The sequence below is a fragment of the Microcebus murinus genome, chromosome 17 (assembly GCF_040939455.1).
Source record: "Microcebus murinus isolate Inina chromosome 17, M.murinus_Inina_mat1.0, whole genome shotgun sequence".
Lineage (NCBI taxonomy): Eukaryota > Metazoa > Chordata > Mammalia > Primates > Cheirogaleidae > Microcebus > Microcebus murinus.
In genome coordinates, this window is record NC_134120.1 from 37418580 (window position 1) to 37490668 (window position 72089).

Here is a 72089-nt window from a genome sequence, read left to right on the forward strand (position 1 = left end):
CTATAATATATAACATGCAGTTGTCCTTCTGAATTAGCACCATAACTCTCATATTGCTGAATGAACACAAAATTGCTTCCCCTGTCAGAGTTATATCACTGAGTTGTCTAGTAGTCTGGCTCACTTGACAGGTATATCTCTAAAGAAAAGAGATACACCTGGCTTGAAGACATTATTCATTAAGAATATTTTGTTTAGCCAGGCGTGGTGGCTCACGCCTGTAATCCTAGCACTTTGGGAGGCTGAGGTGGGCGGATTGCTCAAGGTCAGGAGTTCGAAACCAGCCTGAGCGAGACCCCGTCTCTACCAAAAATAGAAATAAATTGGTTGACCAACTAAAAATATATATACAAAAAATTAGCCGGGCATGGTGGCGCATGCCTGTAGTCCCAGCTACTCGGGAGGCTGAGGCAGTAGGATCACTGAGCCCTAGAGATTGAGGTTGCTGTGAGCCAGGCTAATGCCACGGCACTCACTCTAGCCTGGGCAACAAAGTGAGACTCTGTCTCAAAAAAAAAAAAAAAAAAAAAAGAATATTTTGTTTAGGTGTATCAAACCACAATTTATTCACTAACGTATTCATCAGATATTTATCGAGTGCCTGTAGAGATGCCTGGCATTGTGCTAAGTTCTGGAAACGATAATGAATAAATTTAGACACAGGGCTGCTCTCTTTATTATAATTTTGCTCCATATGTTGAGTTTTCCCTACTGAGAAAAGAGTATGCTGAGAAGCTAACATGAGTATGCTGATCCATTTGTTAACCATTTATTCATCCATTCAACCTATTTTTATGGACTGAATGTTTGTGGCTCCCAGAACTGATATGTTGAGGCCCTACCCCACAATGTGATGGTACTTGGAGTTGTAGCCTGGAGTGGGACTTAGGGCTACATGAGGCTATGAGAGTGGGAATCTCATGATGAGATTAGTAGACTTATAGGAAGAGACATGACAGATCTTCTCTCTCACTCTCTCTACCTTCCTCCCCACCATGTAAGGACACAGCAAGAAGTTGGCTATCGAAAATTCGTTGTTTAAGTCATCCATTCTACGGTATTTTGTTATTGTAGATGCACAGACTAGTAAGGCCCTGTCATTGCAAAGATAAATCCCAACCTTTGCCCTGAAGTAACTCCCAGTCACAAGGATATTAGACATATAAACAAAGAAATATAATTTGATAGCTATAGCAATAGATGTATGGTCTAAGAATATAGGTGATATAAAGGATAGTGTGATTGGCTCTACTTGGATGGGTAAAGGAAGTCTTTTCAGACAAATAATGAAATGTATTTTAAGCTGAGGAAAATGTGTGCAAAGTCACAGAGGCAGAACATAACATGATGTATTGGGAGTGAGAGGACTAGGGCAACAATTGAATGTTTCCTAAGAACTTGGAAATAGTGAACAAGATTGCTCTCTGAGAGTTAGATTAAAACTAACCATGGATACCAGAGTTTATTTTGCTTACTTATTTATTAATCGAGAAAAAATCTCACAGCAACTTCAAACTCCTGGGCTGAAGGGATCCTACTGCCTCAGCCTCCCAAGTAGCTAGGACTTACAGATGTGTGCCACCAAGCCCGGGTAATTTTCAATTTTTCTATCTTTAGTAAAGACGGGGTCTTACTCTTGCTTCAGCTTGCCTGAACTCCTGACCTCAAGCCATCCTCCTGCCTTGGCCTCCCAGAGTGCTAGGATTACAGGTGTGAGCCACCACCCCACCTGGATGCCAGAGTTTAAATATGGTCATTTAAAGGTATAAAACTCTTCCCATGCTGAGTTGACAGTAAACTGAATGATGTATTAGAATATTTAATGGCAGTAGCAATCAAAAAGGGCCACTATTTAACCGCTTTTGGACTCTAGTTTATTTCTCTCCTCCCTTTTTCAAGAATGTATGAATGGCCTTCTCCTCTCCCCACCATGGCTTGTGCTCGTCCACTGATACCGGTGTACTCCGAAAAGGGGGAGTCATCTGGCAAAAATGTCACTTTGCCTGCAGTCTTCAAGCCTCCCATTCGACCAGATATTGTGAACTTCGTTCACACCAACTTGCGCAAAACCAACAGGCAGCCCTATGCTCTCAGTGAATTAGCAGGTCATCAGACCAGTGCTGAGTCTTGGGGTACTGGCAGGGATGTGGCTAGAATTCCCAGAGTTTGAGGTGGTGGGACTCACCGTTCTGGCCAGGGTGCTTTTGGAAATATGTGTCGTGGGACCGCATGTTTGCACCAACCAAGACTTGGCGTCGCTAGCACCGTAGACTGAACACAACCCAAAAGCGGTGTGCCACCTGTTCTGCCCTGGCTGCTTCGGCCTTACCAGCACTGGTCATGTCAAAAGGTCATCTTTTTGAGGAAGTTCCTGAACTTCCTTTGGTGGTCAAAGATAAAGTTGAAGGCTACAAGAAGACCAAAGAGGCTGTTTAACTTCTTTTTTTTGAAACAGAGTCTTGCTTTGTTGCTCAGGCCAGAGTGAGTGCCGTGGCATCAGCCTAGCTCACAGCAACCTCAAACTCCTGGGCTCAAACAATCCTTCTGCCTCAGCCTCCTGAGTAGCTGGGACTACAGGCATGTGCCACCATGCCCAGCTAATTTTTTTCTACATATATTAGGTGGCCAATTAATTTCTTTGTATTTATAGTAGAGATGGGGTCTCTCTCTTGCTCAGGCTGGTTTTGAACTCCTGACCTTGAGCCATCTGCCTGCCTCGGCCTCCCAGAGTGCTAGAATTACAGGCGTGAGCCACCGTGCCCAGCCTTGTTTTACTTCTTAAGAAACTTAAAGCCTGGAATGATATCAAAAAGGTCTATGCCTCTTTGCAAATGAGGGCTGGCAAGGGCAAGATGAGAAACTGTCGTTGTATCCAGCGCAGGGGACCCTGCATCATTTACAATGAAGACAATGGTATCATCAAGGCTTTCAGGAATATCCCTGGAATTACTCTGCTTAACGTAAGCAAGCTGAACATTTTGAAACTTGCTCCTGGTGGACATGTGGGACGTTTCTGCATTTGGACTGGAAGTGCCTTCCAGAAGTTAGATGAATTATATGGCACCTGGCGTAAAGCTGCTTCCCTCAAGAGCAACTACAACCTTCCCATGCACAAGATGATCAACACAGACCTTAGCAGAATCTTGAAAAGCCCAGAGATCCAAAGAGCTCTACGAGTACCACGCAAGAAGATTCACTGTAGGGTCCTGAAGAAGAATCCACTGAAAAACCTGAGAATCATGTTGAAGCTAAACCCATATGCAAAGACCATGCGCCGGAATACCATTGTTCGCCAGGCCAGGAATCACAAACTTTGGGTGGATAAGGCACCTGCAGCAGTACGGGCCAAATCAGATGAGAAGGGGGTTGCAGGCAAAAAGCCTGTAGTAGTGAAGAAAGGAAAAAAGCTTGTTGGTGTTAAGAAGCAGAAGAAGCCTTTGGTGGGAAAAAAGGCTGCCTCCACCAAGAAACCTGCACCCGAAAAGAAGCCAACAGCTGAAAAGAAACCAGCAGAAAAGAAACCTACCACAGAAGAAAAGAAGCCTACTGCATAAACTCTTAAATTTGTTTATTCCGTAAAGGTCAAATCATTTTGGACAGCTTATTTTGAGTAAGGACCTGATCAAAGAAGCAGTGAAAAAAAAAAAATAAGAATGTATGAATGGTGTTGCAATAAATATCATCCCACATATAGATTTTATTTTGGATTAGAGTGCCAGGAAATACTTCCGTAAGTAGAATTACTGAGCCAAAAGGTAAGATATCATTACCCAAATTCTTTGAAATGTGTAAATTATACCACTATCACCAGCATAATGTGCGAGTTTTATGACATCTTCTTTTCATGGGGCATTATCAATTGAGAAATTCTGTTAATAGGTTGATTAAAAAATATTATACTTGAGAGTTTACACCATGCCAGACATTATGCTAAGAAAGATAAATGGTACATCATTATGGTGTTCAAATTAATATTTTTGATTCCTTGTAATATTTGGACTTTTTAGGTTTTTTTAAAGAGACAAGTTCTCACTATATTGCCCAGGCTGGAGAAGAGTAGTTATTCAGAGGCTCAATCATCACACACTACAGCCTGCAACTCCTGGGCTAAAGCTATCCTCCTGTCTCAGCCTCCTGAATTTTGGATGTTTTGTATGCGTGTGTCTAGCTAGCTATGTTTCTCCACTGTCTTTGTTTATTGTTTATTTGTCTATTGAAGTATTCTTACTAATTAACATCTGCTTTGTTTCATAAAGAATTTCAGTTAGATTACTAGGGTCTTAACATTTTAAATCACTTTTATGACCTTTATGTAATAAAAGCATTATGTTTGTGCATGTTTTTATATCATCAGTAACTCTTATGATAGATTAGACAAGTTATTTACTAAGTACCTACCGCGTGCCACAGTTTTTGATGTCGGGAAACTTAGTGATGAATACCTGCAATCAAAGAATTTATATTCTAGGGAGGGGAGACACTCAATAAAAATGAAAACAAGCACATAGATAACTTTAAATTTTAACAATGGTTATGAAGAAATTACGATAGAACAATAGACAAAATGAGGGAGTGACTTTGGCTAGAATTAAGAGGGAAATCCTTTATAAGATGAGAGATGAATGATTAGAAGGCAGCCATGTTTAACACTGGGGAAAGAGCTTTTCAAACAGGAGGAATAGAAAGTGCCAAGATACAGGAACCACTATACGCTTGGTGTTTTTTTTTTTTTTTTTTTTTTTTTTTGAGACAGAGTCTCACTTTGTTGCCCAGGCTAGAGTGAGTGCCGTGGCATCAGCCTAGCTCACAGCAACCTCAAACTCCTGGGCTCAAGCGATCCTCCTGCCTCAGCCTCCCGAGTAGCTGGGACTACAGGCATGCGCCGCCATGCCCGGCTAATTTTTTTCTATATATATTAGTTGGCCAATTAATTTCTTTCTATGTATAGTAGAGACGGGGTCTCACTCTTGATCAGGCTGGTTTCGAACTCCTGACCTCGAGTAATCCGCCCGCCTCGGCCTCGTGAGCCACCACGCCCGGCCAGCTTGGTGTGTTTAATGAACCCCAAAACCAATGTGGCTGAAGTGTAGAGTGGAGTGAGGAGAAGCTGAAGAGGTAGGCAGGGGCCAGATTGTGAAGGGTTTTGAAGGGCATGGAAAGGCTTTTGGATTTTATTCTAGTAATAATAGGAAGCCCTTAGAGCTGAGGTCCCCGACCTTTTGGGCACCAGGGACCTGCTTCATGGAAGACAATTTTTCCACAGATGAATTGGGGTAGGGGGGAGTGGTCCCTAACTGGGGGTTGAGGACCACAGCCTTAGAGCATTTTAAGCAGTGAGGAGGGAGCGTGGCACAATCAGATTCATGCTGTTTGAAGATCTCTCTGACTGCTATATGAAGAAGAGACCATACATCGTAAGTAGGGGCAGGGAGGTCAATTATATGGCTGTAGGGAAACCAGGCAAGAGACCATGATGGATGGAGCAGAATTGAAGAAATGGAGATGGTGAGAAATGGACAGATTTGAATACATTTTGATGCCTTGCTGATGAATCCATTGTAATTTCAGAGATTCTAATTCTGTACATCTGGGGAGGTTATAAAGATGCAATTATATAGGCTGGGCGCGGTGGCTCACGCCTGTAATCCTAGCACTCTGGGAGGCTGAGGCGGGCGGATTGCTTGAGGTCAGGAGTTCGAAACCAGCCTGAGCAAGAGTGAGACCCCGTCTCTACTATACATAGAAAGAAATTAATTGGCCAACTAATATATATAGAAACAATTAGCCGGGCATGGTGGCACATGCCTGTAGTCCCAGCTACTCGGGAGGCTGAGGCAGGAGGATTGCTTGAGCCCAGGAGTTTGAGGTTGCTGTGAGCTAGACTGACGCCACGGCACACACTCTAGCCTGGGCAACAGAGTGAGACTCTGTCTCAAAAAAAAAAAAAAAAGATCTCAGGCATAGATGTCCCTTTGTAACATTTTGTCTTACTTATTTCAATAATCTATGTGATAAAGGTAAATCTTCTCAACCTTTTTGTCAATACCTGTACCTCTTATCATGAAAAACCCAAGAATTCATATGTTCATGACTCATTAGTACACATGACGGCTACAGCCACTCAAACTTAGTATGGATTTAGCAGGGAGTAAGATATACAGAATCCATCTACACCTTACCTTTTAAGTTTTAGTGAAGCCTCTTGGTAGCAGAATAAGAATTCCATGGTGCTCAGTATTACTTTGGCCAAATCAGGGTTTCTAAACCTTTGCACTACTGACATTTTGGGCAGGATAGTTGTTTATCGTGAGGGTCTGTTTTGTAAACTGTGAAATGTTGAGCAGTATCCCTGGACTCTATCCAGACCCCAGGCCAACAGCACACCACACCCATTTATGACAACAAAGAATGTCTCTAGACATTGCCAATGTCCACGGAGAGGCAAAATTACCCCTGGTTGAGAAATAATGGCCTAAATGAATATATAATTTTTGTTACAGATGTTGCTCAATGATAACAATTTAAAAATTGTGTTAGCTTTGTGTAAAACAATTTATCAAGATCAATATTTAAGAATATGGGACTGCAAACTATCTCTGTGGAGAGCAATATGGAGATACCTTAAAGCGATACAAGTAGATCTACCATTTGATCCAACAATCCCATTATTGGGCATCTACCCAAAAGAACAAAAGACACTCTATAAAAAAGACATTTGCACTCTAATGTTTATAGCAGCACAATTCACAATTGCAAAGATGTGGAAGCAACCCAAGTGCCCATCAATACATGAGTGGATTAATAAAATGTGGTATATATATATATATATACCATGGAGTTTTATTCAGCCATAAAAAACAGTGGAGATATAGCACTTCTCGTATTTTCCTAGATAGAGTTGAAACCCATTCTACTAAGTGAAGTATCCCAAGAATGGAAATACAAGCACCACATAAATTCACCAGCAAATTGGCATTAACTGATCAACACCTAAGTAGACATAAATGAATAACATTTATCTGGCATCGAGCAGATGGGAGGGGGGAGGAGGGGATGGGTATATATATACATAATGAGTGCAATGTGCACCATCTGGAGGATGGACATACTTGAAGGTCTGACTCCAGCGGGGGTGGGGGGCGTGGGGAAGCAACACACGGAACCTAAACATTTGTACCCTCATAATATGCTGAAATTTAAAAAAATGTAAAAAAAAATATTTAAGAATAAACACAGTAGATATTTTAATGAAAGCAATGGTCCTGCCATTCTTTATTTCTCACAATCACACATATTTACAGAAAAAAAGAATCATACATTTTAAATTCTGATCATTATACAGATTTTTTTTGTGGTTGAATAATAAAAGAATGAATCTTTTAGTGACTTTTTAAAATACCTTCAATGTTCGAAGATACCAATTCTCTGATAAACAATCAATAACTGGGGCAAATTCACTTCCAAATGAAAGACAATTAGCACCCATTAAAGGTAAAGAAATGCAACCTCACTGGGGACAGGATCTCTTAGGAGATCTGACCCCAAACCGTATTTTTACCATAGATTCACAATCAATCCAATTTTTCAACCTACATTTTAGAAACTTGGGTGCAAAATTATATGAAAGGGAAATCTCCATAGGTTTTTGTAGGGTTAGAAGAATTTAGCTTTAGAATAACAACATGTGAATCAGTTTTTCCCTCATAAGGCCTTGAAAAAGTTGTATCCTAAGGTGCTATAGAGTGAAACTTTTTTGATAGTCAGTAGTTTCAAACAGATTTTCATTTTTAAAACAATGAATTATAAATTCCTCTTTATAAAAGGCGAAAGGCACAGTAAAACAATGGATATTTGTACTTCACCATTTTATAACTCAAAATAATTCAGAACACAAAATAATTCAGGTGGCCAGCACCTAATCTGTCCTGTAGGTGGCAAAATTATCCTAAGAGGAATCCAAGGACAAGCTTCAGAAATGCTATACTGAGGTTAATAGTGGCAGATGACTTAAAGCTTCATTTGAAAGTTTTAAAATGTTTTCAAGTTTTACAGATGTAAAGATGCCTTTTCTTTTGCTCTGCATTAACATGGATTTGTTTGGATAGTCAGTACAAATGCTCAGAAATAATGTTCTTTTATTTTTCAGGGGCTAGATTTTCAGTCTGATGATTGTTTCTGAAAAATTCTTTTCCCTTTGCTTTTTTGTCCAACAGGTTTTGTTTTATGGTGTGATACGTCTAACTTGAAGGTAGAGAGGCTGGGAAACTAAAAATCAGTTGTTACTGGTCAGTAGCTGTGAAAAGCAAGCCTGAAACCAGTATCTAAAAGGGAGAATATGAAGCTCCCTAGATTTCAGCCAGCTTTACATTTTCTCAATTATCTTGTACTGGATGGAAGAAGAGTAGTAGCAAGACTTTTAAGAAATTATGGATAATTTTTTACAGAATAATTGGGGCACCATGATGATGACTATACTTACGTGTAAGGAACAAAAAAAGTTTGTAAATGATTATAATTAAAGAGTTAACTCTAGTCAAATAACGTTTTATCCTCAAGAGTTGGTATCAATTGTCTTCATAGCTCCTTTGCTTCCTTTCAAGATGAAGATACTAATCTATGGCCTGGATTCGTCATTAAAGAGCCAAACATGAAAAACAGCCAGGGCCACCAAATAAAGACTTGTAGCAAGCATTAAATACATAGTTACTTGAAGAGCTGAGACTAAGTGGAGGATAAAAATGAGAAGTTATAGGCCAGGCACGTGGCTCACACCTGTAATCCTAGCACTCTGGGAGGCTGAGGCAGGAGGATTGCTTGAGGTCAGGAGTTCAAGACCAGCCTGAGCAAGAGTGACACCCTATCTCTACTAAAAACAGAAAAAATTAGCTGGGCATGGTGGCGCATGCCTGTACTCCTAGCTCTTGGGGAACCTGAAGCGGCATGAGAGCCCAGGAGTTTGTGGTCACTATGAGCTAGGCTGATGCCACTGTAGTCTAGCCCAGGCAACAGAGCAAGACTGTCTCAAAACAAACAAACAAACAAATAAACAAAAAAACCCAAAGAAATGATAGAATTAGAATATTCCCCAACCTATAAGGAATGAGCAGATCTAAGCTTTGACTATCAATTTCAGCTAATGTTGCAAAAAGAGAAAAGACATTATGTGCCCTCTGATGAAAGAACAGACCATGACCTATTACAGTCTTGCCAAAAAGATTGAACCTGAGTCTGTTCAAACCTTTGAATCCATGTGCCAATATCCAGAGGACAGAGAAACATGTTAAATTGCATCATGAGTGCACAATTAGCAAAATACAGATTGCAGGAAACCTATAGGTCCTAAGACCAGGTTCTTCAATAGGTAAATTTTAAGCAAAAGGACGGAAGGAGGAACTTGCAGATTAAAAAGAAATATAAAATATAAATCTAATAAAGTGTTTCCTTATAATAATGCATTAGGCTATAATTTTGTGTTTAGCTTTCAGCATTTGTGTTTTATTTTGTAATTTCTAAAGGGTTAAACTTTAAAAAGAAATCAAAGCCCTTAGGGTTTTCCACTAAAAATTATGGATGTGAATACTTCCACTATAAATATCAGATAATGGTTCTTAAGAAATTGCCTATATTACAGAAATGTTTCTAAATAATAAGCTATAAAACTTTGAAAAATATAGTATTAAATTCTCCTATGTGTGTATAGTTATAAAAAGTCAAAGAATTAAGTATACTTTTCTAACACAACATTTATTTTGTTACAGTATTATGTAATACAGTTTGGTTAAATGAACTTTGTGGATTTCCAAAATTTTCCTTTCCTACTCCCATACAAAATTATTCGTGTTATTATATTAGAGATTAAAACAAGAGCATTGGAACAGATTTCATATTTCCTTGAATGTCTGTACTTTGCTTCACTCTCCATCTTTTCACATAGAACAAAGATTAGTATTCATGCCTAACCATGATGATCGTTATTAATATGTAGTATTACACTCAGTATCATCAAATTTGCAAATAGAGACCCTCCACCTACATACATAGCCTGTGTCTCTTGCATATATTGACTGACGTAGCTTAAATTTTTGTTGTTAAATGTCTTAGAAACTCAAGAATGTAAGACAGATTTAAACCATCAAAATGAAAGCAGTTTTTAAATACACTCTACCAATAAACATAGGCAAACATATAACTCTGTTGTACATTTTCGTCCATCAAACATTGACAATCCCTCTACAACTGTTTGAGCAGCATCTTATGGTGCAGTCGAATGGTCCCCTTCCTCTTCCTTTTAATAAAATTATGTTGTGCTCGAGCGATTCATATATTCAAGAAGTGACCGGTCTAAGACTCTTTGGATAAGAGCTTCCTCGATTATATTAAAATCCTACAATAAAGAAAAATGATTAGAAACATCCAGAGTCAAAAGTATTTCAGAAAGTGAGTGGATGATGGTCAACGCCATGACCTCATTTTGCAGGAAACTAAAGCCCTAAGTTACGTCCAAGGTTACACAAAGCCTGTCACAGAACCCAGGACTTTTGCCTTGGGGCTAATACATTTTCCATTTCACTTAACTGTCTATATCAATTAACTAGTTACTGTTTTTGTTTTTTTTTTGAGACAGAGTCTCACTTTGTTGCCCAGGCTAGAGTGAGTGCCGTGGTGTCAGCCTAGCTCACAGCAACCTCAAACTCCTGGGCTCAAGCAATCCTGCTGCCTCAGCCTCCCGAGTAGCTGGGACTACAGGCATACGCCACCATGCCTGGCTAATTTTTTCTATATATATTAGTTGTCCAATTAATTTCTTTCTATTTATAGTAGAGACAGGGTCTCGCTCGTGCTCAGGCTGGTTTCGAACTCCTGACCTGGAGCAATCTGCCCGCCTCAGCATCCCAGAGTGCTAGGATTACAGGCGTGAGCCACCGGCGCCTAGCCAACTAGTTACTGTTATTTGAAGTTTTTATCTGATATAATTAGTAGTTTTTAGTCAACATTACAAATGCTGGTCAGAGAGCTATGTTCCACACACACATGTCCCATGGAGGTAAGGTGTTCCCACAGGATTCCTCAATGCCAGCAATACTATTGTGAATGAATATCTATTTCTGAAAGAAAAAAAAAATTGTTGAAAACAAAACTCTCTTTCTCCTCATTTCCCTATGTATCAAAATGGAATTCAAAGTCAGCACATTCTATAAATAAAACAAAAACCGTTAAGAACCCTACCCTCTGCAATCCCTCTTCTCTTCCATAATTAACAAACAACAAAACTGAAATCTCCATTCAAAGTCCATTCCAAAACATAAAAACAAATAAACAAAATCCAAAGGAAAGCCATAAAGGACAGTGGAGCACAAGGTTTGGACATGATACCGGCTTGTTCTTAGGCAATTTAGTTAATCTTTGAGCTTCAGATATTTCACAGTTAAATGAGGATAAAAATATTCACCTCACAGAAGTTGCTGCAAGGAATAAAATGAGATAATAATATGCATAAAGTGTCTAGCTTAGTCCAGGGTAGCTCAGGAAACAAAAAATCAAAACAAAGAACACTACTTCAGGCTCACTTTCCAAACCCAAGAATATGGTTTTGAGTGGCTGAAAATATTCTTATCAAAGTAGCTTCATCCTGACTAGCTCTGGGGTCATCCTTCGTCTGAAAGATCTTGAGCATAGATGGAACATGAGTAACTAGACAGGCATGGAATCGACCTGCTTTTCGAACATCTTATAGAGTTGAGATAAAGGGGAACCCTTTATGTTAGCAATGAGAACCCATGGACCCAAACCAGGTTCTAGAACCTGTGTGCCTTACGAGAGAAGAGATGGAGTGGAGAATACGAAGCCTCTGTCATGTAGCTTGTTCAATTCTTCACGTGGTCCTAATAATCCTACTTATTCCCACCCCATCTCCAAATTGCCTAACATCTGTGGCTGAACTGTGCCAACCACTTTATATGCATTACCTAATCCTAAACAAGAGCTTTTGGGAGTAGGTGCTTTTGCTTTATGCACCTAACAAATAAACAAACTGAGCTTCAGAGGTTAAATATCTTCCCCAAGGTCACATACAGCTGTGACAGAGCTATTACTTAAATCTAGGTTAGAACTCAAGCTTCTTGTGTCCGATCTAGATAGCTCTTTCCAATGGGCATATCAGAAAGCATAGAGAAAAGTTTCAAATGACAATCTTCGACAATTATTAAATTTTATCTTGAGATTGCATAAAAAGAAAACAGTCGAAATCATGGAACAATTATATCCAAATTTAAATTTAACCCTTTACATTTTATGTATTTAGATAAAAGTAACAAATAAAATATATTATTTCAGAACATGACTGTGAGTGATTTTCTTCCTTACAATAGGCAATACTTCTTTGCTGAGAGGGACTTGGGGACAATGCCTTATCCCCACCTGGCAACATATGGACCAAAGTAGAGCAAAGGCTACGTTAACTTTTCTTTTCCCCCAGTAGAGATCGTTCCATTGCATATGTTAAGTTTTTGTTTGCTATTTATTCTAATTTCTGACAATGAGAAATATATTGATGAGCATTAAGACTATTCATACTATATGTCACTTTTCTTCTACTTTAAAAACTCTTAATATAATGAGATTGATCATGAGTTGGTTACTGAGGCCAGGTCATGGGTAAACAGGGGTTCATTATGTTATTCTGTATACTTTTGTGTACATTTAAATTGTTTTCATAATAGATTTTTATTGTTTAAAATTTTCAATCGGCCAGGCGTGGTGGCTCAGGCCTGTAACCCTAGCACTCTGGGAGGCCGAGGCAGGAGGACTGTTTGAGCTCAAGAGTTTGAGACCAGCCTGAGCAAGAGCGAGACCCTGTCTCTACTATAAATAGAAAGAAATTAATTGGCCAACTAATGTATATAGAAAATATTAGCCAGGCATGGTGGAGCATGCTTGTAGTCCCAGCTACTTGGGAGGCTGAGGCAGGAGGATTGCTTGAGCCCAGGAGTTTGAGGTTGCTGTGAGCTAGGCTGACGCCACCGCACTTACTCTAGCCTGGGCAACAAAGCAAAACTCTGTCTCAAAAAACAAAAAAAAAGAAAAAGAAAAAATTAGCAGGGCATGGTGGCACATGCCTGTAGTCCCAGCTACTTGGGAGGCTAAGGAAGGAGGATTGCTTGAGCCCAGGTGTTTGAGGTTGCTGTGATCTAGGCTGACACCATGCCCACTCTAGCCTGGGCAACAGAGTGAAACTCTGTCTCAAAAAAAAAATTTTTTTTTCAATAAACACACGTTATGTGTTTCATGGAATTTAAAATAAAAAATGAGAAGGCCCATATGTCTTACTATATTCATAATGTCATGTCTAATCTATTATTAGCCATGCAACATACTATAAAAGCAACTGGATGTAGGACAAACTCTGAGCCATTCCATTATATATATATATATAGAGAGAGAGAGAGAGAGAGACAGGTCTTGCTCTGTTGCCCAGGCTAGAGTGCAGTGGCGTCATGGAAGCTCACTGCAGCTTCCAGCTCTGGGCTCAAGGGATCCTCCTGCTTCTCAGCCTTCCGAATAACTCATACTATAGCTCAGAGAACAAGCCCACACCACCACACCTGGCTAATTTTCCTGCTTTTTGTAGAGATGGGGTCTCGCTATTGCCACGTTGGTGTTGAACTCCTGGGTTCAAGCAATTCTCTCACCTTGGCCTCCCAAAGTGCTAGGATTACAGGTGTGGGCCACCAAGCCTTGCCCATTTCATTATTCATGGGATTTCTTCTCAGCTATGTAAGTTCTCAACTCAACAATTATCGTAAATATATACAGGGAGAGACTAGAGACTAGAGTAAAAGTTAAAATAATTTAAAAGTTAAATCTGGTTCTTTATAAATGGCTATCTAGATCACAAAGAGAATAATTTTGTCCAAAGCAGATAACCACTTCAATATTAACATTCAAATTTATAAAACACTTTATTTTCATGATTTCCGACTTAATGCTAACACTTAACACTTTAGCTATATACACATTTTTTTCCTCTCATTCATTTGGATTAAGAAGGTAAGCTTAACACAGACAGCATAAAATCATAATGTAAAAATAAGAAAATGTACTTACTATGAAATCGTCATAAAACAAAGTGTGACTAACTTGCAAATGTCTTATTAAACTGCCATTGAAGATACTTGGATTCTCATTAGGTATTAAACGGCAAAGTGGACAGAACTGGAAAGAAACAAGACCAAGAGTTCAAGAAAGAATTTTTTTAAAATAATCTTTAGTGTCAGAATTTTAAAAAATAAGTAATGATTCAACAAAGTGAATTTTAACTTTATAAATCCATTGGCCATACTTCAGTATTATGTTATGAAATTGCATAAATGTTAAAGAAACATTAAATAAAACTGCATTTCTTTCTCTCTTTTTTTTTTGAGACAGAGTCTGCATTTGTTGCCCAGGCTAGAGTGAGTGCCATTGCATCAGCCTAGCTCACAGCAACCTCAAACTCCTGGGCTCAAGCGATCCTCCTGCCTCAGCCTCCCGAGTAGCTGGGACTATAGGCATTCACCACCACACCCGGCTCATTTTTTCTATATATATTAGTTGGCCAATTAATTTCTTTCTATTTATAGTAGAGACAGGGTCTCGCTCTTGCTCAGGCTGGTTTCGAACTCCTGACCTGGGGCAATCTGCCCGCCTCAGCCTCCCAGAGTGCTAGGATTACAGGCGTGAGCCATTTATTTCTTCATATACATTTCTCATCCATATGCACACTTAACAGTATAACTATCTGTTTCATATTTATCAATTTATTATTTAAACAATATTACAGTTAGTAGATATGCTTTAATTTACTTAATTAGTTGCCTACCTCTTGGAATACTTTGTATGTGGATATTTTGTTAATGCAAATGACATCACCTCTACTATTTACCTTTTGGGGGATTATTTCCTTAGGATAAATGCCCAGAAATGGAGATCACTAGGTCAACAGTTATGAACATTTATGGTTCACAGTATCTATTGCTCTATAGCTTTTTCCTGCCATCAGCAATATATTAATAGGTTAAAACACAGCACCATTACTTATTATTTACATATATTTTCCTAAGTTAAGAGCCATTAATGGCTAGCTTTAAAACTTTTTCATTTTGAGATATTTATAAACTCACAAGAAATTATAAAAATAATGCAGAGAGATCTCATGTCCCCATCACCTAGCTTCCCCAAATGGTAACATCTGACATAACTACAGGACATTGTTGAAATCAGGAAATTGGCAATTAACCAGACTAACAGACTTTACTTAGATCCACCAGTTTTTATATATAGTCATATTTTTAGGTGTGTGTGTGTGTGTGTGTGTGTGTGTGTATACTTCTACGAAGTTGTATAACATATATAGATTTGTACAACCACAACACAATCAAGATATAGAACTGTTCTGTTACTATGAAGAAAACTCCACTGTGCTGTTACCCTTTTACTTCTTCCTCTTTCCCTAACTTCTGATCTGTTCTCTGCTTCTGTAATTTCATCATTTTGAGAGTGCTATATAAATAGAATTATACAGCTACTGTCCCCAAGCCCCGGGCCACAACCATGGCCTGTTAGGAACCCGGCCCCACAGCAGGAGGTAAGCGGGCAGCAAGCCAGTGAGGGAGCGAAGCTGCGTCTGTATTTACAGCCACGTCCATCGCTGGCATCCCCACCTGAGCTCCGCCTCCTGTCAGATCAGTAGCGGCATTAAATTCTGGTGGAAGCTTGAACCCTACTGTAAACTGCACATATGACAGATCTAGGTTGTGTGCTCCTTATGAGAATCTAATGCCTGATGATCTGCATAGATGGAGCTGAGGCGGTGATACTAGCACTGGGGAGTGGCTGCAAATGCAGATTATCATCAGCAGAGAGGTTAACAATGTAATAATAACAGAAATAAAGTGCACAATAAACGCAATGTGCTAGAATCATCTCGAAACCACCCCGACTTTCCCCAGTCTTGTGGAAAAACTGTCTCCCATTAAACCTATCCCTGGGGCCAAAAAGGTTGGGGACTGCTGTTATAAAGTATTTAACTTTTTTTTCTTTTGTGGAGAGCCCAGGCATGAGGGCAGTGGCATGATCATAGCTCGCTGCAACCTCAAACTCCTGGGCTCAAGTGATCCTCTTGCCTTCCAAGCCTTCCAAGTAGCTGGGACTATCTGTATGCACCACTATGCCCAGCTAATTTTAAATTTTTTTTTTTTTTTTTTTTTTTTGAGACAGAGTCTCACTTTGTTGCACAGGCTAGAGTGAGTGCCGTAGCATCAGCCTAGCTCACAGCAACCTCAAACTCCTGGGCTCAAGCAATCCTCCTGCCTCAGCCTTCCGAGTAGCTGGGACTACAGGCATGCGCCGCCATGCCCGGCTAATTTTTTTTCTATATATATTAGTTGGCCAATTAATTTCTTTCTGTTTAGAGTAGAGACGGGGTCTCACTCTTGCTCAGGCTGGTTTCGAACTCCTGACCTCGAGCAATCCGCCCGCCTCGGCCTCCCAGAGTGCTAGCATTACAGGCGTGAGCCACTGCGCCTGGCCTAATTTTTATATTTTTTATAGAGCTGGGGTGTTGCTATATTGCTCAAGCTGGTCTTGAATGCCTGGCCTCAATCAATCCTCCTACTCTGGCCTCTAGAGTGTTAGGATTATAGGCATGAGCCACTGCACCTGGCAGTATTTAACTTCTTGAGATTGGTTTTTTCCACTGAGCACAATGACTCTGAGATCCATCGAAGTTGTTGGGTACATCAATAGTTCCTTGCTTTTTATTGATGAGTGTTATTCCATGGTATGGATAGCTCACAGTTTGGTTATCCATTTACCTTTTGAAGAATGTCTGCATTGTTTCCAGTTTTTGTTTGTTACAAATAAAGCTGCTATGGTATGAATTTATAGATAATACTGAATATTTAGATACAGATGTTCATGTGTTAATTTTTAAAACTATGATATGCAGACTCATCATGAATGCCAAGTGTGTGTTGTTAGGCAGGGAATTAGGTAGTATTTTCATTTCATCCTCACAGTGAATTGTTATCCTTATTTTGTACATCAGTGCAATTTCAGAGGGAAGAAAAACTAGCTTGAATTTACCCAGCTATAAGTATCAGACTGTAATCTGTAATCCAGGCCTTCAATAGATAATCCAATGTTTTGGGGTCTTTTTCTCACATTCTAACAGTATCCAATTTATCAGCTTGGATGATAACATTTTTTTTTAATTTAAATGCTCTCTTTTAATATTATTCTTTTCTTTCTTATTGTTTTATGAGGACCTCAGTTTCAATATGTTCAATTTCTATAAATAAAGGCCAATTTCTGAATTTTGTTTGACTCCATTAATCTTTATGTCTTGTTTATAATAAAATTACATACTTTAAATTATTATTATTTTATAATCATTTATGATATTCCAGTGCTAGCTACTTTGCTTAATTGACAACACTAGCTATACCAAGATAGCATTTATCCTATCCTGAGACTACTATATATAATAAAAACAGAGCTGAGACCAAGAAATATTTTAACAGAAGAACAATATTATTAACATTTCAAGGTGTGAGAGAAGGAACACCAGTTATAGAAATTTGTTCATTCAACACTCTGGTCCTTTATGTGACAGGTGCAAAGTAGGCATTCCATAAATGCCAAACATTTACTACTATCTATCTGATCCCTGTCCTTGAAGAGTTGGGGCTCCCTGAGGGAAGAAACTACATGTGTCCTGCGGACCCCTACATTCCTGGTATCCAGAAAATAGTTTCCAATATCATCTCAACTTCTCACAGACTTACCGTTGGCAAGTAATCAATCTTAACCTGTAAAATGAGTATTATTTGTGCCCAAGGACTGTTGGTAGATTTCAAGTAATTCATCATTTAATATTATGAGGCTCAGTCATTATATTAGCTCAGTCTTTGGCACAAGTAATAAATGGTTGCCATCATTGTCACTTAAGCAGATAATTCCAATATAGTATAGCAAGCACTACAGCCAAGATATGAACAGACAATTGTTTAAGATCTAAAAAGGGAATTATAAATTTTGCTCAGGAAGCCTGGAAAGGCTTCAGCTGAGCTGCCTCTGACTTGGAGAATGAGCCAGCCAGCCCAGCAGCCAGGAGCATCACAGGCAGGGGAATCAATGTGGGAAGAGGCAGGAAGTCGTAAAGGGACCGGCCCTGCTTAGGTAATGGGAAAAGCTCAGTGTAGCTGAAGGAAGGGTGTGGTGGGGAAGTGGCGAGAGAAGAGTTTAGAAGGATAAGCTGGTGCCACCTCTGCTCAGTACTAACTCAAGCACCTAACATGGTGTCTGTAGGCAATTCTGTAGGATGACACCAGGACTCAGAGGCGCAGAGATGACCACGCCCATGGGTCCTACCATTGAAGAGCTGATTAGAGTGTAGTGGAGGACAGAGATACGGAAAACTTGGAATTATAAGCAGAAAAGGTTTTGGTTTTAGCCTTATGTTAATAGGGAACAAATGCAGGTTTCAGTCTCTGGTGTACATAAAACTTAATTGTGTGACTGAAGAAACATCCACCAGAAGGACACTGCAAAACAACAGGCTGAAGTCTGTACTACTCAAAAACATCTTTTGTTTCTTAAACTGTGAGATTTGACCTGAGGGAAGAATGGGAAGGGGAAAACAAAAACGGTAGGTGAGAGACAGACTGATCATTACATAAAAACCTAAGTATTCACTTACACTCACCCTAATGTTGCCAATATCCTAGCATCAGCCATCCTTTATTATTTGTCTCTATTCCATGCTCCCAGGCCATGCTATTTCTATCAGGAACCAACAACTGTACAGTTACATTCCAAAGATGTTGGCCTCTTCTCAGTATGGACTTCTGATGGTGAATGCAATAGGCTAATAACAGCCACTATCTTAGAAGCTGCTACCAACTTCAGATAATTGAAAACTATTTCTATGATAGCCTCCTATTTATCAGACATGGTGACAGTGTCATGTCCGATAGCCTCCCATTTATCAGACATTGTGACAGTGTCATGTCCTGGTACTCACTAGAGGGCAGGTCCTTAGTAGATGGGCTCACAGCCCATTCACTGTGCAGGTCAATGCACAGTAGATCAGGACATCTACCTGTCCCGATTTGCGACCTAACAGCTTAGGGAAGAACCTCACCCCATCCTACTGATGCCTTCAGTTGATTCCCCTTAGCCTTGGGATTTATATCTTCTGGTGTTGAGCCTATTGATTCCAAATTGTCCCTTTGTAATTAACCGTTATTTTGGAGACAGAGTCTCATTCTGTTGGCCGGGCTAGAGTGTTGTGGCTCACAGCAACCTCAAATTCCTGGGCTCAAGTGATCCTCCTGCCTCAGCCTCCCGAGTAGCTGGGACTATAGGCATGTGCCACCATGCCTGGCTAATTTTTTTTCTATATATACTTTTAGTTGTCCAGCTAATTTCTTTCTAATTTTAGTAGAGACAGGGTCTCGCTCTTGTTCAGGCTGGTCCTGAACTCCTGAGCTCAAAGGTCCACCCACCTCAGCCTCCCAGAGTGCTAGGATTACAGGCGTGAGCCCCCTTGCCCGGCCTGTAATTAACATTCATTTATTATTCTTTCTTTTCAAAAAACTATAAAGCCAAAGATAGCCAACATCCTTGAGTACATTTTCTCTACTTTTGTTTACAGATGAGCAAATTGAAGACCAAAAGTACTCACTCTCTAGAAAAAGGGGACAGATCGCCTGACAGAGGATGCTTTAATAGGATTAAAACAAAAAGTACACTTAATGTGTATGAAAGCAGACGTTTCTTTCCACTTTTAATCAGATGAAGAAGATTCTTTTGAAAGGATATTTATCCTCCAAATCCCCAGAATATAGATTATGCAATGCTGGTCAACAAAGAATCAAATAAAAAAATACAGTCCTATTTCTAGCTTGCCCTTGCTTCAACGTTTGAAACAAAGCAATGGTTCTCAGGGTGGGGTCCTCAGACCAGCAGCATCAGCATCACCTGGCAACTTATTAGAAGCGAAAATTTTCAGGCCAGGCTCGGTGGCTCTCGCCAGTAATCCTAGCACTCTGGGAGGCCTAGGTGGGTGAATCATTTGAGCTCAGGAGCTCTTGCTCTAGCCTGAGCAAGACCAAGACCCCCATCTCTACTAAAAATAGAAAAATTAGCTGGACAATAAAAAAATATATAGAAAAAAATTAGCCGGGCATGGTGACACATGCCGGTAGTCCCAGCTACTTGGGAGGCTGAGGCAGAAGGATTGCTTGAACCCAGGAATTTGAGGTTGCTGTGAGCTAGGCTGAAGCCACGGCACTCTAGCCCAGGTGACAGAGTGAGACTCTATCTCAAAAAATAAATAAATAAATAAAAGAAGTGCAAATTTTCAGGCTGCAGCTCAGACCTACTAAATTAGACACTCTAGGGCTAGGGGCTTAGCAATCTGTAGTTAAGTAAGCATTCCAGGTCATTCTGATGCATGATAAAGTTTGAGGACCACTGTCTTAAAGAAAATGTAATTCCTTTTAGAGAAACAAAATGAACAGTAGGGGAATAAATGAGAAATTCTACATCTAATACCTAGGTTGAAATAGATAAACACCTTCCTTAACTCCAGTACCTATACAAAAAAGTCTTTTGGGAGTTTCATTTTACTGAGAATCATTATCAGACCAGAAGTATGACTAATCATTTAAAAAGCTAGTGAAATGCTAAATAATGAACAGCACAGATAGTATTCAATTATCTTGAGTAATGGTTGATGGTCCTTCTATTCTGCATTCACTGACCATTCTTGGAGCACTGTGTTCTATTTTAAGTGCTAGGTAAGGGAAACATCAATAAACTGCAATAGATACAGAAGGAAAATCAAGATGTCGAGACATCTAGAAATAAAACTCTTGTAACTAGGTTACCATTCTGGAAAATTTCAAGCACTGACAAAGTAAATCACTTACTATCTTAAGAGGGAGGCTGCATTAGATTACCTCTGAGAAGGCTTCTCTCTATGATCATATAAAAATCTTCATTGGCTCAATACTACAAAGAGCCCAAGTACGCTATAAAATAGAAATGCTGTTGTATGTCTATTATGTATAAGCTCTGGACAGAGAGCTGGGGGAGAAGATTTGCAATTTTTTGTCAAAATCACTGTTGGCATGAAGCCAAGTGCATTGAGTTTCTTTTGCACCTGTGCTCATTCTTCTAGTATAATCCATGAGAAGTCTGAAATTTTCCCACTATGTTCTTTATTCATGTGAGTCATTTTCTCTGAGCTTTGTAGGACAATTTTAGAACAGTCTAGATTCACAAGGAGTCAATACCCAAAGTCTGTCCACTTTATAAGATAATAAAATCTCTCCTTTCTCCTACATGATTTACCTACTCTCCTTTTCAGGAATGCTGAAGAGAGTCCTTGGGAATTCCAGGAAAAAAAACTTTCTATGTGATGTAAAAAAAAATTCTTTCAGAAAGACACACAGAATAAGTGGAATTTCTTAAGTTTCTTCGAATTAAGAATTTTTCTTAAATTAGTAAAATTTCTTAACTCTATTTGTTCTTAGCTTTGCAAGACACTGAAAAGCTTTCATTTAGGATGGGAGTATTTCTATTCAAGATCAGCGGGCTTTCCCTATCTGGAGAAAGTATTTAAATGTTTTCTTAAGAGGATTTAATATTATTTACTTGCTGCTAGATTTTCTTTAATAGGGAGCAACAATGTTGGAACTATAAAAACGAAGTAAAGCGGGGATATGGTGGCTCACGCCTGTAATCCTACCACTCTGGGAAGCCGAGGCAGGTGGATTGCTCGAGGTTAGGAGTTCAAAACCAGCCTGAGCAAGAGCGAGACCCCGTCTCTACTATAAATAGAAAGAAATTAATTGGCCAACTAATATATATAGAAAAAAAAAATTAGTCGGGCATGGTGGCACATGCCTGCAGTCCCAGCTACCCAGGCAACAGAGTGAGACTCCAGATATACACATCAGTGCTTTCATTCTTTTTTTCTTGAGACAGAGTCTCACTCTGTTGCCCCAGCTAGAGTGTCGTGGCGTCAGCCTAGCTCACAGCAACCTCAAACTCCTGGGCTCAAGCGATCCTTCTGGCTCAGCCTCCCGAGTAGCTGGGACTACAGGCATGCACCACCATGCCCGACTAATTAATAATACTTCTTCTCTAAAGTAGGAATAAAATAGACACTTTGCAGATTAAATAAAATATTATTTAAATTTTCTTCCCCCTTAAAAGATCCTTTAGGGCAAGGGCAAATCATATATCTCTTATTTCCTTATGCCTTGCACCTAGTGTAATTCCTAGCACATAGCAGACACCTCATGAATAAAGAACTAGTTTTTAGGATAAAGATGTCCAGTAATTTTCTTTCTCTTCTGATAGAGCTTTTGCTGCTTAAAGTTTGTTTTTGTTTGTTTGTTTTTCTTTTTTAAAAAATGCCTTCTAATTCATATCAGTTCCTATACCAGAGTATTTAGGCCAGTTAGGGATGGGAAAAGAATAGTTACTGATACACAGAATCAGATGAGAGTTCGTTTTCAATTATATACCACTCCTTCTTCCCTAAATTCTGATACAATCACCTTCTCTCCCTAGGGGAGTACTCACCCACCTTCATGAATCACTATTACTTATGGGAACATAATGATTTTGTTCAATATTATATTCTTTACATATGCTGGGACAGAGCACAGGTTGAGAATTACCAATGTAAGGGCTTCTAAGAATACATAAAATGTACAGAAATATTCATAAGAACATATGACCTTTGATCATCAGGGTCATAGATGTGAGCATCTAACATGGGTACATTAGGACATGTTTCTCAAAGTCTGTCATAGCAAACACCAAAGACACAGAAACGGATTGGATCCTGCTCCATGTGTACATGGATTCAAGCATCCTGTCCCCATCCCAGTCTTTCTGAACTGGTTCTCACCAGGGTCTTTAAAAAGACACCTCTCCATTATCCCATTAAGAATAAGGGTAAGGCTGGGCGTGGTGGCTCACGCCTGTAATCCTAGCACTCTGGGAGGCCGAGGTGGGCGGATTGCTCGAGGTCAGGAGTTCGAAACCAGCCTGAGCAAGAGCGAGACCCCATCTCTACTATAAATAGAAAGAAATTAATTGGCCAACTAATATATATATATATATACAAAAAAAAAAAAATTAGCCGGGCATGGTGGCGCATGCCTGTAGTCCCAGCTACTTGGGAGGCTGAGGCAGCAGGATTGCTTGAGCCCAGGAGATTGAGGTTGCTGTGAGCTAGGCTGACGCCATGGCACTCACTCTAGCCAGGGCAACAAAGCGAGACTCTGTCTCCAAAAAAAAAAAAAAAAGAATAAGGGTAAGATCACTGACAGAACACAACCACCAGGGCATTCGGCCTTCTAGTTCCCCAAACCCTGGCTTCCCTGCACCCCTATTTTGGTACTGTTACAGAGTATTCCCAAAAGAAAATCATTCTCCACACAGATGCTCAATAGCCCTCACTGTGAATCAGGTATATTTTATACTATAAAACTTGAACTCTATTTCTAAAATATGTGTATGACTGATTTAATAAAGAATAGGAAAGTAGGTGGCAGAACTTAACTTTTTTCTGGTACCCTTTTCTTAGGTTCTAAAAGCACAGATGCCATAAACATCATATTTTACTGTTGAGGGCTTTTTTTTTTTTTTTTTTTTGAGACAGAGTCTCGCTTTGTTGCCCAGGCTAGAGTGAGTGCCGTGGCGTCAGCCTCGCTCACAGCAACCTCAAACTCCTGGGCTCGAGTGATCCTTCTGCCTCAGCCTCCCGGGTAGCTGGGACTACAGGCATGCGCCACCATGCCCGGCTAATTTTTTTTTATATATATATCAGTTGGCCAATTAATTTCTTTCTATTTGTAGTAGAGACGGGGTCTCGCTCTTGCTCAGGCTGGTTTTGAACTCCTGACCTTGAGCAATCCGCCCGCCTCGGCCTCCCAAGAGCTAGGATTACAGGCGTGAGCCACAGCGCCCGGCCCTGTTGAGGGCTTTTAATTACCAAGTATTATCTATATATGCAGTCTAATATCAAAGATCTTTAATGAAGAAGATGTCTATCATGTTCTTCTGAGGTCAGAAGATGATTTCTAAGAGAACAAGTGTGTAAGAGTTGGAAGACAGTGTGCTCACGTTACAGACATCTCAAGAGGCAAAAGATTCAACCCTGAATGGCTATGACAAGGGACACTCAACTCCACCATCTGTGGTTTAGACTAACCTCTACAGCAACTCAAGCCAATTATAGAACACTTTCCATACGATGATAAATGCCATATGAGGAATTGATTAAAGATTATTGAATCCAATACCAAAAAGAGAAAAGAGACATGCATTGAAAATATTTATAGGCAAATATGTAACCTAAATCAAGATACCAGATTGCAGACCTAATTTAGTGGGAGCCTGAAAGCAAATCTATTGAAGATTTTTCTTCCTTCCAAACATTAATGCACATACACCCCTTCTGCCCAGTCAAGTCACAGATACCCTAAGCACTCGTGGGAATAAAGCTGCCATGGGGGAGGACTGGCTCAGCCTGTGGCCACCACAGTTTGTGTTTCAAACCAATAGCAGTCCTGTCCCTTCCTTAAGGAATGAGCCTCCAGAGTTTGGTAGAAAACATGGAACTACTAGAACCTTTGAATATGGGTAAATGGAGTTAAGTTTTTCTTTAATGTCCTTTTTTCATATCACTACATCCTACCATGTGTTAGACACTCTGCCAAGAACTGGGAATGCAGGCCGGGCGTGGTGGCTCACGCCTGTAATCCTAGCACTCTGGGAGGCTGAGGTGGGAGGATGGCTTAAGCTCAGGAGTTCGAAACCAGCCTGAGCAAAAGTGAGACCCCGTTTCTACTAAAAAATAAAAAGAAATTTGCCTGGGCAACTAAAAATATTAAAAAAAAAAACAAACATTAGCCGGGTGTAGTGGCACACACCTGTAGTCCCAGCTACTTGGGAGGCTGAGGCAGGAGGATGGTTTGAGCCAAGGAGTTTGAGGTTGCTGTGAGCTAGGCTGACGCCACAGCACTCTACCAGGCAACAATGAGACTCTGTCTCAAAAAAAAAAAAGAAAAGAACTTGGCATGCAGTCTTGAACAAAGGACTTAGGTTCCATGCCTTCACGAACCTAATAAATTAGAAGGAAAGACAAACAGGAAATGAATATACAATTACAAATTGTGGTAAATACTGAAAAAAGGGGAGAAAAGCATAAGCTGAAATTAGAGTGTCGTGGGGGGGAGGGGTGGTTCCTTGAGGAAGTAAGGTTTAAGCTGAGCTTCAAACGATGAGTAAGAGCCAACCAGGGAAAGAAAGTGCGCCCTGGGCAGAGAGAATAACCACAAAGTACGGCTCTTGCTAGAACCATATCCCCTTACAAGATAAAATACCACATTTCTCTCAGAAATGGTCTCATAATTCAAACTCAAGCATGCTGTTTGTGTCTGTTGCCTCCTTTGAGTCTAATAGTCCATGAATATAATTATTCAGAAACTGCAACATGGCAGAATATAATTACTATGTGAGAAAAAGGAGCTGTTGGCATATGAGAAAAGTCAAAATCCTTTGATGTTCTTAACCTACTGCATCAACCTTGAGCAGTTCTGCAAAGATTGGCTATCTTGTGGTTTGATCTCTGAATGATCTAATTATTTTTGGAAGGCAGAGGAGCCATTTACCCAAATCTCTCTAACTGCCAGGAAACCTCTTACAGCAGGTAAGACAGACAATGTCGCTCATCTTATCTGCAGCAAAATCAGCAATCCAGTCCTTTAAAGCAACACTTCTTGCTAACTTCCTCACCAATGCAGAACTCAGCCCTCCTTGCCCAGGGTTTCTACCAGGGTGTCTTCACTGACATGTCCCCACTAGGGATCCTTAAGCATGTGCACTTCAGGTATGCCACGTTCCAGTCTTTTCATAACCATATGACACATCATGACTTATAGTGGCTCTAGGTCCTTCAGAATGACATGTATCTTGAGCTTCTGCTCAATAATAAAACACTAACATAGGATACCTGACAGTCTTCTGTTCCAGATACTACTTCTGGACAGCACTGGGGTGTTACAGAACCAAGCATTTTTTTTTTTTTTTTTTGAGACAGAGTCTCACTTTGTTGCCCAGGCTAGAGTGCTGTGGCGTCAGCCTAGCTCACAGCAACCTCAATCTCCTAGGCTCAAGCAATCCTGCTGCCTCAGCCTCCCGAACAGCTGGGACTACAGGCATGCACCACCATGCCTGGCTGATTTTTTTTTTTTTTTTTTTTTTTGAGACAGAGTCTCACTTTGTTGTCCAGGCTAGAGTGAGTGCCGTGGCGTCAGCCTAGCTCACAGCAACCTCAAACTCCTGGGCTCGAGTGATCCTTCTGCCTCAGCCTCCCGAGTAGCTGGGACTACAGGCATGCGCCACCATGCCCGGCTGATTTTTTATATATATATATCAGTTGGCCAATTAATTTCTTTCTGTTTATAGTAGAGACGGGGTCTCGCTCTTGCTCAGGCTGGTTTTGAACTCCTGACCTTGAGCAATCCGCCCACCTCGGCCTCCCAAGAGCTAGGATTACAGGCGTGAGCCACAGCGCCCGGCCTGATTTTTTCTATATATATTAGTTGGCCAATTAATTTCTTTCTATTTATAGTAGAGACAGGGTCTCGCTCTTGCTCAGGCTGGTTTTGAACTCCTGACCTTGAGCAATCCACCCACCTCGGCCTCCCAGAGTGCTAGGATTACAGGTGTGAGCCACCAGCGCCCGGACTATAGTTCTTTATAAAATAATTTTATTTCTTCTTTTCTTCTTCTTTTTCTTTTAAGAGCTGGGGTCTCACTATGGTGTTCAGGCTGGACTCAAACTCCTGACCTTGAGCGATCCACCCACCTCAGCCTCCCAGAGTGCTAGGATTACAGGCGTGAGCCACCGCGCCCAGCCAACATCCTGGTCTTTGTGGTGGAATTTTACCACTTCACCTGAACCCCTCTCTCCACCCCACTCTTACCCTCACCCCACGTGGGTTACCCAACTGTGAGCATGTATCACTTCCTCTGATAAATCTTCTCTAGGCTGATGTTACACAATTGAAAACTCGTAATAACCCACCACCACTACCACTCTTCTATTTATGGAGTGATCTCTATGTGACGGTGAGTGTTTACTTTACATGCCTGACTCATTCACTACTACCTGTGAAAAAGGCATCATTATTATTATCAGCCCCATTTTACGAATGATGACACAGAGGCAGAGAGGAGTTAACAGACGTAGTGGGATTTGAACCAAAGCCTATCCCTGCCAAAGCCCAGGATTTAGCTACTAACGTCCATGGGTAATATGATCCCACCATTCCTGGTTTTTCTCCCCTCTCAGACTGGCTTTCTTCAATGACCTCTAAATCATGAAGGACCTAGCTCCACGGGCCCCCTTTGATCTGATGGCCAAACTGAGTGACACGTAGGCTGGATGTCTGCTGCAGCAGGCACACGACCGCCAAACTGACCACAATGTGGCCTGCCCCACATTGCTGCTTAGATGCACCCTGAGATAATGGTCCAGGACCCAGCTTTCCCCCAGCTAGAGCAGCACTAGTGGTCAGGGCTCAGGCTGGGTTGACAATCCCTTCTTCACAGGGTTGCTAGGAGAGACAAGAGAGCACTTGGGCCTCAGTGAATCATAGTTGCTCTCATTCCATCTTAATGCTTTCTTCTGACTTCCTCTGGCTCCCGGGGACTTATGAAACAACTGCCTAACCCAGCTTCTCTTACAGAGCAACTGGAGCAGGAAAAGCCCATGAGAGGTGTGCTCCCCCAACACCTAGCAAGCTCCTACTCAGCCGTTCCAATGGCCGAACCCCTGGGCCACTGGGATCAATAACAAATATCTTTGTGTGCTGTGTAGCTTTTCTCCTGAGCAGGGGTTTACCATGCACCTCTGGAGCTAGACTACTCTAACTCTGGCTTTACTGCTTACCAGCTCTGTGACCTTGCATGACTGACTTAACCTTTCTGAGCCTCAGTTTATCATGTATAAAATGGGAATAATAATCATGCCTATCTCACAGGCTTGTTGTGAGCATTATCTCTGTGTCTGTCTTTTTATCTCTCCCTCTACCTATCTATCTAATATACTTGTGTTTTAATCTCATCCACTTTCCAAAAGGATTTTATTAAAAAAAACCACCAAAACTCAAAAAAATCTAAAAATTTATATATATAAAACAACACATGTTTTCTCACAGTTCTGAAAAAAGAAGGAAAAATAACCCCACATATATATATATTGCATAAAGCTAAAATAAAATTCAAAATAATCTTGAAAGTATCATTTTATATCTGTTAAGCCAGAGTAATTTTAAAATAAGTATACCCAATTATAGCCAGGTTAAGGTGAAAGTGGTTTACTCTTAAATTGCTGATACAAATATAAATTGACTCAAACTTTTTGGAAAGCATTTTGGAGATACATTTTTTTTTTTTAATTTTTAATTTTTTCTGAGACAGAGTCTCACTTTGTTGCCCAGGCTAGAGTGAGTGCCGTGGCGTCAGCCTAGCTCACAGCAACCTCAAACTCCTGGGCTCAAGCGATTCTACTGCCTCAGCCTCCAGAGTAGCTGGGACTACAGGCATGCACCACCACGCCCGGCTAATTTTTTCTATATATATTTTTAGTTGGTCAATTAGTTTCTTTCTATTTTTAGTAGAGGTGTCGTCTCGGTCAGGTTGGTTTTGAACTCCTGACCTTGAGCAATCCACCCACCTCCGCCTCCCAGAGTGCTAGGATTACAGGTGTGAGCCAACGTGTCTGGCCTGGAGATACATTTTAAGACCTACTAAAAAGTTTGCCCTATTGATCCCAGAAATAGCAATCTAAGGAATTTCCTCCCAGGAAAAAAAATCTAATAACAGGGAGAGTTTAAATGTACGAAAATATAAGAATATGAATTCAAATCCTAAAAATTAGTAATAATCCAAATGTTCAAAAATAGTAGTAAAATGGCATGAGTAAATGTTAAGGTATCCACTCTGCTTTACCTTACAACTATATAAAAATGAAAATTATAAAAACCGCACTGTAAAACAGAACTACAATGCCAGGTTGAAATGAAAAAAGGCAACATTCATAATAAATCTAGGAGATGACGAGCAATATATATATTAAATATGCAATCATATGGATAAATACTGACTGTGAAATAAAATAATAGATTAATTAATGAAGATGAATAACTACCTACTTTTCATTTCTAATGTATTGTCATAATAACATCATTTGCATTATTTTAAAATATTTTTGGCCGGGTTTTGGCTGGGTGCGCGGTGGCTCACGCCTGTAATCCTAGCACTCTGGGAGGCCAGGTGGGCGGATTGCTCAAGGTCAGGAGTTTGAAACCAGCCTGAGCAAGAGCGAGACCCTGTCTCTACTATAAATAGAAAGAAATTAATTGGCTAAGTAATATATATAGAAAAAATTAGCCGGGCATGGTGGCGCATGCCTGTAGTCCCGGCTACTCGGGAGGCTGAGGCAGGAGGATTGCTTGAGCCCAGGAGTTTGAGGTTGCTGTGAGCTAGGCTGACGCCACGGCACTCACTCTAGCCTGGGCAACAAAGTGAGACTCTATCTCGGAAAAAAAAATTTTAAAAAATGTTTTTAGGGCCGGGCGTGGTGGCTCACGCCTGTAATCCTAGCACTTTGAGAGGCCGAGGCGGGCGGATTGCTCAAGTTCAGGAGTTCGAAACCAGCCTGAGCGAGACCCCATCTCTACCAAAAATAGAAATAAATTAATTGACCAACTAAAAATATATATACAAAAAATTAGCCGGGCATGGTGGCGCATGCCTGTAGTCCCAGCTACTCGGGAGGCTGAGGCAGTAGGATCGCTGAGCCCCGGAGATTGAGGTTGCTGTGAGCCAGGCTAATGCCACGGCACTCACTCTAGCCTGGGCAACAAAGTGAGACTCTGTCTCAAAAAAAAAAAAAAAAAAATGTTTTTAACTTAGGATATGACCACAGTTTGTATTCCAAAATTAAATCTTAACTAATTAACAGTGCATTTTGGATCACTTTGGTTGATTATACCCATGTTTATTTGTAAGAGATAATGTGTAATTTCATAAATGAAAGAGTGATTGCACATCAGTAATTCTTGTCAGTTTCAACTCAACACTTTCACATATTATAAACAGTCAAAAATTATAACCTTAACATAAATTATTATCCTTCACAATAAATCTATAAATAGAAATATAACAAATGGATTTTCTATTGTATCCTGAATTCAGACTTTGCTAAAATATATGTAACAAAAATTCTTACTACAGGTCTCCTTTCTGATCTGTGATGAGTGACACAATGATCCAGCAAGCTGTCTTCATCCAATTCCCTCTGGCAAAACGGACATGCACACCTGGAAATTGCATAAAATAGAAATATTACTAAAGTTGTTGGCAACTAAGTACTAGTCACTTAACTAGAGATTAAAAAAAAAAATACAATGTAAGTGAGTCTAGTTTCTAATCCTGGTTCTCTTCCTCTGACTTGATATTACTTTTCCTATCCCGATAACGGTGTTGGTGCCTAAATTTTTTTTCATGAGAAATGCAAATGTGTATGCTCACAGGGACAGGGCAGAGAAACATTTCTAATTCACTCGAAGCACCTTATTCTCTTTGGAGGAGCCGTACAATCTGAGCACCCATTAACTGAGAAACTGAGGATCACAGCACCCAGCTGTCCCTGGGTTACCTTTTTCTTCTAATTCAGGTAATATCTGAATTGAGTGTTATTTGTTGTCTATATCCACCAGCATATAACTAGAGCTGTCAACTCACATTATAGTTTCCTCTGAAGAATGAAAACTGACCCACAACTAGCTTGTTAAATCCTTATGGGGAGATGGGTGGGAGCCAGATACAGTGGCACGTCTGTCATCCCAGCTACTTGGGAAGCTAAGGCAGAAAGATCACTTGAGCCCTGGAGTTCAAGGCTGTAGCAATGACTGTACATGTGAATAGCCACTGCACCCTACCCTGGGCAACACAGCAAGATGTTGTCTCTGAAAAAAAAAACAACAAAAACTTCTTACTTACACTTAGGAATATTTATTTGGTTCCTTACATCTGGGCTGTCCTTTATGTGTCTATTGGGTACTTGAAATGTGGCTAGTCTAAATTCAGATATACTGGACATAAAATATACACATTGGATTTTAAAGATCTAGCTGGGCATGGTGGCTCACACCTATAATCTAGCACTTTGGGAGGTCGAGGCAGAAGGATCACTTGAGGCCAGGAGTTCGAGACTGGCCTAGGCAACATTGCAAGACTCTGCCTCCCAAGTAGCTGGGACTACAGACATGTACCACCATGCCCGGCTAATTTTTTCTATATATTTTTAGTTGGCCAATTAATTTCTTTCTATTTTTAGTAGAGACGGGGTCTCACTCTTGCTCAGGCTGGTTTCAAACTCCTGACCTTGAGCAATCCACCCGCCTCAGCCTCTCAAGAGTGCTAGGATTACAGCGTGAGCCACTGTGTGTGGCCACATTATATTTCCATTGAACAGTATTGCCTTAAATTCTCAGGGACAATATAGAGGCTTAGATTTTTTTGCTCGCTTTCCATTATGGATGTAACTTCCTGTCCCCCAGGTATTGCACTCTGGATATGCTCCATGCATAAAGACTTCAAAAGTTTGAATCATATAGAAAATTCTTCTACAAAACAAAGGTTTCTATCATAAATGCCAATATTAATCTACTTTGTAAGATTAATCAACAACCCTCCCCATTTTCTATTATTTTAAATGTTTACTATTTAATTCTAACCATCATAAGGAATGAGGATTCCAATTAGCTTGCATAGATTTTTTAATTTTCTTAAAGCCCATCAACCTTGTAATCAAATCCCACACACTTTCTCAACTTATGTTAACCTTCTTTCCATTGGTCCTTGTGGTCAATCTATCAGGATCCTTACTCTGTTAACAGCTAAAAGACTCATCAAGAATTTATTATATCATGATATAAAGGTAAACCTATAATAACAGGTACCTTTGCAAGGCAATTTCTAGGAAAAACAAAAGGAATGGGATGATCACTTAGACTTTTAGGTTAAGAAATTTAAGCTATATTTTGAATATATTTTATTACAATGAGTAGACCTAACATTTTTCTTCAGGAGAGAAAAAGAAATTACACACATACTGAATATCAATATTGGGTAAATGAGTTCATAAGCAGATTTAACAGTTTCAAGGCCATTGACCTATTATACAGGAGAATATAAATTATTTCTTTATTTGGTTAGCAGAGGTAGACTCCAACCTTTATAATTACTCTGATACTACTAAATTACCGTTCCCATCAGGACAGTAATGACTCATATTTGTTTCTTTTTCTTTTTTTAAAGAAAAAAATAGTAAATGATTCATATCCTCCATTATACCTACTAGCCCCTTCCATTCTTCTCTCAGCCCCTTCTTCCATTCTTCTGGCAGCCCCAGTAAGACTGCCCACCAAAACCACAAAGGATTCAGGACACCTGCCCAGGCCCGTTCTTCCCTTACTAGCACACATACTGAGAGGTTGCCTCCTGCCTTCTAAAGAGAAACAAGCAACGTGGTAAGGAATGAGCTGGGGAAATGAGCAGTGGTGATGGAAGAGTCAAGACGAATAATCTCAGTTATGAACCACTTCAGGAATTGATTAGTCAGCAAACAGAGCCTGGCAGAAATTTAACAGTTCTGCATTTTATTTTTGGATCTTCCTTCATACAAACTTGTCTGAGGAAGTTGTCCCAATCTCTCCAGCGTGTGTTTGGTTACCCACATGCAGTTTTTCAAGTAGAGCAAAATTCTTTGACAACGATTGCTATTAACACATGATTACCAATATCAGGTATGATGGATAAGAACCCAAACATTACTGCATAAATATTTTTTATAATAAAAATGCTAACCTTTGCAGCCCACTAAATTCTTTATAGACATGTCAAAATTTAGCGTTAAACTATAATGTATTGAAACCAACCTTGCTGCTGTCTCCCCGAGTTCTTGTAGTGGTCCATACTTATCTATGTACTTCTGACAAGTCCTTATATGTGCCCTCATTTCACTGAGGCAAACCTATAGAAAAGCAAATGAAATAAACCCAGTTAAAAAGGGGCTCAATGAAGTCTTATGTGATCCAGCTTTATGACTTTCACAGAATGTCATATTGTGGGATCAGTTGATTGAATGAATGCATTCATGACATCAGTACCACAAGTTAGGGCATTATCAAGAATTAATACTATTTTCAAATTTCTCCAATACTTAGAAGACCCAAATGTTGAGTTCTTGAATTTGGTTCATCTAAAGAACACACAAATACATATACATTTTTTTAAGTGAAAAGATGTATAGTAACTCAAATTTGCCTTCTTTGTATCCAATTATATAAATAGGTTTTGAAAAGATGGAAGTGGGAAAGAAAAATGGATGAAGAAAAAGAGAGCAAGAGGGAGAAAAGAAGAAAAACATTAAGAAGGAAAAAGAGAAAGAAAAATAGAAATAAGAAGAATAAATGGATGAATTTTAGAAAAGTCTATAGCAAGTTAAAAGAAACTCTGTGCTAGTCTAAGAAAGATATAAATACCATGACTTTATAACATACCCAGTAGTATTACATGAATTCCTAATACACAGCATACTTAATGGGCCCATTAACAGCAAACATAAAAGACTGCTCTTGCAGTCCATTTTCCTCAATGCAGAATAAAGAGCCCTTGTTCCTCCAGATATACATTCACAGATCCTAACTATGAGGGATCTGTCGCTAACATAACACATATTCTATTAAATGTTTCATTAGAACTCTGATAAGATCTTGTGCTAAAGGAAGCTTTGTACAGCTGTGGTAAGGTTGCCGACCCACTCTGCTTCATTTTGCCCAAGCTACGGAAGTTAAACCTCAAAGACGAAATCTATCACATCAAGAAAACAGTTATCATTGTTTCACAAAAGGCAAAAAATAAAAGCAAGTGGAAAAGTAAAAACAAAATGCTTGCTTTACAAATATCCACCTAAAAGATATAAAAACTAGGATTGATCTAGGCAGCTGTCTTAAACACACGTATTTCGCAACCTCTAACAGCCAACTTTGCACATGAGCGTTCTCTCATCTCTTTACTACTACTGCTAATAAAAATTTATTTCTCTTTGTATGCTTTGTTCATGAATTTAAGCAAGCCGAGGACTATATGCTAACAAATGAATTGATCAATTGACAGTCTAGACACAAAATTATGTAAGACGGTGTAAGAGATAGCAGAACAAACATAAACCATTGTGTCTGCTCTAATGGTGCTTATAATACAATAGAGGAAAAATGACGTGTGGACAAGCAGAGGAAACTGTTTGATACAGGAAACTGGAATACTAAGGCCGAGCGTCATGAAATGGATATAAGTGGTATAAAGCAAAAGCACAGGGTGCTAAGAGAAAGCATAACAGGGCTATAATTTTGATAAACATCAAGAAAGTTTCTCTAAAAAAATTTAGATGCTTAGTACGTAATCTCTCTTTTGATCTCTAGACCCCTGTATCTAAACATGCTCCCAGCATCTCCTCTTGGCAGCTCAAATTTCACATACAAAAAACATAACTCTGTGGATTCTTCTCCAAATTTTCTCCCCATATTAGGAGCCTCACTTATTTAAGTCAGAATGCCTGGGAAGGCTGGGCGCAGTGGCTCACGCCTGTAATCCTAGCACTCTGGGAGGCCGAGGCGGGTGGATCGTTGGAGCTCGGAGTTCAAGACCAGCCTGAGCAAGAGCGAGACTTCGTCTCTACCAAAAATAGAAAAACTTAGCTGGGCATGGTGGCGCATACCCATAGTCCCAGCTACTTGGGAGCCTGAGGCAGAAAGATTGCTTGAGCCTAGGAGATTGAGGTTGCTGTGAGCTAGGCTGATGCCACGGCACTCTAGCTTGGGCAACAGAGTAAGACTCTGTCTCGGGAAAAAAAGAAAAAAGAATGCCTGGGAAGCATTTTTGACACCTCTCACTCACCACCACATCCAAATACCAATTTCCTTCAATTCTACCATCTAACCATACCTTGAAACAACCTTTTATTCCATAACTAATGCTATCACCCTAATTCAGCCTTCTCACCTGACCTATCATAATAGCCACTTAACTGTTCGCACCAATTCCACTTTGGCCCACTCCAAAGCATTCTCCACGCATATGTTAGAGTGATGATCTTAAAACTATAAAAACGATCTTGGAGCTCTAAAGCTTACAATTACACTCTTGGCTGGGTGCGGTGGCTCACGCCTGTAATCCTAGCACTTTGGGAGGCCAAGGCAGGTGGATCGCTCAAGGTCAGGAGTTTGAAACCAGCCTGATCAAGAGTGAGACCCCGTCTCTACTAAAAAAAATAGAAAGAAATTAATTGGCTAACTAAAAATATATAGAAAAAATTAGCCGGGCATGGTGTTGCATGCCTGTAGTCCTGGCTACTCGGGAGGCTGAGGCAGAAGGATTGCTTGAGCCCAGAAGTTTGAGGTTACTGTGAGCTAGGCTGATGCCATGGCACTCTAGCCAGGGCAACAGAGCCAGACTCTGTCTCAAAATAAAATAAAATAAAGCTTACACTCTTACTATGGCTTAGTAATGCATTTAGGATAAAATCTAGAATCTTCTACATGGCCTTTTAAGATCTTACATGATCTGACCAGGCCAGTATAGTAGCAAAGGTGAAAACTTCAACAAGGTGGAAGTGTTCAATAGAGATAAATAGTACAAAGTCCAGAATAACACAGGTGGAAATATGCCACTGGATTTGATGACAAAACTATTCATTGGTAAGATGCCACAGGGTAGCAAGAACACAGGCCACATAATAGACCATGGGAGTTATAGGAAGAAGAGAAAATGGAGGTGGTCAATGAAAGCATTTGTTTGAAAAATTGGGTGATGGTAGGAATTCAGGGGAACTGTCTTTTTACAGCCAATACATATGAAATTGGATAAAAGGAAGTGGGAAGGGTGAGATAAAACACTTTCCAAACGGTGGATAGGATGGGGTCAAAAGCAGAAGGGAAATGATCATTTCCTCAGGAACCTAAGCTAGTAACCATGACATGGGCAGGGTCACATACCAGGGTGTCACATTCGGTGCAGTTCTGGTACTCGGATCTCATTCTTTTGGCTACATCAGTTGCTGGAACTCCTTCTGAAGGAAGATATGCCCGGCAATATGGACAGGTCCACTTATTATTCTTTAGGCTGGTAGCGATACAGGAACGGCAGAATCTACCCGGAACAAACCAAGAATATATCACTTTTCTTGAAAGAGATAAAGGAGCCACCACTATGTGTGTGTTTGTATAATCTGTAGTTTAATGATACTGCATACGCTGTGAGCCATGCTACCAAATTATAGGTCTACTTGCATCCTACGCTTCCAGAGAATCGCCTACCTTCCCAGGAAGCCATCTTTGGGATCACACATCTCACCACATGCACTTCATGTATTTAAGCAAAAGTAAGAATGGAGAGTGGGTGAAACAGTATTCCTATAAACTGAGTTAAAACTGTAACTCAAAGCATATCAATTGTTCTTCTTTTTCGTCAATCCTATTTGATGTCAAATTTTGGGGGGAAATAGGTCTTTGCTCTGTGGGGTCTTGTGTGTTAAAGAAAATAGCAGCAAGTCAAGGAACTAAAAATACCAAACACATTATAGTTCTTTTTTCTTTTTTTTTTTTTTTTAACTTCAGGGTCTCACTCTATTGCCCAGGCTAGAGTGCTGTGGCATCAGCCTAGCTCACAGCAACCTCAAACTCCTGGGCTCAAGTAATCCTTCTGTCTCAGCCTCCTGAGTAGCTGGGACTACAGGCATGTGCCACCATGTCTGGCTAATTTTTTCTATATATATTTTTAATTGGCCAATTAATTTCTTTCTATTTTTAGTAGAGACAGGTCTCGCTCTTGCTCAGGCTGGTTTCGAACTCCTGACCTTGAATGATCCTCCCGCCTCGGCCTCCCAGAGTGCTAGGATTACAGGTGTGAGCCACCGTGCCTGGCCTATAGTTCTTTATAAAATAATTTTATTTCTTCTTTTCTTCTTCTTTTTTTTTTTTCTTTTAAGAGCTGGGGTCTCACTATATTGTTCAGGCTGGACTCAAACTCCTGGGCTCAAGGGATCCTCCCACTTCAGCCTCCCAAGCAGCTGGGCCTACAGACCTGTGCACAGCATTTGGCATAGAATAATTTTAAAGTAGGCTGAGTGCGGTGGCTCACGCCTGTAATCCTCGCACTCTGGGAGGCCGAAGCGGGAGGATTGCTCGAGGTCAAGAGTTCGAAACCAGCCTGAGCAAGAGCCAGACCGTGTCTCTACTATAAATAGAAAGAAATTAACAGGCCAACTAATATATATAGAAAAAGTTAGCTGGGCATGGTGGTGCATGCCTTTAGTCCCAGCTACTCGGGAGGCTGAGGCAGGAGGATTGCTTGAGCCCAGAAGTTTGAGGTGCTGTGAGCTAGGCTGACGCCACGGCACTCACTCTAGCTGGGGCAACAAAGTGAGATTCTGTCTCAAAAAATAATAATAATTTTAAAGTTATTCCCAGATATAGAAAATTATCTAATCAAATTTAGCACTATTAGGAATGTCCTCCAAGTCAAATACTTTCTCTGGTTTATTTAAAGATGATAATCAAATGTTAACACATAATCAACAGAATTCACAGAAAATCTCAACCTATTTATAGAAGCTGTTGAAGGCTAAGATACACACATGTAAAATGAGCATTTAGATTAGGTTATACACATTAACATTAGCATGGCCTCACACCTCTTAAACTATTCAGCATAGGATATCTATTTGGGAGTATTAATACATGTCAAAAGTTAGGCTTTTTAAAATTTAGGTATACTGGGTGCGGTGGCTCACGCCTATAGTCCTAGCAGTCTGGGAGGCCAAGGCAGGAGGATCCCTTGAGCTCAGGAGTTGGAGACCAGCCTGAGCAAGAGTGAGACCCCCATCTCTACTAAAAATAGAAAAATTAACCAGGTGTCATGGTGCTCGCCAGTGTACATGATTTTTTTAAAATAAAAAAAAAAAGAAAGGAAATAAAAAATTTAAGCGTACAATAAACACGGAAAAGTTCATATACCATAGGCATATAGTTTAATGAAATCTCCTACAGTACCCATAACAAAAAAGAGGGCACAGCCATCCCCCGGAACCTCCCCTCCTGTTTGCTTCCAGCCACAATTCTAACCCCCCAAGGTAATCATTGACTTCTTTTTTTTTTTAATTGGATGTGAAGGACCTCCAGAAATTTCACCGCAAAATATGACTCCTTGGTATAAAAAGTATTTTGAATTAAAGCTCCTTAGAGATCGACAGACCCTCGGAAGAGCTTTCCCTCTATCTGCATAAGCAGATGGACCCATCAAAAGAATAAATGGCTTCCCTTCCCTTCCCCGTTATCTCACAGTATTGCAGAAAAGAAAATCAAGAATACAACCAGACCTGGCCCAAATCATTTTAAATATAATACCTGTCTCTCAAGGTTAATTTTCAAAGAGAATCATTTACAAGTCAATCTGTTTCCCCCATACATTCTTTCTCCCTAGCAACCATTTATTGTCCCTAAACAGAATTACCTATATTCCCCAGCTCCCTCCCCTCTAAAAGGAGAATATAAAAATATCTGGATCCCATTGGGTAATCTCTCCTGCCATTCTCCCCATGCACACAGTAAATAAACCTCTTCCTCTTATTAATCTGCCTTAATTGTGAGTTGATCTTTCTGTGAACTTTTGGGGAAAGGAGAATGCCACTCCCCCAACCATCACCGCCACAATGTATTTTAATATATAAAACATTATACTATACTTAGCAAATATGGTATCAGTCTACAGACCTCAGCTTTCTCATCCCTGCTTACTATTCTTGGTGGTTGTAATCACTGACTTCTAACAAGAGAGATTAGTCTTGCCTATTTTTATACTTTCTATAAATGGAATCATCTGGTATATGTTCTTTGTATTTCCCTTCTTTAGCTCAATATTACGGTCAAGCGATTCATCCATATTGCTGTACATAGTTAACATTGTCCATTCTAATTTTGTGAAGTCTGGGGTGTGAACACACTAAAATTGATTTACCATTCTATTGTTTTTTGTTTTGTTTTGTTTTGTTTTTGAGACAAGAGTCTCGCTTTGTTGTCCAGGCTAGAGTGAGTGCCGTGGCGTCAGCCTAGCTCACAGCAACCTCAAACTCCTGGGCTCGAGCGATCCTTCTGCCTCAGCCTCCTGAGTAGCTGGGACTACAGGCATGCGCCACCATGCCCGGCTAATTTTTTATATATATATCAGTTGGCCAATTAATTTCTTTCTATTTATAGTAGAGATGGGGTCTTGCTCTTGCTCAGGCTGGTTTTGAACTCCTGACCTTGAGCAATCCGCCCGTCTCGGCCTCCCAAGAGCTAGGATTACAGGCGTGAGCCACCGCGCCCCGGCCACCATTCTATTGTTAATGGACATTTGGGTAGTATCTAAATGCTTTCTGATGCTAAGCTTCAGTAATGGACAAGCACAGCTGTTTGCCAAAGCATTCTTGCTCTTTTTTTCCCCAGGGTAACTCCCAATTATATTAGTTATTACTGATTGTTAACAGTATCCTCTTCTGTGTCTGTTGTCAAATGATTACAAGCATACAGAGGATGCTTCCCTTTGCAAAGTGCTTGAGGTATCTACTTAATGTTTATGTCTGCCCAGCATCCATACTTTTTATCTTGTAACAGCATCCTGCTCTTGCTCTGCAGGAACTACACCTCTTATATTACTTACAATCTAGGTGGGACCTCAGTCAAGGTGCCTACCATCCCCTGCTGAAGGCATAAGGACCTGGTGGAGGCCAGGCCAAGTAAACCCTCTTTCTGGAAGTTGAATACTAAACAGAGTGACATCATGACTGACTCAGCAGCAACTAGAAGGGACTGGCCTGCTCTTTGCTTAGAACCCCTAGCTCTGCCTAGGTTCCTACCTTTTTTCTTATACCTGTTTTTGTTATTGTTTGGTAACTTTTTATTTTAATTTAATTTGAAACTTGATACACTGGTACTTCATGAATTTTTTTAATACTTCCATATACCTTAATTCATTTAACATTAACAAACCCCTAAGAAAGATCACTATTTCCATTTATAGATGAGGAAACTGAGGCACACAGAGTATAAATTACTTCTGCACGGTCACATATATAGAAAGTGCCTGAACTGGGTTGGTCTTAAGTTGGGGATTTCTGATCCGAAGTTCTATAACCTTTCATCTCACCACCACCAGCTGCCCCAGCTGCAAAGAGCAATACTTCAGGAATCTAGAAAATAAGCAAAAATGCCCCCTCAACAAGAGGTCAGTAATAACAATACTAAGTGAAGAAGATCACAGAAATTTACACAATATATGACCATTCCAAATCTTGAACTCTGCCTGCCTCCTACACAGCCCAGCCCGGGCTACCCAGTAAATGGTCAGTAAATTGAAATAACAAAATGCGTCATCAGGAATTGCCTAAAGGAGAATATTCTCAGCAGGGCCCAAAGTTCTCATTAATAAATGAGTGTGGTGTCTTTCTCCCTAGAATTTAAAGGTAAAGGTTGCAAATGGATGAAAGCCTAAGGAGATAAGGGCCTTACTCCAACACACCCCAGTGTGGTTGAGAATGATGAATCATAAAAGGAGAGACCAGAATGAAGAGAAGTCAGGTGAAAGATAAAAGCTGAGGATGGAAGCCAATTGCATTTTTTAAAAAGCTGATTCATTGTTATCAAAAATTCTGAAGGAGGTGCCATTACTTTAAAATCAGATTTCACATGAAATCTAATTTTCTGGCTTCCTGTAAAAAGCTAGTCTCCTGCCACTCTGGAATCCCATCCCCAAGTGGCCCCATGGGCTGTGCCCTTCCTGCTGGGTACCTGCCCTCACACTCATTCACTTCATTTGCCTCACCCTGCTGGAGTTTGCAGCTCCTGACATAAATCAATCAGGAACTAGATAAGGATTCAAAGAACTCTGAAAGCAGATGGAAACTTAATTACCCACTTGTATTTGTTATTTTCTTAACCCTTTCTGTTTCCCTAAATTAAGTGATTAAAATCCTTGTAACGAAAAGGTCAGCAGACTGTTGGAGGGAAACAGGAACAGACAGCTGAAGACATTGGGTATAATCATGTACTGACTCTCATAGGGTAATACTGAACCCTAAGTAGATTTAAAACGAAACAAGGTCCATTGGGTCTAGGGCTAGAAAGGCAAAGTAAGTATCCAAGACAGGATGCAGTGGCTCACACCAGTGATGCCAGCTCTTTGGGAGGTGGGAGGATCGCTTGAGGCCAGGAGTTAGAGACCAGCCTGAGCAAAGTAGCTGGTCTTGCAAAAAACTGAAAAATTAGCCAGATATGGTGGTTCATACCTGTAGTCCTAGCTACTTGGGAGGCTGAGGTGGGAGGATCACTTGCGCCCAGAAATTCCAGGTTACAGTTGTAACTGAGGTCAAGCTCATACCACATACCACTACAGGACGGTCAATAAGTCAAGCGACAGAGTGTTGGGCAAGGAAAAACAACTTTTATTCCTAGAGTGAGCAAAACTAGAAGATGGCAGGCTATTGTCCCAAAGAACCATCTTAAGTTAGTATGAACTTTAGGCTCCTTTTTATCTTAAGAGAAGGGGAAACGGTGTGGGTGTTAGGTTGCAACAGACATCTGGGCATCAGTGAAGGTCTAAAGAGATTGTAAAACTTCTTTGCTCTTGGTCAGTAAACTATGGAGGATGAAGATCTGGATGTTTCTAAAAATCTTTAACATAGCATTGTTACTGGTGTATATACTTTTCTTTTTTCTTTCTTTCTTTTTTTGAGAACAGAGTCTCACTTTGTTGCCCAGGCTAGAGTGAGTGCCATGGTGTCAGCCTAGCTCACAGCAACCTCAAACTCCTGGGCTCAAGCAATCCTCCTGCCTCAGCCTCCCGAGTAGCTGGGACTACAGGCATGCGTCACCATGCCTGGCTAATTTTTTCTATATATTTTTAGCTGTTCAATTAATTTCTTTCTATTTTTGGTAGAGACGGGGTCTCACTCTTGCTCAGGCTGGTCTCGAACTCCTCAGCTCAAATGATCCACCTGCCTCAGCCTCCTAGAGTGCTAGGATTACAGGCGTGAGCCACGGCCAAGACCCTGTCTCTTAAAAAAAAAAAATCCTCAGAGAAAAAGCCAAACTTCTTATAAATGCCCCCACCCCACCTCATCCAACTGCCCCCTCACTCACTTAGCTCCAGCCAGACTAGCTTCCTCACCCTTTACCTTCCTCCAAACCAAGGCTGCACAAAATGAGGCCCCATTTAGTAATAGTTCATGTTTAAGTAAGTATAAAAATGGAGAAAATTATTTAGAAATGTGAATAATAATCTGCAGAATAATTTTACATCTGTAGAATCTAATAATTTTTTTTTTTACTCACCACTTTGCTAATGAGGATAGTAATTTTTTAAAATGAGGGTTTATAGTTTATATCCATCTTTGGTATTTTAAAATTCCATTTTTCTATAATACATTTTTTGTTTTACAAAATTATTGGTCCACGATGGTCTGGAAGTTAAAAAAAAACCACACAAATAACCTACTGGTCTTTACAACAGATAATTTGAGAAGCACTGCTCTAAATATCCTAAAATTGCAACTCTCTCACATACTTCCTATCCTATTTCTTTCCTTTATTTTTTTTTTACCCTTAACACTCATCATTATATAACACACTACATACTTAACACTTGACTTGTGTCTTGTATATTGTTCAGCTTCCCCATAGAATGCAAGTTCCACAAGGGTGAGGATTTGTGTCTATATGCTTTTTTAAATAATTTTTTAAATGTTTATTATTTTTATTTAATTAATTAATTTATTTTTTTGAGACAGAGTCTCACTCTGTCGCCCAGGCTAGAGTGCCGTGGCATCTGCCTAGCTCATAGTAACCTCAAACTCCTGGGCTCAGGCGATCCTCCTGCCTCAGCCTCCTGAGTAGCTGGGACTAAAGGCATACGCCACCATGCCCGGCTCATTTTTTTCTATATATTTTAGTTGGCCAATTAATTTCTTTCTATTTTTAGTAGAGACAGGGTCTCGCTCTTGCTGGTTTTGAACTCCTGACCTTGAGTGATCCGCCTGCCTCGGCCTCCCAGAGTGCTAGGATTACAGGTGTGAGCCACTGCGCCCAGCCTTGTCTATGTGCTTAGTACAGAGCAGATGTTTGCTGGCCCAACAAATGAATGCACTGCATACAAAAGCCGATCTAGCCAAACAACCAACAACAAAACTTGTGATAATGATGAAGCAAAATGAACAATGACTTTTAATTTAAGAGTGTGGATTCCTACTAGCAACATGTAGGTGGGTGCATTGTTACCTGATAGCCACACTTCTTAGTAGAATTCTAAAGGTCCTATAGTAGAGCCTAATAATAATCTAATTTTTGGTTTTGAAAAGCAGATTTTAATAGATGTGATGGCTAGTCTTATGTGTCAACTTGGCTAGGTTACAGTACTCAATTATTCAATCAAACACTTCTCTAAGTGTTGCTGTGAAGGTATTCTGTAGATGTGGTTAACATCTACAATCAGTTCACTTTAAGAGATTACCCTTAATAATCTAAACCAAGTCTTTAAAATTTCAAATCTCTCTTTCTCTTTCTCTATAGATATACATATACATACACGCACACAGACACACACACAGTCTCATCGGTTGTTTCTCTGGAGAACTGTCACTAATAGATAATATATTAGTAGATAATAAATATCTATAGTAAATAATAGGATAAGAAGTTTTAATCTTAGGTTAAAAAAGAAGTCTTTGGGATTGTACATATCCTGTAAGAATGAAAGCACTGAGGCCAGGCGCGGTGGCTCACACCTGTAATCCTAGCACTGTGGGAGGCCGAGACAGGCGGATTGCTTGAGGTCAGGAGTTCAAAACCAGCCTGAGCAAGAGCGAGACCCCTTCTCTACTATAAATAGAAAGAAATTAATTGGTCAACTAATATATATAGAAAAAAAATAGCCAGGCATGGTGGCGCATGCCTGTAGTCCCAGCTACTCGGGAGGCTGAGGCAGAAGGATTGCTTGAGCCCAGGAGTCTGAGGTTTCTGTGAGCTAGGCTATGGCACTCACTCACTCTAGCCTGGGCAACAGAGTGAGACTCTGTCTCAAAAAAAAAAAAAAAAGAATGAAAGCACTGATGTGTATTTCTGGATCAGTTTAAAACTCAATCAGGAAGATTCTCAGACTCTACTTAGAGAACCACCAATTTGGTGCAGGCTTTACTGCTCATACTTAACCACAAATGGCACACTTTAATCCATTTACTTGAAAGCACTTCAGAATTATCCTAAACAGAGTTTCATTTAAAAAAAAATTAGGTGCAGTCTGACTTGGAGCAGTTGTATCCAACTCAGTTCAATGGAGACCTGGCTCTTCCAATCTTATAATATGCTCCAGTGAGTACTTAGCTCTCTTAGGCCCATTCTCAACCTCAGGACCCTTTTCAGATAGCTTTTTATTTTATTTATTTATTTATTTATTTATTTTTGAGACAGAGTCTGGCTGTTGACCAGGCTAGAGTGCCGTGGCATCAGCCTAGCTCACAGCAACCTCAAACTCTTGGGCTCAAGCGATCCTCCTGCCTCAGCCTCCCAAGTAGCTGGGACTACAGGCATGCACCACCATGCTTGGCTAACTTTATATATATATATATATTAGTTGTCCAGATAATTTCTTTATAATTTTTAGTAGGGACAGGGTCTCACTCTTGCTCAGGCTGGTCTTAAACTTCTGACCTTGAGTGATCCTCCTGCCTCAGCCTCCCAGAGTGCTAGAATTCCAGGCATGAGCCACCACGAATGGCCTTACTTTTCATTTTAAATACTCATAAAAATTCCATTACTCACCCCATTTTACAAATGAAGAAACGAAGATTGAAAGAGATTAAGCAAGTTAGTGGTAGAGGAAACCAAAAATATTTCACCCCAAAATATACTTCATTGACATATTTTCAGGTGGCTTTTGAGGGGGCCTACAGACAGGAAAGGCCCTAAAAAGCTGCCTTTTGCGGAGATTTGCCTCTGCAGAAGAAAATCCACATTGGTGGAATAAACAGCCCGGTTTCCTCTGAGGTCCCCCTAGCCAGATCTAGGAGAGATTAACTGAGAGTCTGACACCTTCGAAGGTCTTTCAGAGAAACTTCCAACAGGCTACTATCTATTCTGAAAGCTGTTACCTGCCAGGTTTCAACTGTGTACCAAGACAGCCTCTGCCCCATGCCTTTCTTTCCCCCTCCCATAACCTATCCTGCCATGCTCCAAGACCCTATTCTTTCTGCAACCTCAAAATGGTATAAAAGCATCAACCATCTGCCCCTTTCTTTGAGTTGTCATATTTTGTACGACTCCTGTGCCCACATACATGTTAGTAAATTTGCATGCCTTTTTTCCTTGTTCATCTGTCTGTTATCAGTTTGTTTTACAGATTCCAATTACCAAAACTTCAGAAGAAAAACTTAAACTTCCCTACACTTTTGGCGCTGTAAGCAGGATAGCAAATCACTCTGTTCCAGAGCCTATGGATGGGATCTTGGGATAACTGACCAAAAGCTGGCAAAGAACAGTGAGAATTTTTTTTTTTTTTGAGACAGAGTCTCATTCTCTTGCCCAGGCTAGAGTGCCGTAGCATCAGCCTGGCTCACAGCAACCTCAAACTCCTGGGCTCAAGCGATACTACTGTCTCAGCCTCCTGAGTAGCTGAGACTACAGGCATGCGCCACCATGCCCGGCTAATTTTTTCTATATATATTTTTAGTTGGCCAATTAATTTCTTTCTATTTTTAGTAGAGACGGGGTCTCACTCTTGCTCAGGCTGGTGTCGAACTCCTGACCACCTCGAGCGATCCGCCCGCCTCGGCCTCCCAGAGTGCTAGGATTACAGGTGTGAGCCACCATGCCTGGCCAGTGAGAATTTTTTTTACCAAGTCAGCAGTTCTCCCAAATCTCTGCCTATAGCACTCAGTCCAATGAGGCTGGTAAGAGTCTCTCTTTTTCTTTTTCCCTTTCTAAATCTGGATTAATTCATTAACGGGGGACGGCGGGGGGGGGGGAAAGGAGGTAAATTAAGTCTGGTATTTGTTTGCAAAGAATAAATTGGCTATATTTAATAAAAAACTTTTTAGAGAACTCATGTCTTAGATGCCTATCCTATTGGTACCTATGAAAAGATGCAAAAGGAATATAGCATTAGAAACTCCCCTGGCAAGTTTTTAAAAAGCAGAAGTTTAAAACAAAGTTAAAATTCCTTGTAGGTTCAAACTACCTGATTTGGATTCCCTGTGGGATTTGCAACAAAAAGACAATCCATCCTATAGGAGGGGTGAGGATTCTACACTTTCACCACTGTGGCTAGGGTTCAATTCCTCTATAGGGAACCAGTCCTTGGGAGACGTAACTCCTTTAACTCAGGAGGGAAGAATAAAAGAAATGTAAGTAAAAATCAGTTTGAATTGTTTGTTTTGAATTTATATTTGTATGATTCTTAACCATTGGGGTCTCCATTTGTTTTATCATCCTCTCTTCTCCCATAAACAGTTTTTATTTTCCTTTTGTCTTAAACCCTAGAGAGTATGACCAGAGAGAAATGTGGGCTGTTCCTCATTTGCTGCTGGCAAAACTTTCCTTTCTTTAAACTGTCATTGGCGACAGTCTGGATTTTGGAAGGGCTGCAGTTTTTGCTTCCTCTTGGGAGACTTTGGTTAAAACCATAAAGAGCTTCTTGGTTTTACTCTTCACGTGTGGTTGTTTTAGTTTTGAGTCATTTGTTTAGGTATATCGTTGGTTTAAAACTTTGGTTTATACTTCACAGCATCATAGCAACTTTTTCCCCTTTATCTGCTTCCTCTATTGGCCCAGAGACACACTTCCTTCTCCAGTTGGGAACTGAATAGGTGAGCAGGGGACCGGGAGGGTTTGGAGGAGGAAGAGATGCTGCTGCCACGGCCACCATTCTCTCTGTTCCCACAAAAGACTGGCTACTTGCAGGACAAAATATTTGAGATACAGATAAATAGATAATTTTTTTTTTAGACAGGGTCTGGCTCCGTTGCCCAGGCTAGAGTACAGTGGCATCATCATAGCTCCCGCAGCCTCCAACTCCTAGGCTCAAGTGATCCTCCTGCCTCATCCTCCCAAAGCGCTGAGATTGTAAGTATGAGCCACCATGCCCAGCCTGCTGCTTGTGTATCTTTAAAGAAAGAGCTCTAGGGTCAAAAGTCAGCTTAATTAAAAGGTGATGTTCTTCTCTGTTATCTTTCAAACCCTATTTCTCCCATGAGAACTTCTTAGTCGACTGGACCCTTTTTTTCCCTTGAACTTCTACTAAGTAAAACCTCACTGGCCTTTTGAAAATCTTAAAATCTCCCAAATTTGCTTTTCTAAGTGTGGGGCGCGGTGGCAACGCCATTCCAAGATGGCGCCCGCTTCTTGGTCAAACCCTGTTAGTCTGACAAACAATTGCTCAGCGCATGTGCAGAGTTTGTCTCCTCCCTTCCAAGTGCCTTATCCAATCAGACAATGCCCAGTGTACTTACTGCCTTTATAAGCAGCCGCTGAGAACGCCTCGGCGTCTTCCGTATCATGTAAGCCTAAAGGGAACCCCATTAAAGCACGGTCAGAAGAACTCCGGTTGCCGCGTCTTCCTTGCTGGCGAGGCGGGCGCGACATCTAAGACTTGTTCTCCCATTTCCTTCCATTTCTGCACCTCCTCCTTTTGCCATCTCTAAAGCCACATAAAGCGTTCTAAAGGGGACTTTTAGTCACCCTGAGACCTCTTTTTTTCCTTCCTGAGCATTCCCATAGCTACAACCCCAAGACCTGTTGAAGAACACGTATACACAAAGGGGCCACTAACCACTCTTTTGGGGGTCCTCCATCTTCCTCACTGAGCCCCAAGAGTCATGGGCAAGTTTCTCTCAAGTCTAAAGCTCTGTTCTCTTACATTAAACTTCCCAGTCTTTTTGACTTTTGGATACTGGCACATGTGTTATATGTTGTTTCTGCACATATGTGCATGTCTATACATGTGTCTGTATACTGTCTACATGATACCAAATTGACTTATAAATGAATGAGTATTCATAAATTAAATAACTAGCCCAAATGTTTTTCAACATTTTTTATTTATTTAATTTATTTATTTTCTTTTTTGAGACAGAGTCTCACTCTATTGCCTGGGCTAGAGTGCCATGGCGTCAGCCTAGCTCACAGCAACCTCAAACTCCTGGGCTCAAGCAATCCTTCTGCCTCAGTCTCCCAAGTAGCTGGGACTACAAGCATGCACCACCATGCCCCACTAATTTTTCCTATATATTTTTAGTTGGTCAATTAATTTCTTTCTATTTTTAGTAGATACAGGGTCTCACTCTTGCTCAGCCTGGTCTCGAACTCCTGAGCTCCAACGATCCGCCTAACTTGGCCTCCCAGAGTGCTAGGATTACAGGCGTGAGCCACTGCGCCCGGCCTATTTATTTTATTTTTATTATTTATTTATTTTGAGGCAGAGTCTCGCTCTGTTGCCCCCAGCTAGAGTGCAACCTCAAACTCCTGGGCTCAAGTGATTCTCCTGCCTCAGTCTCCTGAGTAGCCGAGACTACAGGAACATGCACCTCTGCACACCAGGCTAATTTTTCTATTTTTAGCAGAGATGTGTCTTGCTCTTGCTCAGGCTGGTCTTGAACTCTTGAGCTCAAGCAATCTTCCCACCTCAGCCTCCCAGAGCACTAGGATTACAGGTGTGAGCCACCACACCCAGCCCAAGTTCACATGACTTTATTAATCTTTGGTTAATAAAGCTAGTTTCATAATTATTAGTAAAGTAAAATAAAAATGGCTTCAAATTTTAATTTAAACATTTTTTGCTTGAGTCTACTGGTCAGACAGATTTATGCTATCTCTGATAGATGTTTTAAGGTTGCAAAGCTTGATTTGTCTATGAGCTAAAGTTGCAAGGGTTAGCTGCTGGACTCCCCTAAAGCCTTGCACACATCTTACTGTGAACTTATGTCTTTGATTTTGAGCCTTTGGATTCTGGGGTCTAGACAGGTAGCCATGTGATACCTGGGGGCATATGTGCGTCCACAGTACCTGGGCCACCACCTGCAGGGCAGAGACACGTCCATCATGGCCCCAACCTCCCTGGCCCAGATCTGCCTCCTGGCAGTGGTGAGAGGGGACAGATCTTCCAGGCATTATTTTCATAGGTCTGTCTTCTGTCCTTGGCTCTGCACCAAGTTTATAAAACCTGGGCCCAGATGGGCCCTGCCCTTTCATAGCTGCCCTGGGTGCCACGTGGGTACTCAAGACCCAGGATGACCGGAGGAGACACTGAGAAGGGTACTTATGTCCAGTATCTCAAATGCCTTGGTTAAGATGAGACTGGCTAATGTAGGGTTATCCTGGCTTTGCTTCTTTTCAAGGGAAAAAAATAATAACTTAAATGACTAACATTGTTTTCCATGAGCAATTCAAATGTAATTGTTAAAAATGAGATTAGGTAAACATAAGTGGAATAAAAGTTTATAAATGAACTTTTAAATAATTATTATGTTTTATAATATGTTTACTTAAAGGTTTCCAAATTCCTTTGGTAACTACAACCTGAGAGTTTTGCTAAGTTAAATTAAATCACATATATTCATTGACTAAGTCATTTCCAAATAAGATATAACCCTAAAACATTAATTACTAAATACAGGTTTAAGCCTGTATACTTTTGGCTTCTTATTTCAGATAAACAAAAGATGTTTGGGTTTGTTAGTAAATACATCCTGTTCCACATTAAAAATTGTTCTATAAAATATTGTTATGTAAAAATGCCTGTGTTTCTAGAAATTATAAAATATGTATTTATAAAATGTTTTGGTATATAACAGTTCAAAATTACCTTACTTCCTAGGTGTTTAACTAGAAATTAAGGTTACTGAGAGTTGAAATAATAGTTCATATATGTAATTAAAACTACTAGAAATAAGGGATTAAAAATAAAAATTTTCTAAAAACCACATCAGAGGTACCCTGTAAATATATACAATTGTTATGTTCTACTAATAATTAAAAATTTAAAAAAAATAAGAAAACAATTCTGGAAGCAAAGTGTACCAAAAAAAAAAAAAAGCAAGATTTTTTGGTGAGAAAAATTATAAGAAAGGCATGAAGATGTGATTTTTGTTAAAGAAAAAGTATTTTGTCCAATTTAGAGGCTATTTAAAGGTTGTTTCAAATTGAAAGAATAAAAAATGATATGGAAAAACTGAGTGGCTATAGAAAGTTAGGGAAAGGATGAGAATAGGAAAAAATTGTAAGAGATTATAAAAGATATGGAAATCTTACCCTGTGTGGTCAAAGTTGACTGAGATTGGATGGATTTGTTTACTAGGTTTCATTAAAATTAGCTTTCCCCCTTGTTCATCTGTCTGTCGCCAGTATATTTTACAGACTCAAATTACCGAACCTTCGGGGAGGAGAACTAAAATTTCCCAAAAGTGGTCACATAGCTGGCTAGTGGCAGAATTGAATTCCAAATCCAGCTCTCTCTGTAAGGCCCACAATTTCTACTACATCACAATACAACTTATAAAGTGCTATACACATATTCATTCGAGGTATTGTTGTTATTATTAAACTTGTTTGACTTGACATAGGTTTATAAACAGAAATCAACATAAAAAATCTAATTGCACAAGTTTGGAAATCTAGTTTCAATATGGGATAGTAAAACAGAAAAGTTTCATTTTCATTTCTTCATTTTCCAACTTAATTTCAATGGAAAAGAGTAGTTCATTTAGAATGCACAAATGGTGTTAACAGCACTCACAATCTCCAGTGCAGAAGGGACTCTGGTTAACATTTATAAAATGGAAGGGGCCCAAGTAAGTTTGCCAAAAGGAGGAATATGGAAATTCTGCCCACAGCCAGAACAATGGACATAGATTTGTCAAAACAAAGAACAGTAAAAGGAGGGAAGGCAATTTATCCAGCCCTTGTTATGCTATTTTATGACTGTTTTTCCAGTTGTTGATTTTCCTATTCACTTTAACAAAGAAAAAGATTAAACAAAAAATTTTAACATTTACAAATTTATACTATCCTTTAGTAGAAGCAAAAAACATTGTAAACAGTAAGCTATAATGTTCAAAATCCAAACCAGAAAAACAATCTTCAGTCAGATAATTAAATAGCAAAACTGTCCATTCCAGTTCTACAAAAAGAATCTTCGAGATGCACACTGTTCATCTTTGGCACAACTTTGAAGTTCTCATGCTAATAAAGATTAAATTTAAATGTAGTTATCCTTAGGTTATTATTGCCCTGAACTAATGGATATATTTTATGATGTTACACAAGAGTATGTTGGCTTCCAGATCGGCCTTTGGATAGTATGTCAATGAGCTACATCTGGACAGCTAGGAAACAGTAATCAGAAAGGTGGGTAAATTTAAACTTTGAGTTTAAAGTACAAAGCTGAAACGACAGGCCCTGAAAATCCAGCCACAAAATAATGCCTAGAGCACTCTTTCTTTAAACATTGTGTGGGTACACATTTTTCACCCTGGCTCATGGAGGGAGCAGTGGTGAAAACCACTTTTCAGATATTAGGCTGTAGGTGCTAAGGATTTTCTAAGTCCTTTTAAAAACATTTTGTGCATTTGCATTTACAATACGGTATTTCTCTTTTCCTGGTAAGCTGGAAACCCATACAAGCCATTGCAGCGTTGCTCTGGCACTTCATCAAGTACAGTTAGTCTACCCTCCATAGAAGATATCAAGTGGGTTTCCGCTCCCCAACTGTGCCCGCGCCCGCAGACACACACACACACACACACACACACACACGTATCTGTGTGTGTGTGGGACCTATGAGAGAATATAAATTCACAGCTCCAACTCCCCCTACCAGTTACCAAGCACACATTAAGGACGTGCCCATTTTATGGGGACTGTTTTTAAACTCTTCTTAGAAACTAACACGGCTCTGCACAATCAGCGAGTTTTCGCTAACCAGTACGGGATTTTTAAGAACGTTATCTTACCCTATACTTTCTATGGGTTCTGGGAGGCGGTGCGTGAAGCAGGTAGTCTGCAACCTCCTGCCACTCTGTGGCTGGGTTTTAAAGGGCTGCATTCAAGGGCTTGGGGCTAACGTTCAAGCCCCAGGCTCCACCCTGGGATTTAAACTCTTAACAAGTTGATAAACTCTACTCCGACGTGATCTTTGCGGGGTTCTGGGCGCCTGGGTTGGGAAAGAGTGTAAGGGGTGGGGGTGAAAGGACAGTTCGCACAGACAGTTGTTTGCTCCAGAGAAGAGCCTCCGTGGGCGTTCAGGAACACGTGCACGGCTCCGGCAAAACAACACCGAGCCGGGTTTCCGGGGCAGAGGGGAGCACAGCTCGTTCAACCGAGTCCAGCGAAACTGTGCCCAGTAGCTACCTGGTAGCCGGGCGCTCGTTTCCTTCCCGAGCCAGGGAGGGGGCTGGTTCTGCAGCCGAGAGCGCCGTCCCCAGCTGGCGAGCCGCGGCTCTGGGCGGGACCCGCGCCTGGCTCCGCGTCCCTGGAGCTCCGCACCTGGGCTTCGGGAGGAGGAGCCTTCGAGGGCTGCAAGGCCCGCTTGTTTGTTTCCTCCTCCTGAAATCCTGTGTCACTTTCCGACTGGCATTTTCCCCATGGCCCGCACAGGTCCCCGTCTGTTCCTGCAGCAGTTCCCTAAGGCACTGGCTTCTGTACCGCCCCCGGCCCCCGAGCCCTCGGCTTCCCCAGCATCCCCCTCCGCCAGGGGTGGGCGTGCAAACCGAGCCTCCCCGCCCCCCTCCCCGGCACTTACACGTGGCCGCAGCGGGTCCGGACAGGCTGGTGTAACACCTCGAGGCACACCGAGCAGTCGAAGGACGTGACGGGCAGCTCGGGGTCCCCCCTGCGCTCCAGGGCCCGGGGGGCGGCAGCGGCGGGCGCCGATTTGCCGCTGTCGCTGCTCAGCACGGAGCCCATCGCTGTGCCTCTCGCCCAGACAGCTGCCAACAGCTCAGTGCCTGCTGCCGGGTTGTTTTGTTGTCCTGCGGTGGAGGAAGGAAGTCCCGGCCCAGCTGTGATCGCCGCCTCCCAGCGCCCTCCGCCAGCGCAGCCCCGATGCAGCCGCCGCCGCCGCTGCGAGCCGGGTCTGGCGCGGGGCGAGCGCGCGGCCGCGGCGCCCAAATTGTCTTCTGCGAGCGGCCGGGGCGGAGGCGCGGAGGCGGGGGCGCCGGCCGCACCGTGCTCGCTGCAACGTCTCGCGGTCCTGGGAGGATTGAAACCCGAAACCTCAACTGCAGAGAGGAGAGAGGACTCGGGGCGGCGGTGAACCATCCAAGCTATCACACGCTGCCTCCTAACCCCTCTGTCAAAAGTTAAGGAAAGTGCGGGCCTGGTCGTGCTTAATGGAGATTCTAGAAAGCCCACTTGTAAGGTGACGGTCCAATCAGCCCTCCACTGTTGTAATCGTAAGTTACATAGATGCCCCGTGACCGATTGAGCCTCTCCTAAGACAGTGCTAACTATTACTTCGTCATCTCATTAATGGGTAGTAGCATGGGGTGGTGGGAAGGCGTTCAGAGATTTGGGTTCCACTCTTATCTCTAGGACCGGGATTCTAGTGCTAAATCCTAAGATCCCGTCTCCTTGGCGACTCAGGATGTCCTCTATTGTTTGCACTGTCCCCACCCCGCCCTTTGACGTGACCAAGTATATCATTCATTAACTCTTGCATTTAACGAAGACTTATTTAGTGCCCACCGCATGCCAGACCCTGTTCTGGTAGAAGAGGACACAGTTCTGAAAAAGCGAACAAAATCCCAGTTCTCAAAGAACTTACTTTAAGAAAGAAAACCCCAAAACTTTATTTTGAGATAATTACGGCTCCACATGCAGGTTTAAGAAATAATACATAATACACACACTATATATACATACAAGAATACATAATACATTTATATATAATACACATATATTCTTACATCCTATAAACTGCACCCAGTTTCCCCCAGACTTTACTTTTAACTAGAAAATATAACTAATCAACAAATAAATAAATGAACAAGATCATTTCAAATGATAAGAGTCATGAAGAAGCTAAAACAGGGAGTGAGGATAGGGGAAAGGATAAGGTCAGAGAAGACTTTAAGTGACAGTTGAGCAGAGCCATAAATAATGAAGAGGCCAGCCATGCAGAGAGATTTAGGGAAAAGCTGGGTAAGCACTGAGGACAGTGAGCGAGGTAGGACGGAAGAAGAGAGAGATATGTGGAGCTGGATCGTGGGGACTGGAGGGAGGAGAAAGATGGAAAGATAGTGATTCATATTTTTATAAGAAAACAAAAGGCCCTCCCGCCATCCCACTTGTGCCTCAGCTCCTGCCCTATATCCTCTCCAAGGGCAAATCTCTTGTTCTGATTCTGCACCTTTTATGCTTCCATTTATTAATTATCCACTCGTTATCCGGTTCAGTGCGGGTTCTGAACCGACCACTGCACTTCCAGCTGTCCGCAAACTGCTTCATCATAATCATTGGTGATCTTCATGTGGCTAATTCCAACAGAGGCTTTTCACTCCTTTTCTTGCTCGACCTCTCAACTCCGTTTGTCCGTGTCCACCACAACCTCCTTCCAGAAACAGTTCTCTTTGGTTTTCCTTTTCTCTTCCTGGCTGTTCCTTCTCAGCCTGCTTTGCGAGTGTCTCCCTCTCCACTGGCTATGGACCAGGGATCCTAGGATTCTGTCTTAGCACCTTTTCCCTTCTCCTCACTCCCTAAGTATCCCCAAAAATCACATGGATTTTGTCACTGTCTAGGTTCCGAAGACTTCCAACTCTTTATCTTCACCCCAGGCCATTCAAATGCCCAGCTGTTTAGTTGGCATGACTGCTTGACATGGACACCCTCAGCCCAATGTGTCCAATAATGAACTCATTAAAATAACCACCCACCTTTCCTCCTCCAGTGGCTGATCACGCTGTTAGCAAATGTCACAACGATCCACCTCAGAGCTCAGTCTAGACACCTAGAAGTCATCCTTGATTTCTTCCTCTTCCTCATTCACATTGAATCAGTCACAGTCACAATTCTGTCTCCGATATATTTCTCAGTAGCTCTTGAATTGGCTCATTTTTTATCTATTTCTGTGGCCACCAGTTATTTTAAATCATTGCATTCATTCTCTTGAGTGACCTATCACAATAGTTCCTAACTGCTCTACCTGCATCCACTATTGCCTCTCTCCAATCTGTTATCCACTTTGTAACTAGAGTGATCTTTTGAAAAACAAACACCTTGTGTCACCCTATGCACAAAACCCTTTGATGGCCGGGCGGGGTGGCTCTGGCCTGTAATCCTAGCACTCTGGGAGGCCGAGGCGGGTGGATTGCTCAAGGTCAGGAGTTCAAAACCAGCCTGAGCAAGTGTGAGATGCCTGTCTCTACTAAAAATAGAAAGAAATTAATTGGCCAACTAAAAATATATAGAAAAATTAGCCGGGCATGGTGGCACATGCCTGTAGTCCCAGCTACTCAGGAGGCTGAGGCAGCAGGATTGCTTGAGCCCAGAAGATTGAGGTTGCTGTGAGCTAGGCTGACGCCATGCCACGGCACTCACTCTAGCCTGGGAGACTCTGTCTCAAAAGAAAAAAAAACCCAAAAAACCCTTTAATGACTCTCCTTAACCCTTAGGATTAAATTCCAAATCCTTAACATGATCTACAAAGTCCTGTATGATCTTACTCTTTCAATAACTATAAGCAGGGGGAGGTAGGAAGAGAAACAACAACAACAAAATAACTGAAATCAGTTAAAATAACTTAGGTGGCAGGGGATAGAAATTAAACTAAAAGTGCCTCAATCAATAAAGATATTTATTATCTAATATGGCAAATTAGTCCAAAATAGTCCAAAAATAAGCAGTTTCAGAGTTGGCTCAGCAGCTCAATGATATCCTCAAAGCCTCCAGCCCCTTACGTTTCTCAGGGTGTCAGTAGTTTCCTTCATGGCTGGAGATGTCAGTTATACTCCAACAATCGCTTCTATACACAACAGTCTCCAAAACAGAAAGGAAAGGATAGAATTTCTTCCTTGCAGCTCTCTCTTCTTTTATATGGGAGGAAAATATTTCCTAGGGGTCTTTCTTAGCAGACTTCCTCTTATATTCATTGGTCAAAATTGGGCCATGTGACCATTCCTAAATCAGTCAAAAGAGAATGAGAGTGCTCTGGTTGCCTACACTCATGATTTATTCCATTGGGCTTGGCACCTCAGCTATCTGAAACAACAGAAAGAGGGTTCATTTTACCAAGAAAGGAGGAGATGAGGCAGTTGGATAGCTCAAGAGTAGGGTCTCCCAACATAATCATTTTTGGCCTCATCTGCTATAACTCTCCTCTTTCTTTTTCATGCTCATAAATTTCTCCAGTTCTTTCAGTTCCTTGAGTGTGCTAAGCTCTGTCTGATCTCAAGGCCCTTATACATGCTTTTTTTTTTCTCTTGGCCTTAAAACTTCCTACCCAGCATTTCACCGTTCCCAGTGCAACTTTCTCTGACTCAAATTTTGGGACTTAGCTTGGAAACCATTCTACACCGCATTCATTTCATACTATCTCCATACTTCTTTCATAGCCTGATGTATGTGCCTTCCTATTTATCCTGCTTGTGGCTACTCTGAGGGTTAGGAATAATGGCTGTAAAGTGCCTGGCATTTAGGAAGTGATAAATATATGATTATATTTATATATATATATATATATTTCAATAATAATCTCACAAGGTGGGCCAGGTGTGGTGGCTCACACCTGTAGTCCTAGCACTTTGGGAGGCTGAGGCAGAAGGATTGCTTGAGGCCAGGAGTTTGAGACCAGCCTGGGCAACATAGTGAGACCCCCTTCTCTACAAAAAATAGAAAAATTAGCTGGGAACGGTATGTACCTGCAGTCCTTGCTACTGGAGAGGCTGAGGCAGGAGGATCCCTTGAGCAGAGGAGTTTGAGGCTACAGTGTGCTATGCTGACACTACTGTGCTCTAGCCTGAACAACAGGGTGAGACACTGTCTCAAAAAAAAATAAATAACAGTATATATGCATATACCAGTATATATGTGTATGTGTGTATATGTATCATATATACCCATACACAGATATACATAAATGTGTGTACACACTTGTATAATCCTTAAAGAAATATCAGTGATAGTATATAATATATAATAGTTGTTCACCTTGCTTTTATCAATTAATAATATATCTTGGAAAGCCTTCTCTAAGAGTAGTTATAGAACTGCCTTTCTTTTTTTTTTTTTTGTCAGAGTCTCACTTTGTGGCCCAGGCTAGAGTGCTGGGGCGTCAGCCTAGCTCACAGCAACTTCAAACTCCTGGGCTCAAGCAATCCTCCTGCCTCAGCCTCCCAAGTAGCTGGAACTACAGGCATGTGCCACCATGCCTAGCTAATTTTTTCTATATATATGAGTTGGCCAATTAATTTCTTTCTATTTATAGTAGAGATGGGGTCTTGCTCTTGCTCAGGCTGGTTTCGAACTCCTGACCTGGAGCAATGCGCCCACCTCAGCCTCCCAAAGTGCTAGGATTACAGGCGTGAGCCACCATTCCTGGCGGAGATATACTTCTTATGGAGAAAAAGCATTATGTATTTCACACTGCCTACACACTCAAGGTCACAGCTCTTTCTTTTGCTGAGTGACCTTGAAGTTTCATCTTTGGTCTTGGTTTCCTCATTTGAAAAAGCACAGGCAGTGTTTACCTGCAGAATTGTTCTGAGAGGTTAAATGGAGCAATGATGGAACCCTTGGCTCCTTGCCTGGGAGGGAGTGTTAAACACGTGTGTGTTGGCTCTCTGACCTCATTTGTTCTGCAAACATTCAATAAGAGCCTACTTCGTGTTAAGCAAAGTAGACAATGTCTAGTAAAGCACCTCACTAAACACTGGGGGCACAATCAGGCTCAAGGGCCCAGTAGAGTGGACAGCTATAGTTTTTGGCCATCAAGCATTTCTTCACCATCTTCTATAATAGCCCCATACTCCATTCCTTTGAAGGAACTGTCCTTTCATCATCCCGGTATTTAAGAGATACTGTTCTGATTGGTTACTATGGACCATGCACAACGTTGAATGCAATGTACATACATGTATGTGTATGTGTGTGTATGTTTCAGTGATATAACAATGACTTCAGTGGGGCTGCCACTGACGGTCTCCACTTTTCATCCTTCACAGCCCTCTCCTGGCATGGGCAGGAGTTCCTATTGCTGTGATCTGTAGCTTCCCTAGTGTCTGTCTTTCCTAAGTATAGTTGATAACACTTCTTTTTCAATCTCCTAGCTATGTAGCATCTTACCGATACTTACTTCCTTCTTGTTTAATTTATTCAGAGTTGAGGTCTTTTGCCTATAACCAAACTAACTGACACATCTATCGTGTCCTCAAGGCTTTCATGACCAACTAGGTAATATGAACAGTTAAATTGCTTTTACATTTATAATTGAATATGATAAAACCAATGGTAGAGATCTACACAGTGAAAACAGTTGTGTTAACTTCATCCAGGGAGGTAAGGAAGAGGAGGGAGAAAGAAATAACATTCCAGATAGAGGGGCCTGCAATGAAAGAAACAAAGGCATAGTATTCCAGATAGAGAGGACCTGGTGAGCCCAGACAAGAAAGCAGGAAGCAGCAAGCTCTGTTCAGAGAGTCTGCAAATTGTTCCTTGCTGGTGGAATTTTAAGCACATACTGACAGTAAGGAGGAAAAAAAAAAAACAAACTAGAGAACTAGGCAGAATTGAGGTCATGAAATCTGTAATTTGACAGGTTAATAATTTTCAACTTGCTTTTGTGGCTTTGGGGAGCCAATTAAGAGTTCAGGTAGAAGAATGACAGAGCCATACCTGCAATTTTGACAAACCGTTGTTTCTGTCAAGCGTTCTCAGACTTTATCTCGCGTCAGGATCACCTGAGGAGATTGTTCGAATGGCCCCATTCAGTGGGCAGGGTGAACTACAGCAGCTGCATTTTTAACAGCCCCCCAGCTAGCACCGACTGACTGACGCAGGGGTCAACAGACCATTCTTTGGGAAATACAGTTCCACTTGATGGGCAGCAGCAGATTCTTCAGGTTGCTTTGACAACAGCAGAGATGTCAGGAGCCAGGGGAGTTACTCACATTCACTCTAATGTACTCTGTCCCTGATTGTGCCTCAACACAACTGGACGACATTACGCTGGTTAAATATGGAGGCACTGAAACAGATATTTCTGAGTTTATTATACAAAGATAATTTTTAAAAATTCTTATATATAAACCTATCAAGGGTGATAAAGATTCATAGTATTCTACAGAAATGCAAACATCTGAGATGTGATCTTGGTGTTTAGCACCTGTTTGTAATCTGATTTATCTGATGATAAAAAAAGACCACCATTCTCTCTCTCTGTGTTTTTTTTCTTTAGCTTATAAACAACAGAAATTTATTTCTTACAGTTCTAGAGGTTGGGAAGTCTAAGATTAAAGCACTGGCAGATTTAGTGTCTGGTGAAAGCCCACTTTCTGGTTCATAGATGGTGCCTTCCAGCTGTGTCTTCACATAGTGAAAAGGCCACCTTTCTGTCTTAAAATATCTATTAAAGTGAGAAGGACATCATCACAAATGAAATTCTGCTGAATGAAGGATTTATGAGTTCCTCCAGGTAAGCCAGTCAAGGCCCTAGATCTTCTGCCTTGATTGCAACATAATTGGTTTTTCTTTTTTATTTCAGACAGAGTCTCACTTTGTTGCCCAGGCTAGAGTGAGTGCCCTGGTGTCAGCCTAGCTCACAGCAACCTCAAACTCCTAGGCTCAAGCAATCCTGTTGCCTCAGTCTCCTGAGTAGCTGGGACTACAGGCATGTGCCACCATGCCTGGCTAATTTTTTCTATATATATTAGTTGGCAAATTAATTTCTTTCTATTTTATAGTAGAGACGGGGTCTCACTCTTGGTCAGGTTTCGAACTCCTGACCTCGAGCAATCCGCTCGCCTCGGCCTCCCAGAGTGCTAGGATTATAGGCATGAGCCACCGCGCCTGGCCCATAATTGGTTTTTCAAACTTGAATATTCCCCTCACTTTTTCTGCTAGTCAATCGCATTGCTGTTTGTGGCTAGGTTTCCCCGATGGCATGTTGGGAACAGCAGTCGCCATGACATCTTGACCACTGCAACTTAGCTCAGCTGTGGATAATCATATTATAACATGTTCTCAAAGCATGCTGTCTCACTTCAGGAATTACTCAGTGAATATTTCAGCAGTTGTCAGTTGACAACAAAACTAGGTGATGTCTGAATCAACCCCACATTTTGGTTGTTTCTTTTCAATAAGGGCATCTGACCCAATCCTCTCATTTTCACATAAGTAAACTGATTGCCAAGGAGGTGAAAGCATTCACATTGCATCTTTCAACATTTCAGATTGACACATTTGAAATAAAAATTAGGTCATTAAGTACATTACTTGGAAAGCACTGGCCTATTTATAGGACATATAATCTATCTGGGGAGGGAGGTCACAGATGGGGAGAAAATGAATAACAATAAATTATTTAAATAGTAGTTTAAAGCCAAATTAGAAGCAACATAACAAAAGTAGTCCACAGCTAATTGCATACAATTATAGGATCTTTTTGTTAATTTTTTTTTTTTACTGCACAACACCAACAAATATATAAATAGTTTTCCACTGGACATTCTTCTGTTACCTATACAACTAACCATCTTTTATCACATAAGAATGTCAGTGCCTCAGGTTTTAATTTCAAAAAATGTGATTGCTTCCTGTGCTGGCATTAGAATTAAATAATACAGTTAGATTATATATTTCACCTAGGATAAGTGAAAATTTATTTTATTGGTACATATGAATGCATACTATATAAATATGCTCTCATTATGGAAGGCTCCTTTAAGTTAGTAGATAATAAAAATAACAATAGCTATTATTTTGATTGATTTCTATGGAACATGCAAGATGTTAAATGTAATATATGTATGTGTATGTATGTGTCAGTGTTATAACAAAGCATGTATATACATATACATACATGCACATTTATATATATATGTATACATATGTTTGTATAGTTTAATGTTTACAGCAACACTTCTTTTTTTCTTACCCCTTTTTCAAAATTGAGGTTCAGAGCACTTAAGTAACTTGCCTAAAGCCAAACACTCCCTATGTGGTAGACCACAGTTTGATACTATATGTTGCTTTTTGTTGTTGTTGCCCAGGCTACAGTGAGTGCTGTGCTAGCTGTTGCCCAGGCTACAGGGAGTGCTCAGCCTAGCTCACAGCAACCTCAAACTCCTGGGCTCAAGCGATCCTCCTGCCTTAGCCTCCTGAGTAGCTGGGACTACAGGCATGTGCCCCCATGCCCGGCTGATTTTTCTATATATATTAGTTGGCCAATTAAGTTCTTTCTATTTTATAGTAGACAGGGTCTCACTGTTGCTCAGGCTGTTTTCGAACTCCTGACCTCAAACAATCTGCCCGCCTCGGCCTCCCAGAGTGCTAGGATTACAGGCATGAGCCACCATGCCCAGCCACCATATGTTTCTTTACAATTTTTTCTTGGCCAAGGGCTGTGGCTCACACCTGTACCCAGCACTTTGGGAGGCCCAAGCAAGAGGAACACTTGAAGCCAGGAGTTCAAGACCAGCCTGGGTAATGTGGTGAGACCTCATCTCTACAAAAAATTTTTAAAGTTAGCTGGGTGTGGTGGTGCCTGTCTATAGTCTCAGTTACTCTGGGGACTGAAACAGGAGGATCTCTTGAACTCAGGAGTTTAAAGTTACAATGTGCTATGATCACGCCACTCCACCACTCTGGCCTGAGCAACAGAGAAATACAGGAACCTGTGTCCTTTCTTAGCTATCCCAAAAAAAAAAGAAAGAAAAAAAAAAAAAAGAAAGAAACAGAAACCCTATCTCTTAAAAAGAAAAGAAAAAAAAAGCTTAGCACTCTAAATTCTCAAATCTAGAAAATAATATAGAATATGGTGAAAACAGGTAGATTTCATTTTTTAAGGCACAGCATAGGTAACTTAAAATATCTTATAGTAGTAAAGATTGTCCCCAGAATAAAGCAGATATAAAGTTTATTATTCTTATTTTACAAACAGAAAACTCAAGTATATAAATAGGCCTAACGCACCGTTTATTTCTAGCCTATGCTTTCATAATTTGAAACACAGGGCAGCTGAGAAATAGATACACACAAATTATGGTAGCAGTTAAATCCTAATAATCTAGAGATGGCAATAAAAACTAGCGTATGGATTTAATGCAGACACTTTTGGGAAGATTAGTGCTAAGAGCTATTCTGTGCCTCAAGCTAAGCAGGCAACTTCTCTTAAACAATAACATGGTGTTAAGAGTTGTGGGTGTCACTTTTGGATATCATATCAAATTCCAAATCACTTGCACTATGTGAAAGAGCCATGTTATCCTCAGATGTTGAAGTAAACAACTAACTGCCTATAAGAAAGCATTACAGCAAATACATTTTGTGCAGTATTTGTGTTCCTTTTTTTTTTTCCTGTTAATATTTGGTTTTTCTGTCCTTTGTATAAGCAATAGAAAATCTGAGACAGAGGAAGTGGAGAGAAGTGGTCCACTTAGAGTCTATGGGCCATGAACAAAAGTAGGGGTGCACCCAGGGGTCAGATGGGTGATGACATGCTGTGTGGCAACTCTCTAGATACCAAGCTAGGTACACAGGACTGTCTCACAGTTGGTGCCTTGCCCAGTTAGGTGGCGTGACAGCTGAATGAGGTGACTACCTGTCCCTTTACAATTGGTAACAGATGTTGAAGGAAGACATGTGATTCAATGGACACCAGAACGAAGCTTATTAATTTTAAGACTTCAACTCGGATCATCAAAAGAAAAGTGTAGCATTTCTCCACGTTAGTACGAGAGACCAAAGCAATATATCATCACTGGCAATAGAAGTTTATTAAAAGCACAGTATCCAAGAGTATATAAAAGATCATATGAATGGAACTAACTTAAATCCATAAATCTTTCTTCAAGGTACTGGGTGGATCCAGCATGATAATAATATGCTACATTTGTGTTTTAGTTTATTTAGTTTATCAGTCTGACAGATGGCATTAGTCTATTTTCTTCTTCTATTGATCCTAAAACAAAACTGGCTTCCTTTCCAATATATTAGAGCAGCTTCTATTAAAATACCAACAATGCCATAGTGAGCAACTTTGTGATTAGAAACACGTGGATACAACCCATCAAATTGAAAGCTATTAATTTTTTCTTTTTACATATGAGCCTGATTTAAGATGATTCTACTTAAAGAAAAAGAAAGCAGCTCTAAGCTTCCTTGATATTTAATATTCATGTTTGATTGCTGACCATAATATATAAACTAACAAGCAAAAAAGGTCATGGTTATATACTTTATTAGATTTGTTTCAGAGAATCATCCAGCCTCCATTGCCAAAGCAGAATGAAAATCCAAAAAGTTGGTCAAAAATGGAAGTTATTCATAATAGTCTGTAGAGTAGCAGTAATACAAAGGACAAGCAGACTTTATTTTATTTATTTTTTAATTATTTATTTTTTTTGAGTCTTACTCCGTTGCCCTGACTAGAGTGCCATGGGGTCAGCCTAGCTCACAGCAACCTCCAACTCCTGGGCTCAAGCGATCCTCCTGATGCAGAAAATGGCTGGCGCCAGGACTCGGCAGCTTGCCACCTCCCCATAGTTCCACATCTGCACGGGCCAGTGCTGCCTGTGGCTAGTTGGAGGGCACGCTGCTGGGACCTCCGCGTGCCGCTGGCCCCCAGGCCCACATGCCTGCTGCCTGTTTCCAGCCGCGCCGTTTGTGTGATCCTGATTGGGTGGTTTTTGAATCCCACTGTTTTGATTGGATGTTAAAGCTTGTTGCTGATTGGATGTTAAAGTTTGTAGTTGATTGGACACTTTTTGAGCCCTACCAAGGGTATAAAAGCAGGGGCAAAAGGGCAGGAAGGGGAGAACATGGGAAGACACGAAGAGAGCTGTAACACTAGGTGTGCTGAGCCTGCTGTAGAAGAATAAAAGCTGTTCTCTGACTCTTTCTGTGCCACTCGGTTCTTTCCCCGGTCAAATGAATAAGAGCTGTGATAAGAGCTGTAGCGCTAGCTGTACACACTGCCACAACACTCCTGCCTCAGCCTCCCAAGTAGCTGGGACTATAGGCATGCGCCACCATGCCCAGCTAATTTTTCTATTTTTAGTAGCAACAGGGTCTTACTCTTGCTTAGGATGGTATCAGACTCCTCATCTTAAGCAATCCTCCCACCTTGGCCTTCCAGAGTGCTAGGATTATAGGTATGAGCCACCATGAGCTGTGGACAAACAGACTTTAAATGAAACAATTTTTATGTTAGGGTAACATAAAATTAACATTAACTGTGGATTAATTCCACCCTTAACATAAAACTTACAGGAATAAAGATCAAACAAAAATTTTAAACTGAACCACAGGGCACTTGGTTCGTATAAGGCCCAACTCAGAAATAAAGGCCCTTTTTTGAGGTGGGGAGGAAGGGGGAATGGGTAAAAACCTACTTAATGGGTACAATGAACACTATCTGGATGATGGGCACACTTAAGACCATGACTCAAGCATTATAAAAGCTATCCATAGGCCGGGGCACGGTGGCTCACGCCTGTAATCCTAGCACTCTCGGAGGCTGAGGTGGGCGGATTGCTCAAGTCAGGAGTTTGAAACCAGCCTGAGCAAGAGCCAGACCCCATCTCTACTATAAATAGAAAGAAATTAATTGGCCAACTAATATATATATAGAAAAAATTAGCTGGGCATGGTGGCACATGCCTGTAGTCCCAGCTACTCAGGAGGCTGAGGCAGGAAGATTGCTTGAGCCCAGGGGTTTGAGGTTGCTGTGAGCTGGGCTAATGCCATGGCATTCTACCCAGGCAACAGAGTGAGACTCTGTCTCAAAAAAAAAAAAAAAAAAAAAAAAAAAAATCCATATAAACAAAAATATTTGTGCCCCAGTAATACTTTTTTAAAAAGAGACAGAAGTAATGATTTTTTATATGGCATAGCAGCGCACTTTTTCTAGCATTCTCTGTGTTATCAAAGTGAATATATAAAAAAAAAATCAAGTGATTCTAAGTCAGCAATTGCAGAGGTACAAGAAGAATCGATGTTTCCTTCACTTTAAGGCTCCAGAGAGTCCTCCCTCAGGAAGCACAGTGGAAAAATCAATGCCAGATGGCTCTCAAGGAGATGCTGCTAATGGTTCTGCTATTGCTAAATCCCCTGTGGAGAAGATTCCTTCACAGTTAATCAATACAGCAGGGCAGCTCTGCAGACTGTCTATCTCAGGAACCACTGACCTCCACCACAGGAAAGTACCTGACTGGCTCACCCAAGGCCCGGGCAAAGAACCATTTATGACTTGCTTCAGACTTAGCAGCAGAAGTTTACCCCCATTTCCACTTTTTATTTGTTGTTAACGTGGTATTTTAAACAATTAAGGATCTTATTCTCTTGAATAAGAATAAATTTTAAAAATTAAATAAAAAATAAAGATAAAATATAAATTATTTTTAAAAAATAAAAAAACCAATTAAGGAAAAATCATAAATAATTATGAGCTACTATTTATAAGGCCATTACTATGAACCAATACGGTACTAATGACATGGAAAATGTCGGACGCCAGGACACTGCTGCTTGCTGTCTCCCTGTCACTCGACATCTCCACAGGCCAGTGCTGGGCATAGCTAGTTGGAGGGCACGATGCTGGGGCCAGGGCCCCGCAGCCAAGAGCTGCCCGGGGCCCCATCTGCCGCTGGGGCTACATGCCACCGCCTATTTTGGGCCAGGCTGCTTGCGTAATCCTGATTGGGTAATTTATAAATCCCACTGTTGCTGATTGGATGTTAAGCTTCTTGCTGATTGGATGTCAAAGCTTCTTGCTGATTGGATATTAAAGCTTGTAGTTGATTGGACACTTTTTGAGCCCTACCAAGGGTATAAAAGCAGGAGGAGACCAAGGAAGGGGGGTGGTCAGAAGATCAGAAGACAGGGAGAGAGCTGTTACACTAGTTGTGCTGAGCCTGCTGGCTGAGTTAAGGCTGTTTTCCGACTCTTCATGTGCCGCTTGGTTCTTTCCCAGGTCGAGAGCTTTACACATTGCTGAAACACTAAGTGTATTTCATAGGTTAACTCCTTGCATCCTTAACTTCTGGACAGATATTATTTCCTGCATTTGACGTTAAATAACTGACACAAGACTATGTAGCTTGTTGGCAGGGCGTGGTGGCTCACACCTGTAATCCTAGCACTCTGGGAGACCAAGGCAGGATGATCACTCAAGGTGAGGAGTTTGAAACTAGACTGAGCAAGAGCGAGACCCCATCTCTACTAAAAATAGAAAGAAAATTAATTGGCCAACTAAAAGATATAGAAAAAATTAGCTGGGCATGGTGGCGCATGCCTGTAGTCCCAGCTACTCTGGCAGCTGAGGCAGGAGGATCTTCTGCGCCCAGGAGTTTGAGGTTGCTGTGAGCTAGGCTGATGCCATGGTACTGTAGCCCAGGCAACAAAGTGAGACTCTGTCTCAAAAATAAGTAAATAAATAAATAAAGACTATGTAGCTTGTAGGTAGTGCCGGTGGGATGTGTGACGCCAAAGTTTCAGGTTTTTTGGGTTTTTTTTTAGACAGAATCTTGCTCTGTTGCTTGGGTTAAGAGTGTCATGGCATCAGCCTAGCTCACAGCAACCTCAAACTCTTGGGCTCAAGCGATCCTCCTGCCTCAGCCTCCCAAGTAGCTGGGACTACAGGCATGTTCCACTATGCCCAGCTAATATTTTTTTTCTATTTTTAGTAGAGACAAGTCTGGCTCTTGCTCAGGCTGGTCTCAAACTCCTGACCTTAAGCAATCCTCCAACCTTGGCCTCCCAGAGTGCTGGGATTAGAGGCATGAGCCACCACACCCAGCCCAAAGTTTTAATTTTTTTTTTTTTTTTTTGTAGTACAGAGGGATGGAACAAAGTTTTAATTTTTAAGTGCTGTGTTATACTTGCTGTTCTAAAATACAAAATTTAAAAGAATAGCATCATAAATAATCCCATAACTTTGATAAGTACTTTCATTTTTCTCATACTCTGTTCATTGTTGTTCATATGAATGTTGCTAGGAATTTCTTTCCTGTTTATTTTTCTCCTCACTCACTCTATTATTTCCATTCAGCAACAGTAACCATTTTCCTAAAAGTGGCCTGGAACCCAATACCCCTTCCCCACCCACCAGCCACTGTTTATTAAAGAGTGGCTACTGTTAGGTCCAGAAGAGGGAGACACACAAAGCCTCATGTGTAGCAAAATGCTGTTTATTTGAACATCTGGTTGCAGATGGGTAGAGGTGGAAAAGAGCTCTATGCCAAGGGAGGGGAGGAGAGCCTTGGGTTTTATAAAGGCTTTTTCTGGAGGGAGTGAGCAACTGGGCCAGAACAGCTGCTGGAACAAAAATTTTTTTTTTTTTTTTTTCAAACAACCAGGAGGGATAAGCCTCATCCTTATCAGGAGAGATAAGGAAAGTAAGTTCCCCTCCTGCATTCCATTCCTTTATCTCCCAAGGTCTGGCAAGGGCTATGTGCCAAACACAGGCCCAGGAAGGGGAGAGCTGGTGGGTTTTCTAGGAGGTTTGGATGGAAGTTTGGGGAGGGTGAATTCTTTAAGCCTAGCAGCTACCTGACCCTAAGTCTCTTCTGTAGGAATTTTGAAATTCGGGCAGAGAGATTTCAAAAGATAGAGAAGGGAAGGAGAGAAAATAAATCAGTTTATCTCTGCGTTAGTTGTTACATATAAAATTCAGAAGCTATGTGTAGTCATGTTTCTCACTGTAGACTGAAGAATAGAGAAAGCCTTTTTCTGGCAGTGAGAAAAAGGCAGAAGCACCGGAGAAAGTTGGAGAAAGAAGAGTCTTGAATTCTCTCCTTTCAGGCTTTGGCTTTTTCCTGAGGCCCAACTGTGACTCTGTCCTTGGATTCTGTGAAATGTCCCAATTTTCCAAAAAATTATTTCTTTTGCTTAAGATTGCCACAATTGGCTCTTGTGTTACTTGCAACTGCAAGTGTCCAAATTAACACTTTAAAAAAAATAAATAAATGCCCTAAGCATTTCCCCAGTTGTCTGTCTCTTAACACTGTTGATATGTCTGGAGGCAGAGAGGGTTTGAGTGAAGTCTGGAGTTGCTCCTGCTCTCAGCTGCAAGAGACAGTAATTCCTTGCTGGCTTAAATGGTAAGGAGCTTTACTGGCTCAGGAAGCTGCTAGTCAAGAAGAAGTGCAGGCTGCTGGGCTGGCTTAAGCCAGGGGCTCCAGCACCATTTCCCTGCTGTTCTTTTGACTTGCTTCCTCCTGAGGCAAGTGGTGAGATAACTACCGCCTATGAGTGCAAGGAAACTTTCTTAATGTTCCCCAACGCATTTTCACTGACCCTAATTATTGTTACAATTCCTGTGGCCAGAGCACAGATATGTGCTGAGGTTTAGGCCCGAGTTCCTGAACCAACATCTGGAAAGCAAGACAGAGATTCATCAGGGTTGTGTTCCCCAAAAGCATGGCTGCTACTTTAAGGCAGAAAAGATGGAAATTCCACCAAAAGGTCCCCACCACACCAGGCTCACCCCCTTGCTTGCTAGCATCCTTACCTTCCCCCTTCCTTTTTTTTTTTTGAGACAGAGTCTTGCTTTGTTGCCCAGGCTAGAGTGAGTGCCATGGCGTAAGCCTAGCTCACAGCAACCTCAAACTCCTGGGCTCAAGCAATCCTCCTGCCTCAGCCTCCCAAATAGCTGAGACTACTGGCATGTGCCACCATGCCCGGCTAATTTTTTCTATATATATGAGTTGGCCAATTAATTTCTATTTATACTGGAGACGGGGTCTCGCTTTTGCTCAGGCTGGTTTCAAACTCCTGACCTTAAGCAATCCACCCGCCTTGGCCTCTCAGAGTGTTAGGATTACAGGCGTGAGCCACCGCGTCCGGCCTTCCTTTCTGAGAAGCAAGACATATGGTCTGCATAGCACTGGCTGCAGAGCCAGACTACCTGGGATTTTTTAGATTCTTGGCTTTCCTCTGAGTCTTTTTCCTGTCCTCAGTGGCAGCTGCCCGTCACTTTCTTTGCTTACAAGAGGCACTGGAGTCTTTGGTCTGTGTTGAGCAGCCTTTGCTCCCCAGTGATCTCTCCATGGCTGATGACAGCACAGGAAGCTAGGAATGAGCCAGGGAGTTCCTAGAGTTGGTGATCCTCTTGGCCACATGCAAGCTGAGCCCACTGCCATGCTGTATCTTGGTTGCATCTGCTTTTTGTAGCAACTTGGTTATTTTCGTGGCCCTGAGTTTCTCAGCATTGGCTCTGGATATAGAGGTAGTTGGCATATAGTAAGCACTATCCCAATGTCTGCGAGATAGTAAAGAACACAGGACTCTGCAGACAGAATTGCCTAGCCTTGAATCCTAGCTTTGACGCTCACCAGCTGTGTGAGCTTGGACAGCTTACATATACTCTCTGTGCCTCATTCTCAGCATCTGTAAAACAGGGTTAGTAATGGCACCTACCACATAGGATTGGGAGAATTAAGTGAGCTAATATAGGTAAGGCCCTTTGAAGAATGGCTGGCTCACAATAAGCTCTAAGTGTTTCCTAATAGTATCATCATTATTTATTGTCTTAGTTTGGATTCCCAGGAAATAGACTCTGAGAGGAATTTGGGTGCAGGAAAGTTATTGGGTAGTATATTTGGGATCAATCAGTAACTTGAGTGAAAGAGGGAAGCAGGTTTTGGCAGAGGGAGAAGTTGAACTGTGATGCGGTTGTTATAGACGACTCAGCCTGTTGCGGCAGTATTTATTTGACCAGGGAAAGAACCAAGCGGCACACGAAAAGTCGGAGAACAGCCTTTATTCTTCTACAGCAGGCTCAGCACACCTAGTGTTACAGCTCTCTTGGTGTCTTCCGATGTTCTCCCCCTTCCTGCCCGGCTGCCCCTGCTTTTATATACCCTTGGTAGGGCTCAAGAAGCGTCCAATCAACTACAAGCTTTAACATCCAATCAGCAACAGGCTTTAACATCCAATCAGCAACAGGCTTTAACATCCAATCAACAACAAGCCTTAATATCCAATCAAAAACAGTGGGATTCAAAAATTACCCAATCAGGATCACGCAAGCAGCGTGGCCAGAAACAGGCAGCGGCAGGTGGGCCTGGGGCATTCCAGCACTCGGGTCCCAGCTGCACGCGGGGTCCCAGTGGCTGTGTGCCGTGGGGCCCGGCCCCAGCAGCGTGCCTCTAACCAGCCATGCGCAGCACTGGCCCCTGGAGACGCGGAAATACGGGGAGGCGGCAATCGGCCACATCCTGTCGCCCGACATTTTCCGCATCAAGCCTATCCTGTGGGGGGAAGTAGAGGTGGAGCAGGGATGACCCAATAGAGCTGTCTTTTGTCGAGGCCTTGATACCACTCTTTACTCCACACCTCTGCCCCCAATGTTGGATACAGACTTCCCCTCTGGAAGGAGAAAGGGCAGGACAATTCCTAGAGTGGGACGTGGCTGTGGGCCATTAGTGGACTTCACTCCTGGCAGCTGGCGGGAATGAGTGCTTTGGTCATGACCCCGCTCATATGAGATGCCTGCACTTAGGAGTCAACCCAAAGACTCATCCAACTGTGGTATCAACACCACGTTCAGCAATCTGGGCATTGTGTTTTCATGTTTATCAATTCTGGCTGTAGCTTCTCAGAATGATAAATCACCTCCCGACACCCCAGTATTCAAAGAGCAAGATTATCTGATTAAAAAGTTGGAAAGTAGGAGACTGGGCAGCAACACATAGCGTTCACTGTTCCCAAACACACATCAGAGCCTGTTGGACAGGAGAAGCAAGAGCTCTCAGGCAGAGGGCTGAGGCCCCTGTTGACCACACTGGCAGTCTGAGGATGTGCCCATGAGAAGACTGCTCTTTCTATTCTTATTGGGGGCTAGTTCTGTCTTCTGGGAGGGTCTCTTTTATCCAGTGTCCTCCCTGGCCATGTCTAGGGTGAGCGTCAGCATAGAGTCTTCTTCTAAGGGCTATATCTATTAAGCAACCTATTTCCTGATGACAGACTTCCCAGGTCATGGGAATTGAATGGTCATAAGATGTTCAAAGTGAGGACATTTTCAAAAAATCCTCAACAAACTTCCCTTATTGTTCTGACTTGGGTCATACTCACTCACAAAATAAGAATGGTCTAAGGCCGGACACGGTGGCTCACACCTGTAATCCTAGCACTCTGGGAGGCTGAGGCGGGTGGATTGCTCAAGGTAGGAGTTCGAAACCAGCCTGAGCAAGAGCAAGATCCCATCTCTACTATAAATAGAAAGAAATTAATTGGCCAACTAATATATATAGAAAAAATTATCTAGGCATGGTGGCACATGCCTGTAGTCCCAGCTACTTGGAAGGCTGAGGCAGGAGGATTGCTTGAGCCCAGGAGTTTGAGGTTGCTGTGAACTAGGCTGATGCCATGGCACTCACTCTAAAAGCAAGACTCTGTCTCAAAAAAAAAAAAAAAAAAAAAGAATGGTCTAAATAACCTTGGGATCCTGAAGTAATAATTGGAGAATGGGATGGGTTTATAAGATTGGAGCATACCTCTATAGCTATGACCAATTTCTCAACCATTTGGCTAAACCAATATAAATGGAGTAATGCATGTTTGGGAGTGACCTATGGATTGTTCCATTAGTAATTCAACTGGATTGACTGATTTTATGGGCAAGATATATAAAGCAGTGATGAATTTGGAAAATGTTGTAGT

General features: G+C 41.3%; 1 protein-coding gene and 1 pseudogene across 2 annotated transcripts; one reads left to right on the forward strand and one right to left on the reverse strand.

Moving 5' to 3' along the window:
* The first annotated feature begins 1914 nt into the window (after positions 1 to 1914).
* On the forward strand, positions 1915 to 3573 carry LOC105881085 (large ribosomal subunit protein uL4-like; annotated as a pseudogene).
* A 3669-nt stretch (positions 3574 to 7242) lies between these two features.
* RNF125 (ring finger protein 125) lies at positions 7243 to 54180 on the reverse strand. Of its 2 annotated transcripts, none has more exons than XM_075993573.1 (6): positions 53017 to 54180; positions 36195 to 36348; positions 33078 to 33172; positions 30365 to 30455; positions 14137 to 14211; positions 7243 to 10384 (listed from the first exon to the last, which is right to left on the reverse strand). In XM_075993573.1, the coding sequence occupies exons 1-6, from the start codon at positions 53532 to 53534 to the stop codon at positions 10298 to 10300; spliced, it is 1020 nt and encodes a 339-aa protein (XP_075849688.1). In that variant the 5' UTR covers positions 53535 to 54180; the 3' UTR covers positions 7243 to 10297. The 2 variants fall into 2 exon arrangements, with proteins under 2 accessions (XP_075849688.1, XP_012638020.2); XM_012782566.3 differs by having other exon boundaries at positions 14104 to 14211; positions 53017 to 54172.
* Positions 54181 to 72089: the final 17909 nt, after the last annotated feature.

Coding starts and splice junctions, on each gene's coding strand:
- RNF125 (XM_012782566.3), bottom strand. CDS start 53,534: ATGGTTCACCGCCGCCCCGAGTCCTCTCTCCTCTCTGCAGTTGAGGTT. Junction 36,349..53,016: donor CGGACCCGCTGCGGCCACGT/GTAAGTGCCGGG, acceptor TGTTCCGGGTAG/ATTCTGCCGTTCCTGTATCG. Junction 10,385..14,103: donor TGTTTTATGACGATTTCATA/GTAAGTACATTT, acceptor TCTTTATTGTAG/GATTTTAATATAATCGAGGA.